Here is a 71,060-nt window from a genome sequence, read left to right as displayed (position 1 = left end):
ATCTATTCCATTGATCTTCGGCTCTGTTTTTATTCCAGTACCATGTTGATTTTATTACATTTGCTTTGTAGCATAACTTTAAGTCAGCGATTGTGATGCCTCCTGCCTTTCCTTTGCTGCTTAGAACTGTCTTTGCTATTCTAGGTCTCTTCTGGTTCCAGATAAATGTTAGGAGTGATTTCTCTTGATCTGTGAGGTATGTTGATGGTATTTTTATTGGGATTGCATTGAATCTGTATAGCAGTTTTGTGAGAATGGCCATTTTTACAATATTTATTCTTCCTACCCATGAGCAAGGGGTGTCTTTTTTCTGAGAGCCTCTTCAGTTTCTTTTTTCAGGGTATTATAATTTTCCCCATACAGATCTTTCACTTCCTACGTGAGAATAAGGCCTAAATATTTCTTTTTTTTTTTGGTTGCTGATGTGAAGGGTGTGGCTTCTCTTTATTTCTCTCTCTGTGATTTTCTTGTTAGTGTATAGGAATGTTGTTGATTTTTGAGTATTGATTTTGTATGCAGCTACATTGCTGAATTTACTTATTAAATCTTGGAGTGTTTCAATGGAGTTTTGGGGGCCTTCTATGTAGAGCATCATATCATCCGCAAATAATGACAATTTAACTTCTACTTTTCCTATCTTTACCCCTTCTATTTCTCTCTCTCTTGTTTAATTGCTCTGGCTAGTATTTCCAGTAACATATTAAATAGGAGCAGTGATAAGGGACATCCTTGTCTTGTGCCTGATATTAAGGTAAAGGCCTTCAAGTTTTGGCCATTTAATATGATACTGGCTGTTGGTTTGTCATAGATGGCCTTTATCATATTGAGGTAATGACCATCTATTCTAATTTTCTGTAAGATTCTTATCATGAATGAGTGTTGGACCTTATCAAAAGCTTTTTCTGCACCTATAGAAATGATCATGTGATTCTTACTTTTGGCTTTATTGATATGGTTGATTACATTTATTGATTTACATATGTTGAACCATCCCTGCATGCCTGGGATGAATCCCACTTGGTCGTGGTGTATAATCTTGTTGATGACTTGCTGCATCCTAATTGCCAACATTTTATTGAGGATTTTTGCATCTGTGTTCATTAGGGAGCTTGGCCTGTAGTTCTCTTCTTTAGTTGGGTCTTTCTCAGGTTTTGGTACTAGAGTAATATTTGCTTCTAGGAATGATTTAGGAAGGATTGCTTCCCTTTCAGTTTCATTAAAGATTTTGAGGAGTGTCGGCGTTAATTCTTCTTTGTATTTCTTGTAGAATCCGTCTGGGCCTGGGCACTTCTTTGTAGGTAGGGACTTAATTACATTTGCAATTTAATTAATAGAAATTGGGGAATTAAGCAGTTTTACATCTTCTTGAGCTAGCTTTGGTACTTCATAAGGTTTTAGGAATCTGTTCATTTCTTCTGTGCTGTCAAACCTATGAGAGTAGAGGTTTTCAAAATAGGTGTTGATGATCTTCTGTATCTCTAGAGAGTCTGTAGTGATTTTTTCCTTTTTCATTCCTTATTGCATGATTTTGAGCTGTTTCTTACCTTTTAAAAATAAGGTTGGCTAGGGGCTTATCAATTTGATTTATTCTTTCAAAGAACCAACTCCTTGATTCATTGATTCTTTGGATTGTTTTCTTAGTTTTTATAGCATTACTTTCTGCTCTGATTTGTATAATTTCCTCCCTTCTTCTGGCTTTGGGATTGACTTGCTCTTATTTTCTAGATGTTTGAGGTGCAGCATCAGGTTATTTATTTGTATTCGTTCTGTTTTCCTGATGTGGGAACTCAGTGCAATAAATTTTCCTCTTGAGGACAGCTTTCATTGCATCCCACAGATTCCAGTAAGTTGTATTTGAATTTTTGTTTGCTTGTAGGTATGTTTAATTTCTTCTTCAATTTCCCCTGTGATCCACTGATTACTCAAGAGTGTGTTATTCAGTTTACATGTGTTTGTGGGATTTTTGCAGTATTTTTTATCATTAATTTCTAGTTTCATGGCACTATGATCTGATAGCATGCATGGGATAATTTCAGCTCTTTTGCATTTATTTAAATATGCTCTGTGGGCTAGTATATGATCTATTTTAGAGAATGTCCCATGTACTGCTGAGAAGAATGTATATTCTGATGTTGTTGGATGGAATACTCTGTATATGTCTATGAAGTCCATCTGTTCACAGGTGTGATTCAGTTCTGTTATTTCTTTGATGATTTTCTGTGTGGTTGATCTCTCCCTTGGTGTCAATGGTGTGTTAAGGCCTCCTGTTATAATTCTGTTATTGCTAATTTGGTTTTTAATTTCTAGTAATATTTCCTTTATGTAACCGGATGTTCTGGAATTTGGTGCATATATATTTAAGATTGTTACCTCTTCCTCTTAAAAGTTTTCCCCTAGCCAGTATATAATGACCTTCTTTATCTCTTCTGATCATTCTTGGTTTGAAGTTCACATTGTCTGCAAACAGAATAGCTTACCCCCGCATTTGGGTGGGGGGTGGTTCCTGTTGCATGAAGTATTGTTTTCCATCCTTTGACTTTCGTTCTGTGAGCATCCTTTTGGGTTAGTTGGGTTTCTTGTAGACAGCATATGGTTGGATGCTGTTTCTTGATCCATTCTGCCAGTCTGTTTTTTTTTCCATTGGTGCATTGAGACGATTTACATTGATCGTTATAAATGTTATATATTGGTTTATCGTTGACATGTTATCTTTCTGGTGTTGCATCTTTATTTTTCTGTTCTGTTTAATTGTCTGCTTTGCTTAGTGTTTTTTTCCTATGTGTATCTAAACTGTCTTTCACTACTCTTTACAGGGTTGGCTTGGTGATCACGAAGTTCTTCAGCTGTTCTTTGTCATGGAAGTATCTTATTTCTCCATCCATTTTGAAGGACAATTTTGCAGGCTACATGCGTCTAGGTTTGAAATCATTTTCCTTTAGAATCTGAAATACCTCACTCCGTGCTCTTCTTGACTTCATTGTTTGTGTTGAGAAGTCCGCTGTGATTCTGATAGGGTTTCCTTTATAGGTGATCTGTCTTTTCTCCCTGACAGCTTTTAATATCCTATTCTTACATTGAATTTCTAGGATAGTGATTATTATATGTCTGGGTGTAGTTTTATTTTGGTTATGGCTATTTGGAGTTCTATATGCCTCACTCATCCTGACGTCAGTTTCCATTCTCATATTTGGGAAATTTTCAGCTCTTACTTCTATGAATAGCCTCTTTATATCATTTGTGCTGTTCCCTTCTTTTTCATTTATCCCTATCAATCTTCCATTGTTTTTCTTTGCATCATCTTGCAGCTGTTAAATTGTTATATCCTGATTCCTTGTTATTTTTAAAAGATCTTTCCTTTCCTGTTCACTTGCAAAAATCTTATCTTTGAGGTCTGAAATTCTGTCTTCACTTTTGTTGAGTCAGTTTTGACATCTTTGAATGGAATTTTCGATTTCCTGTATATTCCTTTGAATCTGCTTCATGTATTGTGTTTGTTTTTAAGGTGTTCATCCAGGGATTCTATCTTTTTATTTTGTTCCTCTAATTTTTAACTGTGGCTTCTTTAGATGTGTTCAGCATCTCTTTCATTAGTTTTATCATTTCTTCTTTTACCTGGGAGAATTTTTCTTGTCTGAATTCCTTTAAAGCTTCCTAGAGTTGTTTCTTTATTTCAGATGTTATTATTAAGGTATGTCATGGGTATGGCATATATTTTCTTCTATGTACGTGGCTCCTAAGAGTTCTTGGGATGGGCTGGAGGTTTCAGATTGCATTTTGCTCTTTCGTTCTGTCATTTTCCTGTATTTCTGTGTTTCAAATGTTGTTCCAAGACTTCCCCTGGATGTGTTGGAAATCATCTCCTATGCCCTAGGCTCCTGGGACTGAACAGAGGTTGCTGAGCTTGGTCCAGTCAGGCCCTCAGGCCTTCCTGTGCCACCTTCAGTGTTCCTGGTAGCTGGGCAGGTACCTAACCACTGTGGATGATGGGCTAATGCTCTTCCCAGGCAAAGACCAATGCCCTTGAACTCACTTCACCTCCTCTCCACTCCCGTAATTGAAGAAGGTCGCTGGGCATAATACAGTGGCTCCACAAAACCTCCCAAAGCTAGTCTAGTGTGGCTGGGAGTTGGGCAGATCCTTGAGCACTGGAAGCCATGATCTTAAAGTCTCCCAGGGCTCAGGATGGCATGCAGACTCATCCCAGCAACCAGCTGAGTTTCCAGGTTTGGGAGAAGTCACTGGGCCTGTCCTGGGCAGACCTGCAAACTGCCAAGCGCAGCCTAGTGTGGCTGGGCTCCGGGCGGGTCCTTGAGCTTTGGAAGCCATGATCTTAATGTCTGCCGGGGCTCACGATGGGGCGCGGATTCACGCCAGCCACCAGCTGAGTTTCCCAGTCTGGCGGTTTTTGACTTCTTTATGTGTTTGTGATAGTAATTCTTTGTCTGAGGAATAGCTGACAAGCATTTTCCCCATGTTATACATTGTCTCTTCCCTCTGTTGATGGTCTCTCTTGCTGTGCAAAAGCTTTTTAATCAGATGAGATCCCAGCCCTTGATTCTTTGTGATACTTCCTGTGCAGTTGGAGTTTTATTCATAAATTATTTACATGTACCAGTGTCTTCAAAGGTTTTACCGTTTCTACCGTCCAGCAGATTTAATTTTTCTGTTTTAACATTTATATTTTTGATGCATTTCAAATTTAGCTTAGTGCATGGTGAAAGATATGGGTCCACGTTTCATCTTTGGCATGTGCAGTGCCAGATTTTGCAGCACTATGTATTACAGAAGCTATTTCTTTTCAGTGTTTGTGTTTGGAGTGTTTATCAAAGACAAAGTGGCTAAGTATGTGTGAATTCTTTCTGCATCTTCTAATCCGTTCAGGTGATGTTTGGGACTTTCGTTTTTTGTGCCATTACCATGCTGTTTTTATCACAGTAGCTTTATAGTGTTATTTCAAGTCAGGCATTGGGATGTCTCCTGCCTTGCCTTTGTTGCCCAGAAATGCTTCCGGTATTCTAGGTCTCTTCCAGTTCCAATGAATCTGAGAATTGTTTTTCCTAATTCTGTGAGATGATTGCTTGGAGTTTTGATGGGAATTGCATTAAACCTGTTTAACACTTTTGGCAACATGGCCATTTTTCCTCCCTTGGTTCTTGAGACCCAAGAGAAAGGGATATTTTTCCATTTTCTGATATTCTCTTCAGTCTCCTTTTTCAGAGCACTGCAGTTTTCACAGTAGAGGTCTTTTACATCCTTGATTAGCATTGGTTCTTAGGTATTTCATGTTTTGGGATGCTATTGTGATGGTATAGTTTCCCTCTTTATTTTCCTCTCAGTGAGCTTGTTTTTTGTAAACAGCAAGGCTATTGATTTTTGAGTGTTGACTTTGTATGCAGCTAATTACTGAATTTGCTCATTAAGTCTAGAAGTCTTTTGGTGGAGTGTTGGGGGTCTTCCATGTAGAGTATCATGTCATCTGCAAATAATGATCCTTTCACTTATTCCTTTCCTGTCTTCATTCTTTTGTTTCTTTCTCATGTCTGATAGCAGTCTCCGGCTAAAATGTCCAGGACTGTACTGAACCACAGGGTAGACAGTGGATATTCTTGTCTTGTTCCTGATTTCAGGGTGAAAACTCTCGATTTCTGTGCATTTAGTATGATGCTGGCTGTTGATTTGTCATAGCTGGCTTTTCTCAGATTGAGATAAAGGCCATCTATTCCAGTTTTCTCTAGGGTTTTGAGCATGAGTGGGTGATGTGTTTATGAAGTTCTTGTGGTTTCTTTTGCCATTGGTTTCCAGTTTCATGGCAATATGATCTGACAGTGGCATAGGATAATTTTAGTTCCTTTGCATTTACTTAAGCATGTTCTGTGAGCCAGAATATGGTCTAATTTGGAGAACATCCCATGTGCATCTGAGAAGCATGTGCAGTCTGGTGTTGTGGGGTGGAACAATCTGTAGACATCTTCTAAGTCCATTTGTTCAAAAATTTGGTTCAGTTCTAATATTTCATTGTTGGCTTTTGTCCACTTGGTCTGCCTTTTTGTGTCACTGGAGGACTGAGGTCTCCCAGTACAGCTATATTAGGGTTTATTTGATTTTCTGTGTCCGTTAACATTTGTTTTATATAGTTGGGTGCACTGGCGTTTGTTGCATATATGTTTATGATTGTTATCTCTCCCTCTTGGACTGTTCCTTTCCAAGGGTTTAGTGACCTTTTTGTCTCAATGAATCAGTGTTGGCTTGACATTTATTTTGTCTGCAAATACGATAGCTACACCTGCTTTTTTCTGAGTTCCTGCCCCATGGACTATTGTATTCCAACCTTTGACTTTCAGTCTCTGGCTTTCTTTTTGAATTAAATGTGTTTCTTGTATGGAGCATATTGTTGGATCTTGCTTCTTGATCCGTTCTGCCGGTCTGTGTCATTTGATTGGTGTTGAGAATTGACACCAATTGGTCTGCTTGTAATACCAGCTGAACTGAAGCAGCATGGTGCTGACCCTGGCAGGGCCACCTGAGGATTGTTGCTAAGATAAAAATAAGGCCTGGAGAGAAAGAGGTAGCGTTGTCGGTTCTCCTGTTGCCTTCAGCTCTCCTGCAGGAGCTTATCAAACTTCTTTCCTGATATGAACTTGACTGTTCTCATCGTCAGAAGAGCTTGGGGAGTTGTTATCACTGAGGATGGCAGTGGTTCACTTTGGGGGAGCTCTGGTCTTTATTTAACCTCTTCCCGGCTCCAGAGGGGAAGACAGTATGCTGTTTAATCTCCTGGAGGAGCTCGTGGTGCTGGCTTCCTGATATGAACTCGGCTGGTCTCATCACTGGAGGACTCCAGGACCTCGTCGTCACTGAGTGTGGCTGAGGATGCCTGTGGTACTTTTCAGGGGCACTCTGGTCCTTGCGTGGAGTGTCGAGTTCTGGCTCCGGTGCAGATCACTTAACCTACTGGCACAGGTCCTTCATCCTGCTGGCACAGACTTTCTGGCTTCCACTGCTGACCTTTGGGCCTTCCCAGCACAGATCTTTGAAACACACTTGCATGAGACACTGTCATGGACTCTAGGTCTTCAGCTGGGCTCATGCAGGACGTTGCTGTGGGATCTGGGCTGTCCCCTGGATCTTTTGGGTTCCTTAGTGTGTGGCAAACTTTCGTGCACTTTTCATCTATGACTCTTTGCATAACTATTATAAAATAATTCCATAAATTATGTGCCCTGTATTAAATTGCTTTCACTGCCAACCTTGTCCACAGCAGTTGGTGAACTGAGACCATTAACGTTGAAGGCTACAACTGACATGTATTGGCTTATTCTTGTCATGTTATTTTCCTGTTGTTGTCTCCCCCTCTTTTTTTCTCTCCCTTGTTTGCCTTGCCTGGTAGGGTCCTTCTCTTGGGATTCATGGAGCTGTAGTCCTTTTTGTCTCTTGCTAGAAGATCCTTCAAAACATTTTGGAGTGCTCAGACTTTTTTTCATGGAAGCATCTTCTTTGTCCATCAGTTTTCAAAGATTGTTTTGTGGGGTCCATCAATTTGTGTCGAAGTTGTTTTCCTTTAGAGCTTGAAATATTTCACTCCAAGCTGTCCTGGACTTGAGGGTTTGTGCTGAGAATTCAGCTGTGATTTTGATGGATTTCACTTAGTAGGTAACTTTTTTTCTCTTTCTCTGGCAGCTTTCGTTTATTTTATTTTATTTTATTTTATTTTATTATTTCATTTTATTTTATTTTATTTTGCTTGTGGCTTTTTGGAGTCCCATATGGCTCATGTATCTGCATATCAAATAATTTTTCTCTACCAGGGATGTATTCTGCTATAACGAGTGCCATAACAGATTTTAATATCATTTGTACTATCAGCTGCTTGGTCACTGACTCCAGTCAACCTTAAGTTATTCTTCTTTGCCTCATCTAGCTGCTCCTGGATTGATTTCTCATGGACCCTTGCTATTTTTAAGAAATCTTTCTTTTCATGATCAGCATTCACAAACCTGTCCACTGTATCGGAGATCCCGCCCTCACTTTGGCTTAATCTGCTGTGGATACTTTCAATGGAACTTGTATTCTCCTGGCTATCTACTTGAATCTGCCACAGGAACTCCATCTGTAGGGAATCTATGTCTGACAGTACGGAGTCTTCCTCTGTGTGTGCATGACTTCTCTCCCCATTTATTCAGGACTCCTTTTATATCATCCAGGAACGCAATTGCACAGTTCCTGTCCCCCCCAACCTCCCCCCACTGCACCCCTGACGCAATACATGTGCAGCACAACAGTTGTGATTGGCAACACTATCTAGTCTCTGTACCTTGCTTTGAATGCCCGTGTGTGCTTGTGGACAAAGACATGCACGTGAACCAAGAAGTTTATCATCTGCAAGACGAAGCATGTAACGGCCCTGATATGCTGAGGGATATGGTTTCATGGCTACTTTTAGATGACGTAACACATGTACAGCACAACAGGACCTGGCCCCCTTGATACTACTGCTTGTGATTTTTACTGGCTGTTAGGTTCAATGTTGAATGCTGTGCACGTCATAGCTGCTTTAATTCTCAGTGTGTCAGATAACATTTTCGGGGACAGTATATTCATACTTGTGATTAGGGATTTGCCAGCGGATTTTGTTTGGGATATGTGACTGGAAGGGGAAGAAAAACTAGACTACGCCAGGATGATTTTGTTCTGAGCCACTGCCGTTGATTGCTGTGGGGAAGAGATGGGTGTGTGCCTAGGTGAGAATAAGCTGTTTTGGACTGCAAATTTTGCTCTTTACACAATTGCAAACTGTAAGTTGGTCCGTTGGATATGGCTGTGGAGTTGGTATTGCAGAGAGGAGAAATAGCTTTGAGGCTCAGCGATGTACATACCAAATTCACGCATGTGAGATTGCAGGAGGGTAGCAAGGAAGCCAATGAGGTAGAGAAGATGACAAGAGACTGACTGAGCTTAGGGTGCTCCCGCAGTGAGGACTCTGGGCAGAAGTGAAAGACCCAGCAAGAGACTTGCGGAGGCAAGAAAGGCCAGCGAGCAGGAGCAAGCCAAAGGAGGATGGGGTCCTGGAGGCAGCAGGAAGACAGTGTTGACATGGTTTCCAGCGCTGCTCTTAGGTCAGATCACAGGCAGGCTGGAAAACGTCCTCCTGCCATGGACGTAGCTATATTGTAGTGATGAGTGCTGTTGGTGTTTTCCCCTCCTGGTTTGACTTTTAGCAGGATGCGTTTCATTATTTTCCACATTTAATGTATCTTGGAAGTCCATGAAAAGATATCCTTATGTTGAACCCTTCTGCCTTTTACCAGGGGGACGGAATTCCTTGGTTCACAAGGTAGCAATCTTTAAGGTAGCCCAGTGAATACAGTTTGCTAATAGTGTGTTTTATGCTTTGGCATATACTCAAATTGTAGTGCTCCTTTCATGTGTCTTGTCTGGTTTAAATTTCTCAGCTAACTCCCTTTTTCTGTTTTTTCCTTTGCCTTGCAGTAGTGGCAGTTGTAGCCAGGGCCTTCCCAAGGAGCTAAATGCTCATGCTTTCTTATTTTTATAGTTTTGCTTCTCATTTTGGGACAGGGTTTAGCTTAGTTGCTAAGTTAGCCAGGTGGGCACAACCTGGTGACCCACTTGCCCCACCCAGCCGCCCTCCTTGCTGAGATTAGAGGTGTGTGCCACTAGCCGTTGGCTCTGTTTTCCTGTAATGCTTGACTGGCCTCATGGAACTCACTGGGAGTTGAACATCTCACATCTCTACTCCTCCAAGAGTCTTCCCTTAGGGCCTCCTTCGCTGATGAGTGGATTTCTTTCTAGTATACCATTTCGTTCTTTTTCGATTCTCTTTTCTAAAAAATGGTTAAGCTTTTTCCAGTTGTAGGACACCCTGGGGATTCCCACTCACATTCTAATCTCGTAAAGCCCGTGCCTGAATTAATACCAACATATTTCCATAGTAGAGTGCCAAACATTAGCTACCTTACACCTCCATCTACGCGTATGTTGGTCCAGGCACAAATTGGGTCTTTCTGCATGTCTGCCCCCATATTCATGCCCTTGTGTTTGCACACATGTGGGATATATAGTCTGCCAAAAAATGTATACATTGGGAAAAGAAAACTCACATAAATTCTTCAATATTAAATTTATTGAGACAACATCATGAGGGGCTCCTTGTCCCTGAGCCGGCCTCTCTCCACCATCACGGGCAGGGGTCGCTCCAGTCTGGGTCTCTGGTGGCACAGCCCCTTAGCGTGTCCCCTGGGAGGCACTATCACTGGGCCACCAAGCACAAAGCACCTGGACAACTACCTGGTACCTTGCATTGAGCAGTGCCGTGGGAGGGGGGACAGGACCAAGTCCTCACCTCAGCACCGCAGTACCCCAACCTTCCTGCCTGTGGGCTGTGAAAGCTCCTGTCCTCCGTGTCACTGATACCCACCCACCTGTCATCGACTTTACTCACTCCCCTTGATCTCCATGTAGAAATAGGTGTTCCCTGTGGGAAGGTTCCCTTGTCCCCAGAGGACTAAAGCTACAAAGCAAGGAGTTCCATAGCTGAAAGAAACTCAAGCACGGAGTCATAGGTCAGCTTTACTTTGTGCAGCAAGAAACATTTGAGTACAATTCTCGGCCAGCGACAAGGAAACAAACAAGCGGCCTCTGAGCACCTTAACTCCTGAAGGGTGAAACAACGAGGGCACAGAAGGCCCAAGGAAGTGTGTGCGCTGTGGCGTGGCACTCCTGGGCTTCAGCCTCCCTCTCCTGCTAGGATGAACAGGGATCGGCAGCATGCATGCACTCCATGTTCTGCAAGACTCTGGAAAGCTGGCTCAGGAAGGGGGCGAACACTGCCTGGAGGCCGCCTGCGTCCAGGGCGACCCATCTCCTGGGAGAGAGAGGGGAAACTGCTCCAGGTCAGGACTCTCAGGCCTGTCAGGGTCCCCGCCCTGTGCATCAACCTCTCCCACTACACTCAGCGCCCCTCACGTGCAGGGCCCCCCAAGCGCAGTGCCCCCTGCACTCAGCTCCACCCACAATCAGTGCCTGCCATGTTCAGCGGCCACCATGAGCAGTGCCCCCTGCATTCAGCGCCCTAAACACCCAGTGCTCCACGTGCTGGCCGCCCTCTGCGCCCTGCGGCCTCACACAGGCAGGAAGCCGCGGTCCACCATCATCCGGCTATGGTGCTCCTCAGAGGGTGTCAGGAACCTTCGCGTGATCTCCGCTAATGTGGGGGAACAGAAAGGCACCCTGAGGGTGCCGAGGAGCCAGGTTAAGGCGTGATGCCCTATCTACCGACTGGGCCCTGCCCACCATGCCCTCGGTCATGACCTGTCCCGTGAGGTCCAGTCCAGTCCCGGGCAGCTCTCGGGCTGTCCCCACCCTACCCGGATCCCCTCCCTTGTCCCTTTTGCCCAGGACCCTAGCCCTGCTCCTGTCCCCCGCAGCCACCATGGGCCCTGTGCGGCTACAGCCCTGGCCCCAACCTCCCCTCTGCTGCCCTATGACCCTGTTCCCTCCGACGTTCCAGGCCATAGTGACCGCTTCCCAAAGGATACAGCACATACACATGCAACCCCAGCCTTCAGACCACAAGGCCAGAATGCCCGCAGGTCCACGGCCCGGGAGGCATCTGTACAACACACCTGACTACACGAGCACAGGCGCCTCCTTCTCCAGCCCCAGTGACTACACCTGCGCCACTCGGGTGTCCAGCGCCATCCTGGTCACCTCCGTGGCCCTCCGCACCACCAGCACAACCGTCAGGGGCCTGCATGGCTGTCGGGCCTCTTCTCTCGGTGCCCCCCTGGATCCAGAACTCCTGGCACAGGCTCCTGCTGAGGAAGGAGGAGTCTGCAAAGCTCCGCCCCTTCCCCCCACCCCCAAAACACACCGGGAGAAATCTGTGGCGCCTTTGCAAACATGCCCACACCTAGGAGATGCCTGCCAAGCCAGATGGTATGGTGGCCTGCAAGCCTCTTGTGTTGCCAGGCACCCTGCTGGGCCTTGCCTTGTACCAGTGGATCCCTAACCATCAGGTCTCCTTCAGGGTCACCCAGCCCTAAGTCCCAACGACTCCTTTCTGCTACAGGGGCACTGAATGTGTCCAGAGGCAGGACTCTGTACCAGGGAAGTCTGGGGACCCAACAGAGCCCTGGGGCGGGACTGGGGATATTCCTTGCCTGAGACCTGGACACCTCGGTAAGCTGCTGGACCCTCGACTCCCACTGGGGAAGCCCGGCTGTGGGCGCTGTGCTGGCCGAATCCCTGACGCTCCCGTAGCTCCTGAAACCCCACCCCCACCCGCACCGAATTCTGGAGGAGGAGTTGGCTCTGGGCAAGCCCAGGCTGATCCAGCTGAGTCCCCAGCCCAGTCCCAGGAGCTCCTGGGCCAGGAACCATGCGCTGTCTGGGGTGCTGCTCCCTAGCGGGGCTCACACTGGGGGTGTGCCCAGGACGCCCAGAGAGAAAGCCCTCCAGAGGCCAGCAGCTCTCCATGACCTCCAAGGGATCAGCAGGCCCACACATCTCAAACCCTTTGGTGTAAAGCTGGGCCCTTCAAAAGTCCGCATCAGGGGGACCCGTGCCAGCCTCGTCCCCTTCTTCTAAGGGAGAACACTATTCGGGCCACATCTCTGGGAAAGGGGTCCAGTAAACTCTGCAGAACTCGGAACACACCATCATCCACACCCAGGTAAGAGATGAAGCTAAGCTGGCCTCAGGTCGCCTAGAAGGTGGCTAGGACAATTTGAAGGGAATCAGCTGGAGGGCAATGAGAGACTGGCAGGCTGTGGAGAGAAGAGAGGAGAAGGGAGAACGCGGGCAGTGAGGGAACAGTGAGGCTGGTCAGGGCAAGCTCGGTCTGACGCTGCAGGACTGTGCTGCAAATGCAACCAACCTCGCACGGGAAGCACTAGAAGAAAACCGCGTCTCTACTAAACATGTACGGGGTACACGATAGAAGGACAAAATGCCATAGCGCTTATACTGCATTAAAATTATAAGTAATCTAGAGATTCCTAAAACTATTTGCAGAGGGGGCATGCCAATGCTACATTTGATGCAAGGGCTCTGAGTTCATGGCGGTTCAGGTTCAGGGACCTGATCCCAAGCCTGGAGTAGCTCCCCGTGGATGCTGAGTCATGACTGTATTGGTTTGAAGCCCAGAAATTCAAGAACATCCTGAGTATCTGGCAAAGAGTTCCTTATTTAACTATCACTCTCAAATTTGTTCGCCTGGGCCCCATCGTTTCATAGTCAAAATTGTTAAACATTGTGACCGACGTGACAGAAACATATCTTTGTCACGTGCCAAACAAGTCTTTTCTGACTGAGACACATGAAGGCTGTGACTGGCAGTGCTTAGGCCAGGACTGGCAGTGTGGAGGGCACTATTTAACCGGCACCTCCCATGGGTGGGGCTTTTGTGCTCATATGTGAGTAGTCGGAAGGAACAGAAGAAAAACATCTAATGTAACCCAATGAATCACTGAAGCGAGCTACCAGCTGCCCTCTGGAGAGACAGCTTTCAAGGAAGGTCCAGCACTGTTGCAGAATTTGGAAAAGACCGCTTTGCAGAAGCAGCTCAAAGCCACAGACACAAAGGGAGCTGTGTGGCGTCAGCCCCCTGGTGTCTAGCCTTGGCCCTGAGACTCGGTGACTTCAGGGAGTGCCCAGGACAACAGTGATCACCGCATCAAGCAGAGGTGCCAATTAGAAGAACTTTCCAGGGAATAATTCAGCCTCTAGTGAATAGTACCGAATAACTACAACTTCTGCAAAGTAGTTCACTTGGGAACTAATTAGAAGTTTTTCTCCACAAGTAATGAATCACTTTCTTAACTGTTCTGTTGACAAATGTAATACATGCTAACTGTAATCACACACACACACACACACACACACACACACACACACACACACACGAGTTTGGAAAGGAAAAGCCAGATGATTTCACACACATCTGTCATCACACGACTCAGAGGGTGGAGGCAGGAGGATCCCAGTGAGTTCAAGGCCAACCTGGGCTACAAAGTGACTTCAAGGCCAGCCAAAAGTGCATAGTGGAGGAACAAAGAAAGAAAGTAAAACTCAACTGCTATTTCATCATTAAAAGTAACCACACTGAAAGTGTGGCATATTTGTGGATAAATAAGCCAATTCCTGCTTACTACTTTAAACGACGATTGGAACGTGATACCCAAGGCATGTTTTTGGTTATCATCATTCTATTGTTAGTGGTTTAGGAAAGACTTCAGCTATCCAGATGGCCAAATAAGTTCCCGGAAATTTTCTTTCAGTATGTTTGGTTTGATCCTACATATTTCGTGAACACGTTGTAAACCATTCATATACAAAGAACCCTTCCTGTGTATAGTAGTCCTTTAGACACTTCTTTCATGCTTCTACTGAGATACACAACAAGAGCTGAACAAGTCCGTGTTGATCGCCCATCCTGTTTCGATTCACTCAACAGTGATTATTCGCATCTCAAACTTACCCAAGAGCGGCTGTTCCGGGCACACCCCTGGGTGGGCACCACCAGGAAGCTGCACTCCTGACTGCACGCCCGGGCCTGGAGAGTATGGGGCTGGGCTTGGCCACAGCCACTTCCTCCCCAAGAACCCGGTTGGGGGGCATTGGTTGGAGGCAGGGACCATGGGCCAGCACAGCGCCCAAGGCCTGGCTCCCCCTGTGGGCGTTACAGGTCCAGCAGCTCCAAGAGGCGTCCAGATCCCAGACAGGGCCTCTTCCCCACCACGCCCAGCCCCGTCCCGTCCTGCACAGTCCAGCACCAGGCATTCACACAAGAAACGGCTTTGATGCTCCTAACCTGCCAGGCCTTGTCCTGTGCCATCCCACCCAGCGGCTCCGGAGGGCCCCATAGATTTTGCCACTACAGAGCATGACCTCTGGAACTCCTCAGTGCCCGGTAACCCAAGGGCATCTCTGGACCCAAGGGCTGAGCCAGCTTGGAGGGGACCCCACGCCTGAAGGTCCATTGCGCATGGGCACTGGGCGTGGGGGGGGGCGTTCTGGACGGGGCTCTGTGAGGAAAGCCCCGTTGCCTGGCAACCAAAGAGCAGTTTAGGCCTGAAGGCCAGTTTGGCGGGAAATCCGCTCGCGCGCGCATGAGCGCACACACAGGTACGCACGCACACACGCACACATACACGAGAGCCACCTTGCGCAGGCGCTATAGGCATCACCAGGTGCATTGTGGGCGGTGAAAGGGGCGGAGCTTCACAGAGGCCTACTTAGTCCGTCCTAATCCAGGCAGCGTCTGAGGGGAAGAGGTCCGGCAGCCATGCAGTCCTCTGGCAGTGCTGAGGGCGGAGCGGACGGCCACAGGAGTGACCAGGCTGGCGCAGGTGTCTCCGGGGACGAGGGAGCCTACGCTGCAACCATTTTGCGGATCGTCCAGATACCCCATGGCCCGTGGCCCTTTGGGGACATTGTGCTCTTGGTCAGCAGGACAGGGACCGGTCTACATGAATTGTATCCTTCAGGACGGGGCCTTGGTTGGGGGACGGGGAGGCGTGGGGAGCGGAGCCAGAGACGCGCAAGACCCACGGTGGACGCGGGGACAGGAGAGGGGATGGGGTCCCGGGCGGAGGGGCCGCGTGGACAGGCACAGCCCGGGCGAAGGGGGCGAGGGAGGGGAGCCACGTGGGTGAGCACAGCCTGAGAGCTCCCGGGCCTGGACTGGACCGGACAGATCGGAACTGGACAGGAGGGGACAGAGGACCTGGCGGGCCGGGAGTGGACAGTAGCGCATCAGGCCTTAACCTCTCACCACAGCAAGGTCAGGGTGCCTTTCTGGTCCTCCCTGGAGGCTGAGGTCAGCCTAAGGTACCTGGCTGATTTCGGGGAGAGCCCTGACCTTCACCGGGTGCTCACCAGGGACCGCAGCGTCCTGACTGTGTGAGGCCGCGGGGCACGGTGGGCGCAGATGGCGGTGGGGGGGGGGATGAGTTTGCGGTCTCTCTGAGTGCAGGAGGTGCTGAGTGTGGGCAGTGCAGAATGTCGGGGTCCCTGAGTATGGAGGAAGCTGAATTTGGGGGTGCTGACCAGGCTCCGAGTCCTGACCCGGAGCGATTGTCCCTTGTCTCGCAGGAGATGGGTCGCCCAGGACCGTGGCCACCTCCAGATAGTGTTCACCCAGTTCCTGGAGGAACTTGCCCTGCTCTTGCGGATCCTGCAGCGCTTGAAGCCCTTGTTTCCGGCCTCTTCTCTTCTGGCAAAAGGGGGCTGAAGCCCATACCACATTGAGCGTGTGGCACTGAAAAAAATAAAGCTGAGCAACCTTTCTGCTCCTGAGTTTGTTTCAGCTAACGCCTCTCCTTGGTTTCTGGCTTTTGTCCTCTGAGGTCTTGGGCGGCTTCCCCTGGGGGACACACACTTAGGGATGGAGGTAGAGGAGGAGCTAGTAAAGGTAACAGCTGGTGGCCATAAGTAGCACACGGGACTGGAGCATTCTCAGCCCATGGACCTGAGGTCAGAGGGGCGAGCATGCCATGCTGCTGGGAGGGGAGCTGGCTTCCATGCCCACTCTTCCTGCCGGCCTCAAAGCAAGGCAGGAGCTACACGCTCCAGGAGCATTGTGAGCATCCTGGCCAGTGCCAATGGCCAGTGCTCTCCTCAAAGACACCCTGCACTGGGGCCATGCACTCCAGGGGGCTGACGACATTGTGGCATGGTCCCTGACCCCAGGGATGTTGCCCAAAGCTTCCTGCCCCATTCAGGAAGATGCCCTTGGTGGGAGGGCAGCTTAGGAAGCGGAAGCCCCCTCCTCACTATTTGTACCTCCCTTGGCTGAGGCTGGATGGGAGGCTCATGATAAGAGGTGTCTCTCTCCAGGGTACTGGGGAGTTGAGCTTAGAGGAGGGTCCAGGTCATCCTCTGTAGAACACAGTCACCTGTTACCTAGGAGGTCCTTTTCCCCGAGAACTGCTGCTCACTGCTCTTGGTTCCTATGCCTCACCTCTGGAGAATTTTACAAATGATTTTAGCAATCAGAACAACAGATTCTTAAAGGTATCATGGTGTTTATTTGGGGGAGAGCATGACCTTGGAATGGGAGCATGCTTACAGTAATGAACTCTGAGCAAGCTGAGGAGGCTGAATCCAGCAGAATGTTTCACGGTAAAATGGGGAGGACTAGGTTATAGAGACAGCTGCTGGATGAATGTCCTTGAAGAAATGTTGCTCCCTTCTGTCAGGTTGTGGTAGCCTTTGTGTCAGGTTGTGTTTCTTCAAAGTGTTTATGATGCTTACTGTCAGGCAGATGCATGAGACAACCCTTCTTCATGCAGTACCAGCCAAATGTGATTGTAAATGTAATTTGCTTTTTACATTTGTTAGAGTGATTCTGGTGATCTTACGTTTTAAGTGCATTTAATACATTTCTTCATTATGGAATTTATGGGCTATGGAGAACACTACCCAGTATAAAATCGTTAAAAATATTACTGACAGCGTATGATAATACTGTAAAATTTTCTTCTAATGTAAATTTACTTTCGTGTGACAAATGCTGTGAGTCACTCTCTCAAAGATTCCTGGAGCCTCAATATCATTTATGACATAACTCATATTTTCCTGTTAAGAATGTCAGGCCAGGCATGGGGTGCATTCCTGTCATCCCAGCACTCAGGAGGCTAATACAGGAGGATCACCATGAGTTCAAAGCAAGCTTGGACGACAAGGTGAGTTCCAGGATACCTTGAACTGCAAACCAAAACTCTGTCTCAAGAACCAAAAGGAACAAAGAAAAAAAAGTCACATTTAGTGAGATTCTGCCTCAAATTAAAATATGTGACAGGAGTAGGCGTTTAGCTCAAGGGAAAGCCATGGGTTCAGTCTCCAATACTGGGCAAAGCTGTGTTTAGGGAAGTCGAAGCTGTCATCTTGGTGACGCTGGCACACTGTCCTTCCAGGGAAGTTAGGCCCAGGGACCTGCTTGCCCTCCCTGAGGAATTGAGCCGCATGCAGCACAGTCAGGAAAGTTGTGGACCCTGGGGGAGAGGACAGGGGAGGAAACCCCACAAGCAGAGGAGAGTGATTTGGTGTCAGTGGATGACAGGGGACAGATCTGTCATGTGTCATGTGCAGTCTCATGTCAGACAGGAGAAGGGGGAGGCAAACTCCTTTCCCTATCACAGGAAATTTGGTTCATTTGCCAGTGACAGCAGGATGCAATCATAAAGACAGTTGCTAGGGGAAGGATCCTCAGGGCTGGTGCTCAGCGCTTTGAGCTTAGGTTCTGCTGCCAGTCTCATCACATGCCCAAGAAAGGTCTCTTTCTGCCACCCAGTGAAGCCAGGCGCTTGCGAGACACAGTCACAGGCTAAGAAAGACCTTCCTTGCAGCAGCTGGCAGGTGGAAGGTGGAACTTCACTCCTAAAAGCAAACAGAGAAAGACACAGAAATGCCACCTTGCTTGGGATTTTCAGGAACCAGGCTTGCAGAGGGATGCTGGGCAGGGATAGCAGACAGCCGGGCCCCAAGATAGTTACCAATTTGTTGGGGGCCGCTTGGCTGATGTGCGCGAGGTGCTGTTCTCTAGGTCACCAGATGTCCCAGTTTCTGTAAATCTGGAAAAATTTGTTACTAAATAGCAAGCTTTGTGGGTCTTGTTTTTGTTTCTTTCTCCGGGAATACTCAACCTTGCAGCTATGCACTGAGCTACAAAGGCTTGTTTTCCCAGAAAACAGAGGAAGATGGTGGAAGACACCTTTTACCCTAGGGGAGTTTGTAACACACTGGGCAGTTTCCATCAGAGGTGTCATCCACAGTGAAGATGGGGTGGGGGGACATGGCACGTTGCACAGGCATGGGTCCTCCAGATTTAGTGGGTTGCCAAGTCCACTCAAAGCACTTGAAGCTGGAGGGCTGTTTAGGGTTTGCCTCCATCACAAATAAGGGTCTTAAACACACATGAATATCTGATTTCATAGGGCCTCATTGTATCTGTTGGGTGGCTGCTACATCCTTGGCTATCATGGATTGTGATGAATTTCATCAAGAGATTTCACAAGATCGATCATTGCTGTATTCCTGTGCTACTCTCCTGGAGCCAAGTCTGGGCTTGGCGATAGCAGCTTCTGCTTCTGAGCAAGGCTGCCACGTCTTTTCTGTCCCTTCGTGTCGGAAGGGACTGTCCAGCACATCCGCCTGGCTAATTTCCAGTTCATGCTGTATGTCCTCCACCTCTACTCTCTTGGGGACATTTTGGGTGGCACTAGGGATCCCACCCAGCGCCTTGGTGCCGAACTCTACCTCCAGCCCTATTTTTAAGTATATAGTTCACAACCTGGTCTTGCCTAGTCAGGCATTATCCAGGCTGTGCTCAAATTCCCAATTCTGCTACCTCAGTCTCCCAGATGCTGCTGGCATTACAGCTGTGTGCCACCATGACTGAACAAAGGCACGTGTCTTATGTCGATTGACTCCTACTGTGGTTAACGTTGACATCCGTGGGGCTGCTGGGGGCCGGCCTACTAGTGTGACTGGGAGAGGACAAAAGGGAAGGTAGTGCTCTGGGTGCAGGTGGAGGCGGGCACTGCCTGGGAGCCTCTTCAGGGCACACCAAGGCGAAGGGAGGTGAAGGGACGCGGGCCGGGCCCGGTGAGTGGCGAGGCCCTCCCAACGACGAGATCGTTATTCAGAGCCCACACGGAACAGGGCGCTGAGCACAGCAAAGAGCAAACAGAAGAAGCACAGCCTGTGGTGTCTGGGAATCCCTATTTTGCTCTAAAAGTTACGAGATTGGAAGCGGGTGGAGGAGAGGCAGCGTCAGAAGACTCCGCTCTCAGGAAGGACGCCTTCAGCCCCGGCACCTCCTCGTCTTCTTGCCCATGGAGGCGTCTTCATGTTCTCGCCGTCTTTGTCCTGTCTGCCTTTTCTCGCCTTTGCAGCCAGGAGCGCTGCGCTGTACATATTTACACCACGTTTCTGCTGACTGCTGTGGGTCACGGCTCTCTCTGGATCTCTCCTCTCTTCTCCCTTCCCTTCCCCTGCAGTGCGTTTCCGCCCCTCGCCCTCTTCCTCACTCCCATCTCTGCTGTCTCCCGGTTTCTTCGTGCCACCTTGGCGAGGAGGTGCTCAGCGCTAAGGGAAGAGGTGGCTGGAGGGACTTCTCAGGGTTGGGTCCTCTGGGTACCTAACTGGATGTCCATTTGTGGCGCGGTGCGCTGTGTCTGCCTCTGTCGAGCCTCGCTCTCTGCAGGGCGTGTGGACACACAGGGTCATCCCCCAGGTGAAGATGGCAGGCACCTCCGGTCCAACTAAGAGTCACCGCTTTGTTACCAGAGGCGGGAAGGAGGCCAGGAGGCAAACACCCGGGGGCTGGGGCAGTAGAGGGCCCGGCTGCTGGGATGGACCCCAACAGTGGAAGGCTCCTCTCTGCTTGTTGCAGATGCTCATCAGAAGGGGGCAGGGCAGACAGTGGGCCTGGGCCACCATTCTGCTTCTCCCCTTCAATGCCACACTGAGTCCCTGCTTCCCTCTCCAGGACGGCTCAACGCATGACAGAGTCACATGTTGCGGAAGGAGCCGGCGTCCCGGGCACATCCCCAGGGTGGGCACCGCCAGGTAGCCGCAACCCCCTCAGGAGCTGGGGGAGGGTGGTCTGGGCTGGGGCTGGACTTGGCAGGAGCCATCTCTTCCTCCAGATCTCAGTGGGAGGGGAAGTGCGTGGTTAGGGGCAGGGGTGGTGGTCGAGGGGTGGGAGAGTGGTTGGGGACTGGGGTGATGGGCCAGCATGGCGCCAAAGGCCCGGCTGCCTCTGTGGGCATCGCGGGTCCCGTGGCTGCCCAAGGTGTCCTGGTCCCAGGCAGGACTTGTCCCCCTGACACGCCTCACTTGGCCCCAGGGCTCTGCAGGGCCCCACAGACTTCCTTGGCATAGGGCCGGGTACCTGGACCCCGTTAGTGTCCCTGAGAAGTAAGGGGGTCTCTGGGACTCGGGGCTGGGCCAGCTTGTAAGGGACCAGACTGGGGGTTCATTGATGCAAGCAAGGGCAGCATGTTGCCTGGCAACACAAGAGGCGTGCAGGCGGCCAGACCAGCTGGCTTGGCGGGAAACACCAAGGTGTGAGCGTGCTTGCGCAGGCGCCACAGCTTTCTCGCGGTGCATTGTGGGTGGGAAGGGGCGGAGCTGCGCGGACTCCTTCAGCAGGAGCTTGAGGCAAGAGGTTGAGGTTGAGGTGGGCACTGAGGAGAAGAGGCCAGACAGCCATGCAGGCCCCTGGAGGTGGTGTGGGTGGTGCTGAGGGCCTCGGAAGTGACCATGGTGGCCCCAGAATCCATGACGACCAGGGTGGTGCTGGACACCAGGGTGGCTTGGGCCCAGAAGGTACCAGTGGCCCCGCAAGTGCCAGTGCCGGAGTCACTGTTCCTGTGGTACAAATACCGTATGCCACACAGCCCGGTGGGCAGACTGTGGTCGTGGTCAGTTGGCCAGGAATGCAGCTGCACGAACTGTATCCTTCAGGACGTGGCGCAGTGGCCGGGCCTGGGGGCGCAGGCAGGCATCGGGAGCCATGTCGGGAGCGGGGCTGGGACTCGGTGAGGGCAGGAGGCAGGGAGGAAGGCAGGAGAGGCGAGGCAGGGCCCAGGGCCCAGGCCGGAACAGCGTGGGGCCCAGGTGGCCTACGGGGGGCAGGAGCGAGCTTGGGGTGCTGGGCGAAGAGGGGCAGGGATGGGAGCCGGCTGGGGAGGGGACAGCATGGGACAGGACTGGACGGGACTGGACGGAACGCGACAGTGTCTGGCGGCCCTGGCCCTGTTGGTACAGCATCACGTCTTAACTTAGTTCCATTGGGAACTTCAAGGTGGTTTTCCCATCTTCTGTGGAGGCTGAAGTGGCGCGAAGATCCCTGGCTGCTTTTCAGGAATTCCCGGATGTTCACAGGGAGCTCACCATGAATGGCAATTTCTTGAATGTGTCAGTGCTAAAGGCCTGGGGTTCTGGGGGTGTGGCCACGACCGCAGGGAGGAGATTTTAATGGACTCCAGGAGGTGCCTAAGTGTTAGGGCCACACTGGGTGTGGCGACGCTTGCCAGATCACAGTTCTGACTGTTGACTGGAGTTTCCTTTTCTCTCACTTTCAGGAGATGGATTGCCCAAGACCCTGGCCGCCTCCAGACAGTGTTAACCTCCTTCCTTGAGGACCTTTCCCTCATCTTCCAGGTCATGCAAGACCTGGGACCCCCAGGACCTCGGACGTCTGAGTAGGAAAAAAGGTCTAAAACCCATGTGCTACATGCCACATGCCAGAGCGTGCATCCTTCCCTAGGCCCTAAGTTCTTGGATTGCCATGTTCTCCTTAGATCCTAACTTTTTCTGCCTTCACTGCTTACTCATTGGGTGCTCGGGGCCCACTTGTGTTTCATGGTTGGTGGGAGACATAATTAAATGTTTGCATAAAATAAATCAAATGTAACTGAGCCACGATTCCATGCCTGAGTCTTTCAGCTACATACAGCATGTCCCTATTTTCACTGTTTGTCCTCTGAGGACAGATGTCAGCTTCCCATGAGGGACATCTGTTTACAGATACAGATGGAGGTGAAGTTAGGGAATGCAACAACAGGTGAATATTCATAATGCAGGGGACTGAACATACCCACCCATGGGCACAAGGTCAGAGTGCAAAGCTGTTGAACTTCTGGAGTGGGGAACTAGGTCATGTCACCTTCTCCCCCTGCACACCCTAAAGCAAAGCTCTGGAAGGCAGCCTACACCTACTGTCTCTCCCTGTGACACCCTATAGGGGGCTCAGTCACCAGGGACCCAGGCTGGTGTGTCCCCTTCCCATGACCCTGTCGAGAGGCCGCCTCAGGGACCAGGAGTCCCCTCCTGGGTCCAGGATGGTGAGGAGATGGGGAGAAGAAGCTCCTGTTGGATCCCTCCTTCTCTGCAGAGCACCAGGTCCCCAGCCCAGAAGGACTCTTCCCTCCCAGCTCTTCCCCAATCTGCTCTCGATCATCCACGACACAGCCCCTGCCTGTGCTCCTGGCTGTAGTCTCTGCCCTCTGAACAAGGAGTTAAAAGCCTGGTGAAAACAGCAGTCAGAGGGAGAGCTTCCTTACCTTCCTGTCCTGGAGTTTGTTAGGCCAAAGACTAGCCTTGCTGTAAGAATTTGCCTGCCACAGTGAACTAGAAGTACAGCCAAAGTGGTTGGGGCAAAGGAGGTTTCAAAGGTAGAAAGCAGAAGGACTGCAGTCTCCATCTTGAGACCCCCTCAAGGGTTAAGGGGACAGACAGCTGGGGAGAGGGGTTGGGGAGGGAACCTCACAAGCAGAGGCCGGAGGTTTCTTGGGGAGGGCTGGGAGGGAGGCTCAGGGAGTGCTGAGCCAGGGTGACCTTCCGGAGGGCCGGCGGGGGCTGCAGGTGTACAAAACTGTGGGACGTGTGCATCCCCCCTGTAAGGCAATCGATCTTAACCAATCCATGCTCAGAATCTTGGAGCAGAGGCTTGGTGGGGTGAGGAGCAGAGGCAGAGTGGCAGTGTGGTGGCTCCCAGGATTGCTTTCTGAGGTGGGTTTCCCTGGACTCACAGTCAGGTTTTTTGTTGTTTTGTTCCTTTGTGGGGTTTTTGTTTTTTTGGTACGTGGACTGGAACTCAAGGCCTTGTTCCTGCCAGGCAGGCCTTGTGCCACTGTGCTACTGTGTTCCAGGGTCCAAGAGTCCTCTTTCCCTGGGACCTGTGGACTTTGGCTGCGTGTGCAGAGAGAGTCCAGGGTCCTGATCATGGAAAGGCTCAAGGTTCCCTGGGCCTTTGGGTGGTGTCCGCAGGATCGGAGAGAGCGCCTCTGCTCTCAGGAGACCTGACCCTGGCCATCAGCATGTCTAGGTACCAGGCGACATCCTTGGAACCTTTTTCCTGCTCGCCTCTCCATACTTGTGTGTGGCTTCAGAGCACAACTGGCCCCAGTGGCCCACAGGCCATGGCATTGGGCTCTGCCAGGCTCTCCTATCCTGCGGTGTGAAGGAAGTCTCTAGGCCTTCCCCATCTCCAGCCAACAAGTAACGGCAAATTGCCCAGCACACCCCAGTTGCTGAGCCTGTGTGCCAACCCATGTGACACTGCCATTTCCGATGGTGTTGATGTCTTTGGTCATGAATCCCAAAGCACAGCTTCCACTGAGTGAGGCTAGGCCCCACGGGAAGGGCTGGGTGACATTAACCTGGGAAAGGGCCCAGTCGTGAGAACATGGTGACATAAAACATACCACAGATGGTAAGAATAATTATTAGAGCCAAAACACATTGTTATTATCCACTGCACCCACCCTACCCCCCCATACAAACTGTTTATCTTTCTTGATCCTCTTGACTTTGGGGAAGGGCCTGAAGGCTCAAGGAGTCACATTCAGAGAGTAAGGTGGGGGAGGACACGCTGTGGTGTTTTGAGGAGTCTGCCTTTGCCTTGGATGGTGCTTGGCAACAGCATTCACTTCAGTTGGGTCATACCCATTAAATCCCTCACCAAGCAGACCTTCCAGAAGGGCTCCAGATATTGGCAAGGACAATGGGATGACCGTGTTTGAAGACAGGGGCCAGATTTTGAGAGGGATCCATGGCAAGGTGTCTTTTACTCTAGCACATTTATTGAAACACTCCCCATGTATTGCGGTCACCCTTTGTCCAGGTACATACACAGGAAGAATAACAGCAGAGACACCAATCACTTTTTACAGCAGTATCTGATCATGGCTCGTGACCTACCTTGTCTGTTTGGTTTCTGTTTTATGCCTTGTTTATGTGTGCTTACTGGTCATAGACATTAGTGTGTTTGCTCTGGCAGACTGGTGTGTGCACACAGCATACATACCTTGGTCATTGTCACCTTCTCCTCCCCTTTTTTCCCAGCCTGCCCCTAGTCACACAGGGTTTGGCTTTAAGTGCAGCTACGGTGGTGCCTTAGTTCAGAACTCTGTTCTCTCCGTGAGTCTCCTCTCAAACTGAATTGGACAAGAACCAAATCCGATTTCCCCTAAGGTCAACATTGAACCTAACCCCTGAATTTTAGTTTGTGCTCCTACTATATTTCGGTCCTACCCGTCTCCCCGATTACCGGCCCTTTTACTCTCCTCTTCGTGTGTAACGGTCTGCTGTATTACTGACTTTTTTAGATACTGCCTGTGACAGCTGTGAGTTTGGGTTCTTTCACTCCACATGATAAGCTCCAGATTCACCCTCGTTCCTGCATATGACCAAATTTCCTTCTGCTTACGGCCAAATAACGCGCCACTGTGGCTGTATACCACGATGCCACGTTTTCTGTATCCTTTCAGCTGCTGGTGGGCATCTAGTCTGGGTCCATGTCTTGGCTATCATGACTTGTGCCACCATACATAGGGCTATGCAAGTACCCTTCAGTGTCTCGGCTTTAGTTGCATCGGGCATGCCAGGGAGTGGTCGCTTGGTGGCAGCAGCTCTGTGCGTGGTGCTTACATAATGCTATCTGAGCTTCTTTATCTCTGTGTTAAGGAGAGAGATCTACTTGTTCATTTCAAAGTCATCATGAGTTTGAAGTTCCAGAGAACAGAAGAAATATTTCAAGATAGACCAAAACACCATGGGGGATAGGAAATTGCCATTTCCATTAAGGACAAGTCACAAGCATTGCTACCCCTGTGATGATCTGGAGTAATCATAGGTCAGGAAAATGCTACACTTCAGTTAGGGAAAATGAAGTTTTGTATTGGGGATTTCATGAGCCTGAACAGTTGCTAAATCTGTACTGCATGGAACAGCAGTGACAATAGGGCACATCCTTGTCTTGTTCCTGATGTCAAAGGGAAAGTTTCAGTGTTCAGCTTCTCTCCACAGATGGTTGTTCTTAGTTTGCCGCGGATGGCCTTTCTCAGACTGACATAGTCTTTCTCTACTCTCTTCAGGTTCCATTTTGCATCATGAATGGCTGCTGACTTTTGTCACATCCTTTTTCTGTGTCTATTGAGACAGCCATGTGATTTCTGTCCTTCCTTCTATTTATGAGGTGTGTTGCATGGAATGATTTCTGTATGTTGAACTATAAAATAATTAAGAACAGAAAAATGATAGTGATTGTTTAGGTAGCCTGCAAAAAATGATCCTGGCTTCCTCCCATGCCTGTATTTCTCTTTGCAGAGGAGTTTTGTGGCCTGTTTCTCTGGGAGAATGGTCAAGCCTGGTGCCTGATCTGGAATTCAACCCTTTGGCAACATTTACTGGCCGGGTGACGTTAGCAAACTTGAACCCAAGCAGAGGAATGAGGAGCACTCAAAAATCAGACTTTGCTCTTCGTTGCCACAGGGAAAGCTTCTGTCACCGGATGACCCATCAGAGGACCAGCCTTTTAGAGGAAGAGGGGTTCGAGGAGAGAAGTGGCAGTACTCCCAGGCCATCTAGACAGGGCCTAAGGATGTTCTGGATCATCTGGCCCCAGGTAGGTACCCTGCACCAGAAAACAGCCTGGCTAACGCCCACACCCACACCCGAGACCAAAATTAAATGTTGCTCCAAAGCCATGAAGAGTCAGGACAGCTTGCTTTCCAGCAAAAGATGGAGTCAGTCTTTGTGTGTGTAGAGCTCATGCAAGTAAAGTTTCTTTCACAACCGCTGTGAAAACCAAGTCTGCACAACCCGGCTTGATAAAGAAAAATTAAGTTTCCTGCAGAACCATTATATGATGGTATGCAAATTTTAATGGATCCCCCTTAGCACTGCTTTCTATGCACTCCCACCGATAATGTGCTGCTGTCCATTGTTCTCAGGAATTCTGAGATGAGATCATCTACAGGATTCAATATTTGATGCGTTACACACGCAATTAGACATCACTCCCAAGACAACGTGAGGCACTGGAAAACATCAACACTGATCTCACTGACAGAGCCTTTTACCAAATTGAACTCTCAACATCCGCTTTGATGAAAACTGCTTATCAGGCCTGGTCGGGACAATTGCAAGTCCACCTTCTCAGTCTGGCTTCGAATAATGGAAAGAGAGAACCAGAGGCAAAGGTGTGGCAAGGTCACAGGAGTGGTACCTGAGATGTTGCTGGCAGTTCGGGGATGCCCGAGAGGGCAGCAGTGACAGGAGGGTACCTGGATGCTGAAGAAATAACGACACCTATGGGCAGCAAGTGACACAGGAAATGGGTAAGTTAGCTCCATAACTTACATTGAAACCCGTTCTTCCTACTTCAGGACCAAAGGGAAAAAGGGTGAAGCGCATTCTCAGGTCCCAGTGAAACTTAGGCAAAGAGTGGAGCAGAAAGAAAGGAAAGCAAGGGTTCGGTGAGAGCAGGAGCTTGGGGAGGGGGACCTCTGGGAGTTAGGGTCCCACAGGACGTGGGGCGTCAGGGATATTGTCACCACGCGCTCCCTTGCGAGGGTGTGGGCTCTGCTCGCATCTGCGTCCAGGTCTACAGGAGGCATCGGGCGATGAACCCTAGGCCGAGTGTGGTGTGAAGGCATCTGGGAAAGCGGAAGGAGTCCTGGGGAAGATGGCCATGGCTCCAGGCCCTTCCCTGGCTCAGGTGTACCCCAGCCCTGTGGTAGTGGCTGTGTTGGAATGGCAGGATGGGCTGGGTACCTGGCATCCCTACAGTGCCACTGTGTGCAGCTACATTGAGCAGCAGTTTGTCCAGCAGAAGGGTCAGCGCTTTGGGGTGGGCAGCCTGGCACACAGCATCCCCTTAGGCCAGGCTGACCCCTCACTGGCCCCGTACATCATCGACCTCCCCAGCTGGACCCAGTTCCGCCAGGATACCGGCACCATGCGGGCTGTGCGTAAACACCTGTTCTCCCAGCATTCGGCCCCAGGCCAGGGTATCATCTGGGAGTGGCTGGGCGATGATGGCTCCTGGACGGCCTACGAAGCCAATGTCTGTGATTATCTGGAGCAGCACATGGCCAGGGGCATCCAGCTTGTGGACTTGGCTCCCCTGGGGTACAACTACACCGTCAACATGCCACCCACACGCAAACCAACAAAACTTCCAGTTTCTGCCGGAGTGTGCGGCGCCAAGTAGGCCCAAATTATCCAGTGACCACCGTCATTGCTCCACCAGGCCACACAGGAGTCGCCTGCTCTTGCCAACAGTGCCTGCATGGCAGTGGAACTGGCCCTGTGTCAGGCCGCTACCGCCATTCCATGACCAACCTCCCTGCATAGCCCACACCCCAGGCCTCCCACAGGACCACCGTTGTCTTTGGGGCCCACCAGGGCTTCGCCCCATACAACAAACCTTCACTCTCTGGGGCCAGATCTGCACCGAGGCTCAACACCACCAACCCCTGGGCTGGGGCCCCTCCGGCCCTGGGGAACCAGCCCCTCTTCCACTCCAGCCTGTCCCATGTGGGACCACAACTCCTGCCCCCTGGACCGTCCACTTCCAGCGGAGCCAGTGCCTCCCTCCACAGCGGTCCCTCCAGCAGCCTTGGAAGTGTCCCCACCACTGTGCCCGTGCAGATGCCAAAGTCTAGCAGGGTCCAGCAAGCACTTGCAGGGGGCCCTCCAAAACCAGAGCCAGAACAGGTGATCAGAAACTACACCGAGGAGCTGAAGACCCCTCTGGATGAGGACTGCATGATCTGTATGAAGAAGCTGTCTGTGGTTTCCGGGTACAGTGACGTGACTGACAGCAAGACCCTTGGGCCTATGGCCGTGGGCCGCCTCACCAAGTGCAGCCATGCCTTTCACCTGCTGTGCCTGCTGGCCATGTACTGCAACGGGAACAAGGATGGCAGTCTGCAGTGTCCCTCCTGCAAAACCATCTACGGGGAGAAGACTGGCAGCCAGCCCCAGGGGAAGATGGAGGTGTTCAGGTTCCAGGTGTCACTCTCCGGCCACAAGGACTGCGGGACAATACTCATAGTTTACAGCATTGCCCACGGCATCCAGGGCCCTGAACACCCCAACCCTGGGAAGCCATTTACCGCCAGAGGGTTCCCCCGCCAGTGCTACCTCCCAGACAATGCCCAGGGCCGAAAGGTCCTGGAGCTCCTGAAGGTGGCCTGGAAGAGGCGACTCATCTTCACAATCGGGACGTCCAACACCACAGGCGAGACAGACACCGTAGTGTGGAACGAGATCCACCACAAAACGGAGATGGACCGCAACGTGACTGGCCACGGCTAACCTGACCCCAACTACCTGCAGAATGTGCTGGCTGAGCTGGCCACACAGAGAGTGACCGAGGACTGCCTGGAGCAGCAGTGACCCACAGTGCCACTCGGTGTGCCTTTGCTGGCCACCCTGGCCCCTAGGCTGCCCTGAGAGGCTGGAACACAAGTCGAGGGCAGCTCTCAAAGCCAGCTGTGCCCACCTCTCCTGCTCCCCTCAGGCAGGGATCTGCATGGGAGCTGGGCAGCCCTGGGAGGAGGACTTGGGGGGCTTACGATGCAGCTACCTCATCAGGGATGGCCGTGTCCTCGAGGCTGCTCTGGGCCCCACCACCAGGCCTGGCAGGAGAGGAGCTGGTCCTCCTCAGCCAGGCAGGCACAGGTCCTGGGTCCGCTTCTTATACCTCACATTTTATTTGCAATAAAGGCGCGATAGCCAAAAAAAAAAAAAAAAAAAGGAAAGCAAGAATCAAATGTGTAAGCAAATGACCCTGTGTCCTGCACAGCTCTAGAGGCTATAAGGAAGCGACCCTAGTGCTTCCCAACAGCTCGTTTCATTCAATAGTTCGCCTCCCCAGTGCTTCCTGGAAAGAAACGAAATGGTACAATATCATTCCTGATTACCCCTGACATGCACTGATGGGGAATATTTGCACTTTCATTTCAGAAGCTAAGAACACCGGAAAAGAGAGGGGAGCAGTTTAACTTAAACTTCACGAGAAAGCAGCAAGCTCTGCGAGATCAGCTTCAGTTTACTCAGTGGTAGCTACAACAGCTGCAGCATTGGAGCAGAGCTTCTAGGGCAAGATCCCCCTGGCAGGGCTGAGTTACCTGCTCCTCTCACAGCGCCCCTCCCGGTTTCCCAGGCAAATGCATTTCACATTACTCTGGGAGCCTGCCTAAAGACTAGGACTGCACAATTCTGGCTCAGTGAGGTGTGCAGAGCAAAGAAACAGTTCGGTGGCCGGCGAGAAGCACACTCCAACACTACAGGCTCCTTATTTGCACATCTTAAGATGTCTCAGGAAGAATCGGGATGAGAAATGCCTCTTCTGCCCCCACCCACCATCACGGCATCTGCGAACACTGCCGGGGCTTCCCCCACTTTCCTCTTGCTCTCCCATCTAGAACTGTAAAGGTTGGCGACTCAAGGTTCCTTCACCTTGTGCAAGATTCTTCCCTCCTTGTGGGGAAAGCAAATGTATGAAAAGTGAAACCGCATTCTATCCCAGGCCTAATCTCCTTAGACTGGGTAAATTCCGTTGACATCATGGCGGATGGTGGACAGTCTTTCTTGCTTCACTTCTGTCTTTCTCTGTTTCTTGTCTTATTTTTTTCTGTCCCCACAGACATACACATACACAAGGTTGCTCTGCCACATTCCAGTCTGCCTTGATGTGCTGCCTTGCGCTAGGCCCTAAAGCAATGGGACCCACTGACAATGGACCGAAATCTCTGAAACCCTGAGCTTAAATAAGTTTTCTTCTTCTCAAGTTTATTATCTCGGACATTTTGTGGCAGTAATGAAAATCTGCCTGAAAAAGTAAGCATCTCTCCAAGCAACACACATTGCCTATTAACTGCCTGTTTACATCATGTTTGGATATAGCCTGTTGACCGAAACAAGGCACGGTCTCCAGTCCCACAGAGTTTACACAGTCTTCCCTGTAGTGCAGTGCTTTAGTAACAGAACACCTGAAAATCACCTTCAAAACCCATCACAGGTGTTGTGAGGATGATGAAAACATACACAAACATAAAATAAGCTACTTGGGTAGAATAAGCAGCTTATTCTGAGAATGTTCTGCAAGACAAGGAAGCACGTTTAATAGGTTTTAATTTGATACATGACCGATGTCTACCAATACAAGTAGTATGTGACGTCTAACATCACATGATCAAAACTGAGCCACTGGCTCCTGCCTTTGTCCTTCTCCTTCTCCCTCTGTCTGTCTTGCACCCTGGGACTGTACATAACCATCTCCCAACAGCAAGAGGTTATTCAGGAGATCTATTCTGCAGAGGAGGAGGAGAAGGCCAGTTGGGGTGAAACCTGCACCCAGCCCCTAGATGCTACCAGGATGCTTAGGCTAGTCTCTCAAGAGGCTGACCCCTGAGGGTTCCCCCAGCCTCACACAGAAACCTGGAGATCCAGTGTCTTCTGAAGTGCTGGAGGAGGAGCTGCAGAGGCCTTTTCTGGCCCTGCCTGGGCTTCTGCTACTATTTGGCCTTCTTCTTTTAAGTGAAAAAAGATAGAGAAACATCAAAAGGAAACAAGCCAAACAACAACATCAAAAGCAAAACAACACCAGCAACAACAAAAAACAACGGTGACACCCGTGTTTCCAAAGAAGGTGACAGATGTTTAACAGTGGTTGCTATATTGCATATGTCTCTATGAAATACTTGCTCAGGATAGCGGATACAGGAATATAACCAAACAACACGATGGGACAAAACACTGGGTGTCACAAACAAGGCAGAAGGAAATCCCCACAGTTGCTACAATGCATGTTGTGATCCTCCAAATAGATGCATATACTGCCAGCTTTCTGTCTGCAAAGTCAACCAAACAATACAAGCATTAAGTCATTTTCTTTAGTTGAGCTGCTATCATCTCAGCTGAGCTGCTGGGAATCAGCCAGTTGCTTAAAGCAGATACGTGTATGTGTATGTGGGGTATCTTCACTCCTTGTCCAAGTGATGGCTGACACTTCCTGATTCTCTCCTGACTGCCTGACTGCAGCTGGCACATGAGAGGGTGCCGCTGCTTCCTGATTCTCTCCTCTTGATTTTACTTTAAGGGATCTTGAAGCACATGGATCTAGATTCATTATACGTGAGGATTACCAGTTTTCCCAGCACCACTTGCTGAAGTAGCTGTGTTCCCTTCACTGTATGCTCTTGGCCCATTCCCAAAGATCAGATGGCTGACAGTGCCCGAGGTTCTGTTCCACTGATCCCCGTGTCTGTTTTTGTGCCAGTACCATGGTGTCTCATCACCACAGCTTTATTATATTGCTTGTATTCTGGGATTGTAGTGCCATCCACTGTGTTGTTGCTACACAGGATTACTTTTGGTGGTCTGGCTCTCTTCTTTTTCCATGATGCGCTTTGTCTAGTTCTGTGAGGAAATCTATTAGTGTTTTCACTGAAATTGTGTTCAATTTGTTTATCAGTTTGGGGAAGTTTGGCTTTTTTTTTTGTCAGGATTCAAACTCAGGATCCTGCACTGGCCAGGCAGGTGCTTATTCTGCTCAGCTAAATCCCCTGCCCAAGTTTGGCCCTTTTGACTGTATTAAATTTGCCTATTCACGATCAAGGCGCATCCCTTTCCTGGTATCTTATTTGCTCTCGTTTTTCAGAGTACCATGATTCTCACTGTAGAGGCCTGTGAGTTCCTTGGTTAGCTTAATTCCTAAGGATTTAATCCATCTTGGTGCTATTATGAATGTTTTTTTTACTATTCTTTCCCAGTGACTTTATTATTGCTTTTCAGGAATGCTACTAATATTTTGTGCCGATTTTATACCCTATGTTGTTTAATTTGTTTATTTCTTCTAGTAGTCTTTTGGTGGGATATTGCTGCCTTTTATATCATCTCATGCCATCTGGACATGATAATAATTTCACTGTTTCCTTTCCTACTCATAACTTTTCTTTTCTTCTGTGTGTTTTCATATTGAACAGGAATGGTGGTAATGGGCATCTTCCTGGTGTTCTAGATTTTAGAAAGAAGACATTTGGTTTTTCTCCGTTTAGTATGATGTTGGCTGTACATTTGTCATAAAACACTTTTATCAGGTTGATATCAGATCCTCCTATACCTATTTTCTTAAGGATTTGTATCACGAATGATGCTGGGTATTATCAAAAGCTTTTTCTGAATCTATTTAGATGATCATGAGAGTTTTGTCCTTGCATCTCTTTACGTGATATATTATGTTTATTGATTTGTACAGCTTGTACCATCCTTACATCCCTGGGATGAAGCACACTGTGTCATTATGTGTGATCTTTTTGATGACTTGTTGCCTTGTGTTTGCCAGTATCTGTTGAGCAATTTTGTGTTTGTGTCCAAACAGTGATTGAGCAGTCGTTCACTTTTTGGATCTTTACCTGATGCCTCCTTCCTGAAATGAATTTGGGGGGACTCCTTCCCATTCAATTTCATTAATATTTGAGGAGTGTTGACATTAGACTTTCTCTCAAGTTCTTGTAGAATTAAGCAATCAATTCACTAGGACCTGGAGTTTTCATAGGTGTTAGGTTTTTCATTACTGCGTCAATGTCACTGCCTGATTTGAGGTTATTTAAGGTTTTTGTATCTCCTTGTTTGGATAGTGCATATATATATATATATATATATATATATTTCTTTTGAAATCTCCAATTTATTGGAACACATTTTTGAATATTTGCTAATATTGGTTCGCATTTGGAGGTGTCCATTCTAACTGTAACTTCTCAATTTTTAGTTACAGTGATTTTTATCTTTTCTCTGCATTTTCTAGTACAACTGACTGATGGTTTGTACACTTTGTTTCTTTGTTATAGAATTGGGGCTATTACTGATTTTTGGTCTTGTTTTCATTCATTTCTGCTATGACTTTTACAATTTCCATCATTGTACTAGGTTTAAACTTGGATTGCTCCTAGCTTTCTAGAATCTGGAGGTGTATCATCTGGTCATTTACGTGGGCTCACTCTGTTTTCCTGATGTGGACATTCACAGCTCACAGCTGTAAACGTCCCCTGAGGAAGCTTTCACTGGGTCCCAGCAGCTCTAGCAAGTTGTACCGGCATTACCACTTGATTGCAGGAACTGTCTTGTTTCTTCACGACTCATTGATTATTCGACTGTCTTGTGTAATTTCCACGCATTTTCCTATTTTCTGTAGTGTCACTTTCCATTGATTTGTAGTTTCACTGCACTGTGACCTGAAAACGTGCATGGGATAATCTCAGTCGTTCTGCACTTACTTGCCCATGCTTTATTGTCTGTAAGGTCTAATTTGGAGAAAGTTCCATGCACTGTTGAGAAGAACGTGGATTCTGTCGCTGTAGATACCTGTTAAGTCCATTTGTCGGAAGGTTTGTTTCAACTGACACTCTTTATTGCCTTTTTGATCTAGTTGATCTGTGACAGTGAGGCACTGAGGTTCCCCACTATGACTGTGCTGCTGCTGCTGCTGCTGCTGTGATCCTCTGTGTCCAGCACTTGGTATGTATGAAGTTTGTTTGCTGTGTTGGGTGCTTAGACATTTGAAGTGTTATGTTTTCCTGTTGAATTGTTCCCTTAGTCAGCACATTTTTTATTTTAATGGGAAAAAACAAAATACAGAAAAATCAAGATGCAAGCAAACCTAAAGAACAACAACAAAAACAAATGACAACCATAACATTTAGCTATATAGGTTTCCAAAACAAGATGATAGGACTTTAACCATGGTTGCTTTTCTGCGTATTGTTATCTTTGAAATAGTTGATCAGGTTCCCCGGTACAGGAATACAGCAAAAGAATAAAATGGAGCAGAACATTCAATTTCAAAAACAAGACAGAAGGAAATCCCCCACAGTTGCCTCAGTGTTCACTATGTTCCTCCAAATAGACCACCAGACTACCAGACCCAGGCCTGCAGTGTCAATCAAACAACACAAGCATCTTTCACCTCAGTTGCTGTGTTCTCACCGTGAGTCCCCTGAATCAGCCAGTTGCTTACTGGGGTGGGGGCACGATGCTGTGCATGGTTAGTTCATGGGAAGGCGTGTTTTGTGTTCTTGCTGAGTTGCCTCCGATCCCCATGGCAGAGCCTGGCTCACGAGAAGCAGAGTTCAGTTCTTTGCAAGTAAATTTATATCATTTTGGTGAGAAAGCAATAAAATGTAAAGCTTGTGTGACACATTGAAGAAAATCTTAAAAATCGAAGTGATTACGGCTTACAGCTGGGTAGAAATCTGTTGCTAAATGTACACGTTCAGGTATACACTTTCATTTAATATACAAGTATCTATGTCCGATTCAGATTCTGTCTTCTGGCTTCCCAGAGGTTTCTGATGTTGCTGATGGACACACCTGGAGACACATCTTTATGCATCAGTTTTATAAGTAGTATTATAAAAGCGTATACAAGAAATATTCGTGGCATAAGTGTGAAATACTTATCTTTGGACCGTGTGATAAAAAACAATGATCATGTCTTTTAAAGCTTAGAGGAACAGAGATATTAAATAAAACTTTCATACAGAGTTGTTGAGATGGTTCTAGTGAGCATACTTGAGACAATAAGCAAAGAGTGTGCACGCTTGTGGGACAAAAGTGTGTACAACAGTACAGCAATAAGAAAAGCAGTATGCGACATTTAAGAAAAGATAAAAAAGAATGAAGTTCTGGAGGCTCTTACTGCAGGAGCCGATTTGCTGGGCAAATGAGATTCTTACTATGATAATGAAGAGCTAATAAGGGATAATTGCCAGTCATATTACCTAGAGAATCTTGAAGTTCTTATATTTCCAGATGTTCGACCCATTTTTATGTTCATTTTTCTCTATGATGAGAAGAAAGGACCTAATTTAATTCTTCCCAAATGAATGCAATTTTTCCAGCACCATTTGTTGAAGAGATTATTCTTTCTCCATTGCATCATTTTGGTATGTGTGTAAACAGTCACTTGACTCTTTTCTTCACGGAATAATATCTGGCTTCTCATTTCTGTTCCCTGGATCTTTGTGTAGCGTTTTAGTTCACAAGAATGCTGTTTGGATTACTATAGCTTTGGAGTATGTTTTGAAGTAGTATATTACGATGCTTTGTATTTTAGTTATCGGATATCTTGCGTGCAAACTTGAAATTTCACTGGAAACCAAATAACAAATGCTCCTCCTTGTTTTATTTCAAGTTATCTGGAAAACTACTTTTCAATGAGTGATCTGAAATTGACAAAGAACAACTTTTAACCCTTTTGGCTAGTGTGAAGGGAGTTAATAACATCAGAATTGGCATCTGTAGAATGTTAAGTTTTCTTTTTTCCTTTATATTTTTGGATGTTAAGTTTTCTAAACAATTACCTCACAATGATACGATCACCTTAGCTAAAATGGGCCATTAATTTTGTTTCTGATGCAGAAACAACCGAATTAACTGTATTCAATTCTAATTGCAAATTTCAGCTATACAACTAAACATTGCCACGTTTCTTTTTTTTCTTTCTTTCTGTTTTTTTTTTTTTTTTTGTCTTTTTCATTTTTATCGGTACCAGGGATTGAATTCATGACTGCCTGCTTGCAAGGCAGGCGCTTATGCCGCTGAGAGCTAAAACCCCAGCCCTCATTGCCATGTTTCTTTATGGGAGTTATAAGTAAAAACATATTCATTACAAACAAATCTACAGTTACTAGATGTAAAAAGTATTCTCTTTGCCGTACAAGGCACAATTTTGCCTAGTGTCAGAGTGAGCAGAAGGAAAGCTGCAGCAGTAAATCCACTATTGTTTTCTTTTCCCATTATTTCCTTAAAAGCTTATCAGAAACACTGAAGTTATGAAGAAATGTGTCAGTTTACAGGGAACAAAGACAGATGAAGAAACCAGCAGCCAGGACCATACAACTTCCAGCGAACCACTTCTGAGAAAGAAAGAAAGAAAGAAAGAAAGAAAGAAAGAAAGAAAGAAAGAGAGAGAGAGAGGGAGGGAGGGAGAGAGAGAGAGAGAGAGAGAGAGAGAGAGAGAGAGAAAGAAAGAAAGAAAGAAAAAAAAAGAAAGAGAAAGAGAGAGAAAGGAAGGAAGGAAAGGAAGGAAGAAGAAAAAAGGAAGGAAGGAAGGAAGGAAGGAAGAAAAAGGACGGAAGAAGAAAAAGAAAGAAAGAGAGAGGAAGTAAGGAAGAAAGAAAGAAAGGAAGGAAGGAAGAAAGAGAGAAAGGAAGGAAGGAAAGGAAGGAAGGAAGCAAGGCAGGAAGAAAAAAAGAAAGAAAGAAAGAAAGAAAGAAAGAAAGAAAGAAAGAAAGAAAGAAAGAAGCAATCCTAACTTGGGGGTCCAGAGGATGGGGAGAGGGCTAGACACAAAAATGGCCAGGGGAAGAGGAGAGGGGAGGGATGAGAAGGAGGAAGGGCAAGAGAGAAAGAAAGAAAGAGAATGGGGGAGGAGAGACAAGGAGAAAGGAGAGACGGAAATGGAACAGAGATGAGAGGGAGTAGCAGAGAGAAGCAGGAGGCTGGGAGGGAGAACGAGAAAGAACAAGAGGGAGGCATAAAGAGAGGGCTTGAGAAACTGAGCTGCACAAAGAGGTAACCAGTAAAACTGAAGAAACAAAGTCGGGGAACTTCCTAAAATTAAGGTAAGGGAAGGCGCTGAGGTACACATTGACTAGAATATCAATGAATTAAAAACACTGTTCTGTAACATGAGCAATCAGACTGGCACCAGTGCTGTCACGAAGAAAAATGTAAACACAATACCCAAACCCAAACCAGAAGGCAGTTTTGGCCCAGCAGAGCACCGGGGCTCCCAGTGCTATAGCTTACATGTACAATCTTTACATAGGTGGGCTGAGGATATGGCGCACCTCCACAGCTTCGTAATCTTAGGAGTACCGTGCGTAGCACTATGTGAATGAGTACTATGATGCACACCTCGAGGCCAGCACCTTGTCTGCAGAGTAGGCTGCCAAGGTCATGAGGAGGCTGCATCTGCTGTCTTCTGGGCCCCACCCTTTCTCCTAATGCAGCCTCCTTGGTGTGTCCAGTACCCCTCTCCTGGGCCTCTCTGCCTTTTCCCTGCTGTATAGGTTAGTCCGGTGCTCTTTCCTTCAACCAAAATCTCCAGGTATGCGGCACCCTTCCAGCCACGGAAGTAGGAGACAAGGTGGGAGAGGAAGGTGACAATAAAACAGGCAGGAAAAACTGAACCGGCAGACTCTCATCTTCTCTGCCCCAGGCCTGCCTGCTCACACCTCACTAAGGAGGCACCCAGGGCTCGTTCTCCTCCCACAGCACACCTGCCCACACGCAGCGTGCAGAAAGGCACCGTGCACTTCTGAAAACCAGTTTTTTCTCAACATGGGAAATCTTTTCGGGCACAAAGATTAAACAAGCCCGTATTGCATGCCTGGATTGAACTGAATCATTGGGTCCACTGGCCTCCTTACTGAGCCCTTCACCCTAGATCTGCCTTTCTCCTATTCATGTTCCCTTCCAAAGCGGCAATAATATTTGCTAGTTCTGTACCGCTCTCCTGATGTGTGTGTGTGTGTGTGTGTGTGTATATATATATATACACGTGTCCATAAGATGTCCACTCTGTGTACACAGAGGAATGTTAATGCTTTGAATGAGTGGAGTGGAGCAGTAAATAGGAAGGAAGCACACGAGTGGGGGTACGTGTCACCAGAAGCATTAAGAGACATACTTGTCGCAGCTTGACTGGACCACAGGTAGAGGTAGCAGAGAGGCAGGCAGAGGAGCCAGATGGCAGCAAAGAGAGGATTAGACACCCCCAGGTCTTCTGGTAAGGGGCAAATTCCTTGCGCCTGATCTACCCACGCCCCGTGCTCCAGACAGCTTTCTACCCTACCTGCGATGGCCTAGAAGCCCTGGCAAGGTGAGAAATGTTTCGCCTTTGTGGGCAGGACAGTGAGGGAGATGCACATCAGGGTCCTCTGGGGTGCTCGGGGATCTCACAGGGAATGCAGTGAGTGCAGAAGTGCTGTGTCTCAGCACTGGGTGGAGCAGGCAGAGGCTGAGTTAGTGCCCTCTGACTGCAGCAGCACGTTACCAAATACCACACGATCTAACACAACAGCACGCTCAGAGCACACGCACATACACACGTGACCTAAGGGATAGTTTGGTGGTGGCAGGGATGGTGGTGACTGATTGTCTTTTTCTTTTTCTAGTCACATTACAGAAGGAAAGGTAAAGAGCCTGTAAAACTTGCAAAGGAACTAGCAAGTATTATAAAAACATTACTACGATTCAGAAAACTTAGCTCAACCCTGGCAGCTTTACACGTGGAGGGACCAGGTTGAGCGGGGACACTGGGAGAGCCAGGGGCCAGCGGGTTGCATGAAACAGTCCTGCTGTCAACAGTAGGGTTCTTTGGAGTTTCAGATCCCCTAAGGCTTGGTGAGTTCTCCTTCTTCCCAGACTGGCTGCCTGCAGAGTGCCACTTTTCATTCTATTTACACATCAGCTGCTCTCATCACATACTGCAAGCTGAACTTTTGCCTTTCCAAAGCAGTAAGCTATTATTATAGTTACAAAACAGCACCCTCCTGACTTTGCCATCCTTTGTCCATAGTCTAGTGGCACAGCACCCCTAAACAATGTCCCCCCATCACACACTTTTTAATTCCTTCGGATGCGGTAGATAAGATGGAAGATGGAGACAGAAGCACAGTCATAGCAGCACCCGTCCCTGCGACTTTGCAATATACACACGCACAGCTCTGCCCCCCACAGATACTTCCCTAAACCACTTGTTAGACTAAGATTGCAACACGGTCACAACTTTCTCAAAGAAAAAAAGGAGAGAAAAGAAAAAAGAAAAACAATAAAATAATAAACTAAACAACAAGAGCAACAACAAAAAACAGCATGAGATGAAACAGGGCCTATCCAGAGGCAAACACGAGTGTTGCAAAAATTGTCTCCAAAATTCAAGGAGGGTGGAAGATGGGGAAAGCAGAGAGCAGAGCGGCAGAAGAGAAGCCAAGAGAGGAGCAGAAGAATGAGTAGACAAGCATAAGATGTAGCGTTTAGAAAAACAACGCTCACAACAACGCAGCAGATCCAAGGCTGCGTCACTCTGTGACTGCTGTACACTAGCAAAAAAAAAAAAAAAAAAAAAAAGCTTCCTGATGTTTGTAATTAGGCCAAAGTACCTGTAACGCCCCCTACTGTTCTGTATGCCTTTTGTTTTCCCCTCTGGAGGACCTAATTGATATGTTAATCGTTGCTCCCCTCTGTAAACAATTCTAAATCCCTGGGAACCTAACCTAATTGATATGTTAACCACTGTTTCCCTCTACAAATAACAGATGTGTTGCTAAACTAAGCTGACAAAGGATTGTTAATTCCTGCTACACTACTCTGTTATGCTAAGGAAAACATTTCCTTAGCAGATTTCCTGATCCAAGCCCATAACCCCTTACTTTCTAAACTGTGATATCTACAAAGAGGGCTAAAAAGTTTCAAGGGGACACACAGGTTTTGCAAACTCAAACTGCACTGTGTCGCTGTGCCCAGGATAAAAGAAGTCAGTGCTGCTTTTTAAAAATATGTTTTTGCCCCATTTTTTGAACTCGAGTTTGGGGGCTCGTTTATGGATTACAAGATTTGGGGGCTCACTTGTGATTAATGTGGGACCCACACCCATATTATTTTTTTCACTGATTGATCATCTAAACATCTGAAGTATTTGGGTTTTTTTGCCTGCTTGTAATCTGAGTGCATACATTTGTAACTGCAGATAAAATGAGACAACTTCTGGGGGTCTTTTTGCCCCTTTTGCATTTTAGGGCTTTTGGGACCCATTTGTAACTTTGGGCTTCTGCCCGTGTCAGGGGTTTTGCCTGTTTGTAATTTGGATGCGCACAGTGACTGAAGACAAGCTAGTACTCCTTCTGCACTGGGCTCCGGGGGCTCTCACATGTTTGTAATGTGGGAGACCTAGGCCCGTGTGTAGGGCTTAGGGCCCTGTGTGTGGCCTAGGCCCACGTGGGGGACCTAGGCCCGTGTGTGTGGCCTAGTCTCGTGTGGGGGACCTAGGCCTGTGTGGGGCATTGGGGCCCATTTGTGTTCCTTTAGCTCGCCAAACTGAGGACAGAAAAACCGTCATTTGAGTCTTTAATGTTGGTCTTGTCTTTTGTGGCTCCTTGTTCAATATTTTAGTCCTCAAATGATTACTTGCAACCTCAGCAGGTCATTTAAAAAGTATTTTTCTTTCTGGTTAAAATGTGCATATATGTGCACATATATGTGTATATTTATGGGTTTTAAAAATCATATTAACTTTACCAAGTAAAACCAGATCGTATTGTAATTGAGCCAGTTAAGAAAGTTATAGTTTTTTAAAATGTAGCATTTTAATGTGGTGAAAAGACATAAAATGATTAAATATGTTTTAGACTAATAAAAAAGTCACTTCAAGGATTTTGTTACAAATTTTAATGTGATCTAAAAAGTAAGAAAAAAGGCAATTGACTGGGAATAAGCCAAAAAAGTGCTTTTGTCTTAAAGTACAAATGTAAAAGAGAAAATGCTTTCTGTGGCATGGCTATCAAGAGGAAAGAGCCCAACAGGATAATTTACAATACTGTGACTTTGGGGGAGGGAAATTTCAAGGAATGCTATGGATTGTAAAGACAGAGTTGAGATTTTGATTGCTAGGAAAAAAGCAGAGAGAAAAAAACAATTCGTCTTGTACTGGAAAAAGCCGATCTAAATTTAAAAGAAATAACTATTGTGCCTAATGTGATTGGTGATGATAGAGATAAAATACAAGTTCTTGCATGTGCTGTGGACATCTGGGAGATTATGTGGCAGAATTACTTTTGTTACCTGTGAAAAAGTCCTTTTTTGTTAAGTATAAAATTTCAGTAAAACAATGGCCTGCCACGTGACACTCAGGGACAAAAAAGAGGTGTGCCATCCAGATGAAGCCTGCCCTCTGATCCAGAATGCCAGAAACATGTTTTCCTTTTGTCACACCCCGATTGGACAACCAAAGGTAAGGAGGTTCCCGATCCGTGTCGCCAGTTGTTCTTGGTAGCCATTAGGGCACCCCAGAAAACCCACCAATATGCGCAAGATAGCAGACGTGAGGCAATTGGCTAATAATTCTCCTTCGGGGTTTTCTAAAAAGATTGCAAAAGGCCTATTACATCTGTCTTAGTCGCTTTTTACTCACTGCTGAGACAAAATATCTGAAGCCAAAAGTTGGGAAAGGAAAGCTTTATTTCTCACAGTTTTTGGAGGTTTCAGTCCACACTCAGTTGACTACAAGGCAGGCGGGCATGGCTGGGCCGCAGTTCATGGTGGCTGCAAACAGTAAAGAGGAACCAGCAAAAGAGCAAGACGCACCCTCGGGCCATTATATCACATCCTGGCTCCACCCCTACGTGGGTGGAGTACTGACACCATCAATCCAAGCACTAGACAATGAACAAATAACAAATGCACAATTCAAACTCATGAGGCCAGGGGGACACAGACACTAACCATGACAACATCTAAACACCGGCAGCACCTAAAAATGCAAGGGCCATTCATACTGCCTTTGTAACCCAGTCGGCCCCTGATATTAAGCAAAAATTGAAAAAGTTTGAGAGATTAAAAAAATACCCTTCAGTCAGTTATTAGAGGTTGCTCAAAAGATATTTGACAACCGAGAGGACACTAAAGACCAGGCATAAAGGGTTTCAGCTGGACAGAAAGACTACTTTGGTTGTTAGACTCTCCATAAAGAAAAATAAGACTCTTTCCTCCCATCGGATGCCAACCATCCAACAGATTCCAGTTGCTATGACTAAAAAAGCAAATGTGAATATTTCTAAGAGCCGTAGAATGGACCCAGAGTTTGGGACCCTAGCAGAGGCCTGTTGCCTATCTTTCCAAGAGACTTGATTATGTGGCAGCCAGATGGCCACCTTGTCTGCAGGTGATTTCCTAGGTGGCTCTCCCAATAAAGGAGGCTTAAAAATTGACTTTTGGGCAGAAACTCTTAACTGTCCCATCCTATTGCTGGAGACGCTCTTCAAGGCTCCACCAGACCTATGGCTGCCCAACTCCCGAGTCATGCATTATGAGACGTTACTTCTAGATCTGACTACCATCAATTTCAAGGGGACAGCGGTTTCAAACCCGGCTACTCTGTTGGCTGATGATGCCCCTCCTTGCCACTCCCACGACTGTATTGGGGACCCGACTTGACAGATGAGCCACTATTCAGAGTTCCTGTGCATTTCTCCGATGGAAGCAGTTTTATCTATCAAGGTGAGTGGGCCACAGGAGCTGCTGTTGCCACAGACTCTCAGATTCTATGGAAACCAACCCTAGAGCCGGAAACATTGGCCCAACGGGCTAAACTCATTGCCCTCACTGAGGTTCTCAAGTTGTCAAAGTACACATTTGTTACTGCCCATGTTCATGGGGCCATTTATCAAAAATGGTGCTTATTGTCTTCTGGGGCCAAAAGATGAAAAATGCTCCCCAAATTTTGGATTGTTGGCTGCCATCTGATGCCAAGGAGAGTGGTTATTATCCACAGTAGAGCCCATTGGGCAGGAGATGACCTTGTTATACAAAAAAATAATTTGACAGATGCCACTGCCAAAAAGGCAGCCACAAAATCAGTGGGGATTGAGATAGCCCTGACATTACTGCTGATCCCACCTACTCTGTCAGAACCTATTTGCACTTGAAAAGACTTGCATCTGGGGGCTAAGACCAAAGCTTGCCCAGTCTGTGAGCCTCAGATGCCCTCAGTGCCGATAGGTGAACCCAAATCAGCCACTCGCTATGTGGGACTATGCCTAGCAAACATTAAAAAAAAATAGACTTTACAAAAATGCAGAAGCCTAGACTTAAAAAAAATAAGTACTTATTAGTAATAATAGATATTTTTCACTAGATGAGTTAAAGACTTGCGTACTAAGTCTGAGTCAGCCCTGATAGCAGTTTCCCCAATTTGGCCTCACTTTATCCATGGGGTCTCACAACGGTCCGGCTTTTATAGCCCAAATAACTCAAAAGCTATTCCAAGGTTTGCAGATCAATTAGAAACTCCATTGTGCTTACCAGCCTCAAAGATCAGGACAAATAAAAAGGAGAAACCAGACTCTAAAGACAATAATTACTAATGGCCTTAAAAAGGTGAGAACTGGGTGAATTTCCTTCCATTTGCTCTTTGACGTACGCGATATACCCACTATGTTACAGGTATTTCCTCTTTTGAGGCTTTATATGGGAGACCTCCCCTTCTTATCCTTAAGATTTCTGAGTAAATATTATCTGATTTAGCTAATCAAGGTCTTATTAAGTGCCCCCAGACTTTTCAGCCAGTTCTGACTTCCATCCACAGGTTATTTTGACAACAACATCCTTCACCTGCTTCCCACTGGGGGATCAAATGCCCTGCTATGGAGCCTGGGACACCAGTCCTTATCAAGAGGTGTCACCATACATCTCTTGAACCAGAATAAAAAGGTTTCTACATTGTGGTCCTCAGCACTCCAACCGCTATCAAAGTAGCCAAAAAGCCTGCCTGGATTCATCATTCCCACTTCAAGCAGGTCCCGGCTTCCAAAGGCGATCAACCTACAGATGAGTAGACTGTCTTTCCCTCCAAAGACTTTTTAAAGCTTAAGATTGCCAAATGTAACTGATAATCTTGTGTTCTCCCTTATGGAGACCCCAAGGAGGCCTCTGTCTGGCTTTAGAAAAATAAAATTGTTATTTATATGACAGAAAAGGGTTAATTTTAATGTTGGTTTTCTTCCCCCTTTAGGTTAACAGCTTTAATAAGGGCAGCTGCAAGACCTTTGTAAATCCTCCTCTTGGGCCTTGTATTGTAGACAAGTTGGTGAACTATGTCAAACATACGGTTCAAACTATAAAGGTTATGATTTTAAAGACACAAGGTTATAAACAGATACCTGTGTCTGAAAACACCATGAGCCAATGATTTGGCCCACTGACTAAAATCAGTGGGGAATGCTGTACACTGCCAAAAGGAGTTTCGTTATCCGTGTATTATGCCAAAGTACCTGTAACGCCCCCTTCTCTTCTGTATGTGTTTTCCCCCTCTGGGTGACCTAATTGATATGTTAATCAGTGCTCCTCTCTGTAAAGAATTATAAATCCCTGGGAACCAACCTAATTGATGTTTAACCATTGGTTCCCTCTACATATAATAGAGGAGGTGCTAAAATAAGCTGACAAAGGATTGTTAATTCCTGATAGACTACTCTGTTCTCTGCTAAGGAAAACATTTCCTTGGCAGATTTCCTGATCCAAGCCCATAACCCCTTACTTTGTAATCTGTGATATCTACAAAAGGGGCTAACAAGTTTCAAGGGGGCACACAGCTTTTGAAAACTCCAACTGCACTGTGTCTCTGCACCCAGGATAAAATAAATCAGCACTGCATTTTAAAATATGTTTTGGCACCATTTTTTGAACTTGAGTTTGGGGGCTCGTTTGTGGATTACAAGAGCGACCAGCCATGAATTATACCTATTTTGGTGAAGATTATGCACACAGAGGTGACCCCACACAGTTTGCAAGACCTGAGTAACACAGGCCCTCCAAGCCTGAATGACCCAGCAAGTTCCAAGAATGATGTGTTTTCACTGCAGAGTGTTTCAAGCTGGGCACAGATGATTTGAGCCCTGGGCAGAGTGGACAGAGGACGCCTGAGTCTCCAGTGGGGACAGTGAGACCCCAACACACAATGCGCTCCCCCCACCCCTCAGCCCTCCTTGGCCCTCCTACACACATCCTGAGCATAACACTCCCCCTGTGGGGAGGCTGGTGAGCAGGAGGATGGGAGGGCCTTGGCCAGCTGAATCTAAGGCCAGCTCTTAACTTACAGAAGAAACACAAAAGAACACCCTCCCCCATTCCTTTGAACTCAACCAAAAAAGAGGTAAAGGGTTTAAAATGCTCAGGGGGTGTCTCTCTGACACACACTCACACACAGAGCAAACAAACAAAAGAAAACAAAGAAGAAAACCTGAGGTAATGCAGGTAAAATGTGCTAAGGGACCCAGATGAGGAAAAAAACATCTTCCAGGGAAAGTGCTCTCCTCCTCACTATGGACCTGGGTGCCTGGGAGTTCCCAGCTGCTGTCTGGTCTGGGCTCTCTGGCTCCATTCAGTGGGTGGGGTCTCCTGGGCCCAAGCTTATAGGCCCCCAGTGTGATAAGCACTTCCTCCCCTGGACAGCTCCCCCACCCTGGCTGGGGAGTCTATTCCCTCTTCTGGGTGTGGGGCACATCTGCAGAGGGACATCCACATCTTTCCCTTGGGCATGAGCCCTTGCATGTGTTTCCTCCCCTGGTGACTGAGGCAGGGTCGTAGGGATGAGCCCTTGTTATTTAGCTTTTATGTTTTCCATTTTGGAAACAAAAACAGTTCAGCAGGAATCTCTCTCTCTCTCTCTCTCTCTCTCTCTCTCTCTCTCTCTCTCTCTTTGGTGCTGGGGATGGAACTCACAACCTCGCACTTGCCAGGCAGGTGCTTACACCACTGATCTGAATCTCTGAATCCCCGGCCCTCAGTAGCAATCTTGCTCATGATGAGGCCTGACCCATGGGGATGCTCCAGGTATTTGGTTCTGTGTTCTCAGAAAGCTGAGTGGGGCAATGGGCTCTGGATGGGTTAAGCGTTCTTGTGAGAAACCAGAGGAAGACGGGGATATTGCCCAGACCCATAAGGGCTGGGAGCTCCTGGGACCTGAGGACAGTCGCCAAAGGGAAGATGGCAGCAAGGAGCTGCGGAAGAGCTAAGCGGCTCTGAGGGGCCTTGAGGGACATCTGGACAGGGCAGCACAGAGGAAAACGAACGATGAGCTGAGTGGTGAAAAGGGAGCCTTGCCCCTTCCCAAGCTGCTGCCAGAAAACTGGAGCAGCCATTGTGAGCATGGAGCAGGGACCCTGCCACCATCTGCAGCCCAGTGCACCTCCCTCCCTGGCCTTCTCAGGTGGCAGTGGGAGAAGGGCCACAGACAGTGTGGCACTCACCCCTTCCCTGCCTCCATTTCTGCTCACAGATGGAGGGTCTCGGTAGAGGAAGGAGGAGAACTATGGCCACCAGGGAAGTGAACAAAACTATTCCATTCTCCCATGAAATCAGGTAAATTCTCAGCATGCAAACAGGATGGGGCCCCTGGGGAAGGGACCATGGCCTGGAATCCAGGTCATCTGGAGCCTCAGAAAGACTCTAAGTAGCTATCAAGTTTCTTTATTTCTCTCTCTCTTTTCTTTTTCCTTTCTTCTTTGCACCTTCCTCCCTTGACTGCATCTCAGTCTAACTTATCTTTCCTGGCTCTGGCCTCTGCTCCACCCCGAAGGCCTCTGTTCACACACAGCACAGGTAAGAGGTGAGGCTTCAACCTCCATGTGGGCAGGATCACCTCAGCCTGGTGGCCTTTTTGTACCCCTGCAGTCCAGGCTGGAGCATTCCCCCATGCAGAGGGGCATTTGTGGCTCTTGGAGTGTGCTCTCATTCTGAAAGCAACTGACACAGAAGCCACACCACTATGGGTGTCACCTGTGTGTGAGCACAGGTGGAGTTTTCGGGCAGGTGGCTGGGGAAGGTGCCTTTGCACTGACTGCAAGAGGTAGCTGTGCTCACACATGTGCTGCTGGAGCACACTTTTCCTGCAAGCACTTAACGCACAGCAGACATCAGACAACCGTGTCCCTGCCAGGGTAGGTCTGTCTGTGTGTCCCCCAGAACTGCCTGTCGCACTCGTCACAGCGAAGGCTCTGTCACCTGCCGAATGAGCCAGTAGTGCATTCTAGGTCACAAAGTACCCAGGAGCCACTTTTCCCAGAGCTCACACCCATATGTCATCCCACTCTGCAGCTCCCTCTGCTGCTCCACCACCTCCTTGCAGGAAGCTCCACCCTGTACTGCTCACGGAGGAGCCAACGCTCCAACTTCATGTGCTTGGCTTGCTGAATAGCTCCCTCTGAGTGAAGCCCTGTGGCAACAGGCCCCGTAGATGCTGAAGTCCACGGAGACAGCCAGGGCAGGCAGCACATGCAGGCCACAGGCCGTCGGCAATGGCACTTCCAATATCGTGTCAGCCTTGCGGTTGGGCAACAACGCCCATAGAGAGATGCCCAGATGTTTTTCTGCTGGGGGTGCTTGGGGCTGCTGTGTGTAGGAGGGAGGGGTGGCCAGCCTCAGCTAGGGGTGGCAGCTGTTCAGCACTCTCCTCTTGCCCATACTGCAGCTCCTTAGCACTGGTGATGATGCTTCTTTGAGTAGGTATCCTGAGCCCCTTTCCTCCGCCTTGTCCCCCAGCCATCCTGAGATATTCGCCTCAGCTACTCCAAGGCTATGCTGGCCAGGTACCTCACCCACCTGCATCATCTCTATCTTTACTTCATCCAGGCTTCCAGCCATTGTCAGCTCCTCAGGTCCTACAGGTGGCTGAAGCATTCCCTTCAAGACAGAGTGTCCTATGGTCCTCAAACTGCACTGCAGCCTCTCTGGGACTCCCAGGTGAGAGACCAGATGGCATAGAGACTAAAGGGCTCTGGCCCACTTCCCGTGGGCCCAGGGAGGTCTGTCCAGCCACACTAGTATACTCACTCTCCCTGGAATGCTTTGAGAGGGAGGCATTCTTGAGGTACCGAGCTTTGGGGTTCTCTTCTTCCTTGGCTCCACCACTGGCCGTGGTGGCCTCTGCATCACTGTCTTCCATTGTGGCTTGTGTCTAGATGTTCCCCAAAATCTCACAGACTCATGGGTAGGGCTTCTCAGAGGTGGCTGGATGTAAGATGTGTGCATATGTACCAAGGGTGTGTGATAGCAAAATTAGCCCATTGTTTGGTTTAGCATAGTTCTGGATATGCATAACAGGAGGGCCCAGCCTAAGTGTGAATGACACCAGCCAATAGGCTTGTGCTCTGGTTGGGATAATAAGGACAGGAAGGCTGTCTGCTTCTCTGACTGCCTGCCCTGACATGGACTCTTGCCCCTCTGCCATGCTGATCTGTCTTGGGGCTAGGTGACTATAGACTGAAACCTCTACAAACTGTGAGATAAAATAAAGGCTTTCTCCTGTAACGTTGGACATGGATTATTTTTTCTCCGCAATAAAAAGCGAGTAAGACATCTGAGCCCTGAATGGATGGATGGTCTGTAGGATCTCCAGGCATTATTCATTCAGGTACTCGATCTCCAGGATCTGGATTGTGTTCAGCGGGTCATCCAGGTCCTCAGCCTTGACTTGCAGCATGGCCATGCATGCATATTCCAGGATCTGTTGGAAGGTCTTTGGTGAGAGGAAGTTCAGAGTACAGTACTGGCTGTTAAGGTGAGAGAGGACGTCCAAAATCTTGCTGCTACAGGCCAGCACTGTTTAGTGCATGAGACACTGCTGGCAGTCCGCTGTGATGACCATATCACATGAAGTGCCGGTCACACCCTGTTGGCCTTGCACAACAGCCTTTCTCATAACCATGGTGTTCTCCTCGGTGCAAGCATGGGGCTCTCTTTCCTTGTGTGCTCCACATGGGGTTCCGGGGTGGGCTTTCTAGCTCAATGCAGGGGTTGCGGGCAAGCCAGGCACGGCAGAATGGGTTGCCTCGGCCATTAATTTTGACATAAAATGTTCAGTGAGTCTCTCCGTCTTTTGTAGCTATTGTATAGTATCCTCCATCACATCTACTTTTTTGTTTTAAAAACAAACAAATAAAAGATAAAAATGAAGCAGAATTAAAAAGAAATAGGAAATCAACACGAGTTAATATATTGGATATTGCTATCCTGAAAGAAGTTGTCCAGATTACAAGATTTCGGCATGAGAAAATGATCAGTCAGACCTTAAACACACAAACTGTTCTTTTTGACATCACAGCTATTTCTTAAAGACTTGGTGAAACACGATTGAAATATTCTGTCCACTTCAAAAATTTCAGAAGGAAGATAGAAAATGAGAAAACCGGTGGACCTTTCCTTCATTCACACTCACACTAAAGTGTAAGTGTGTGTGTGCGTGAATTGAACCCAGGCCCTGACACTGAGCTAGGTCTCCAGCCCTTTTGAATTTTGTTTCAATTTTGAGACAGGCTCTGAATCCCTGATTGACCAGGTTGGGCTCAAAGTTCAGCCCTCTCCTGCCTCGGCCTCCCCGAGTGTTGAAACTACAGGACCGACTGTGTGACTAGTCTGGGATCTAAGAGAATGCTTATGATTATCGTTAAAATGAAATCTAAAGCGCTGTGAATGTAGTACCACCCTCTATGTTATTACGACATTCTTCACGTGCGCTTTGAAAACTACTCCACATTCAAAATCTACGTGTTGAAGCACATTACAGGACTAAGAACAAGCCTCAGGGGAAGGGTGCTGTTGGATGTGCGAAGGAGCCGAAGGGTGATTTGTGACAGTGCAGGTATGGGCTGTTCAATTTACATATCCCCTTAGAGGCAGACTAGCATCACTCTTACCGAGTAAACATTCATCACTGGACATCTATTCCGACCTGTCCTCTGCTTAGGGACACATACTAGGTTTGTGAAAAGCTCACAGCAAGCGAAGCCCTCTGAAAAGGATTGGTAAACAGCAGGAGCTTACACACTAGCTGGGAAGACGATAAGACACTCTTCATTTAACAAGCGAATTCTGTTCCTAGGTCGTTATTTGAACTGATTGCTAAATTAGGAGTTGTATGTAGGATGTACATTACAGTATTCAGAACAAAGAAATGCTCAAAGGAAACTCCAGCCTGGTGACTTTGCTTTTATCTGGATAGCTCTTAATGCAGCACTGCAATGTGTAACAGAACATAGCACTACAGTGCTGTACAGTATAATCAGCACAAATTACAGTGCTTTATAAACAGTTGCTGGACCAACAGAAGACATGGAGGCTCTACAATCAGGATGTACAGAACTGTACAAAAAGAGATGAGCCCTGAGTCCGAACAGTGTGTCCTAAGTCCAAACAGTGTATGTAGGTTGTAAGTCTGAAAGTTGCTAAACAGGTTGTGGAATGAGCAATGTCTGCATAGTATCTTCATGAGAAGAACAGAGAGCAACGGAGGACTGGCATGAGGGAATATAGTACAGATGATCCAACAGAAGCTCGGTATGAGGCAGTGTAATATAGATGATCTGTGGAAATGTATCTTCCAGTTCCATCCATTTTGCTGCAAATGAAAGGAATTAATTTGTATGGCTGAATAATACATGTACTGTACATACGTGTACAATGTGTTGTTTACCACTCTGCAATTGATGGACCTTGGCTTGTTTGTATTTCGTAGCTGTCCTAAAGAACTGCTGCAGACAACACGGACGTACAGAGTTCTCCGAAATACTGACTTCGACTCCTTTGGAGGTACACCCAGGAATGGACATCTGGGTCACTTGCTAGCTCTATGTTTGGTTTGTTATTGAGGATTCTCAATAATGAACTCCGTGGTGATTCTGCTCATTTCTATTCTTTCCATCTCTGTGTAATAGTTTCTTTTCCCAGATCCTCATCAACATTTATCATTATAATTATTTTATAATAGCCATTCAGAACGGAGAGGGTTATTTCTCATGTGAAGTTCAACTTGCAATTTCCTGCTGGCTAAAGATGAAAATTGTTTCCTAGGCTTATTTTCCTTCCTTCCTTCCTTCCTTCCTTCCTTCCTTCCTTCCTTCCTTCCTTCTTTCTTTTTCACATGTCTGGTCATATAACTTGCCTGTTGTAAGTGAAAAATGCATTTCATTAACTATTGGAGTGATTTATGAGTTCCGGATATGACGCACAGATAAATGGAGGGAAAGTATTCTGGCGATGTAAAGATCATCTCTGCACTTTTTTGATTGCTTTTGCTGTGTACAAACTTTTATTTTGATGTAAGTCCCTTGTTGATCTGTGATCTGTTTCATGTGCTTTAGTGTTCTTGCCCAGAACATTATGGACTGCATTAATGACTTAAATTGTTTCTCTTTTTTATTTTAAAGAGAGGAAAGTAAAAGTAACAATAAAACCATTTCAAACAGGTAAAAAGGACAGTAACAACAACGAGTACATTGTGTGTGATTGTCTATGTAGTTGTTATTCAGAGTATAAGATACAGACATGAATTATTGGCCAAACAATATTAGCACAGATATTTTTTTCAATGAACTAAGAGAAACTAGCTGTATTACTATCTTAATGACTGTATATATCTATATATATATATATATATATATATATATATATATATGAAAAACTTAAGAATGGAAAAAATATATATACATATATATATATATATATCTTTATATCTATCTATATCTATTGATCAATCAAACTATATCAATTCCCCTTAAGTTTTTTACTAGTTCTTTTGGAATTTCAGGTCTTACACTTAGCTCTGTGATCTCTCTTGATTTGAGTTTTGTACAAGGAGTCCAGTGTCAATGCTATGGACATGGGTGTTCGGTTTTCACAGGACAATTTGTAGACAAATGTGTCCTATCTCTGGTGCATTTTTTGAGAACTCTATTGAGAGTCAGATTCTTGAGGTACATTGGTTGATTTCCAGGATCCCTACTCTGATCCAGCGTACATGCATCTGTTCCAACGCAAATGCTGTCCTGCTGGGGTTGCGAGTAATCTGCCATATCCCATGAAATCAAGGCTGTCATGTCTATAGTTGTGCCTTTTAACACAAGATTGCTTTCGTTGTTTGGATTTTGCTGTGTTCATGTGAACATTAGGATTCTTTTTTCTAGTTCTGTGAACAACGTCATAGTTATTTTGAAGGGGACTGCATTGAATCTGAAGGTTGTTTTCAGGAGTATGGCCATTTTAACAAAATGAATTCTTCCCATCGTGATCATACCAGGCCCCTCCAAATTTTAATTTCCTCATCACTTTGTTTCAACAGTGTTCCTCAGTGTTCATCCAGGAGAATATTGATTTCCTTAGTTAAGTTTAATACGAGGGGCATTTACTTTCTGGTGGGCATTTCCCATGAAATTTCATTACTGCTTTCTCAGCAAATTCATCCCATTTTATGTGGATTTCGTAGCACTCCATTTTGCTGAATGAATTTATCGCTTCTGATAGTCACTTGGCAAAGTCTATGGGTTTTACTACCTATAGATCAAATAATCTGCAAAGAGGAAAATTGGACTTCTTCCTATTCCTATGCCTGTAGTTTCTCTTGGTAACTGCCCTGGATAAACTCAGTGGTCTCCAGAAGAACAGTGCTCCGACTGGACAGGGATATGGTCTAGACCAGATGTGCCTCAAGGGCCTTGAGCGCTCATCAGCCGGGCTTTTACAAGGTGACTGCACCGTGGGAGCAAGATAGTCCACTTGCCCTTAGGAGATGAGGTCTGTCTGGGAAAGGCAGCTCACTAGGGGCGTGGCCTGGAAGAGCACCTCCATTCATAAAGATTTCTATTTGTCAACACTTTGGTTCACAAACCAAAGTTTTTGGCAAAATGTTGCTTCCATACACAAACTCCACATCATGTGAGAAACACAACCATGGTTATCTTCCCCACACAAGCACAGACAAAAACCTGCTTCCCGCAAATAGTAAACAAATTAAGTTCATCAGGGGAAGCACCATTATATCATGTTCCCTGACTGCACCCTCTACTCTGCCTCCTGGACGCCAAGACTTGAGCAGCTTTCCTCTACCTTAGCTTTGTACACTGCCTTCCCGCCCCGGGGCTATGGATGAAAACCTTGACCAAGGTCAACTCGTCCTTTTCTTCCTGGGTGCCAACTATCCATCCTAAGAATGAGACAAAGGATAAAAGACAGAGTCTGGTACCAAGACTGCTGCTACTGGATCCTCTGGCTCTCTTAGCATGCACATGGTCATTGTAAATTCTTCCCTCTCGCTCCAGGAGACAGCCTTTGAGACTCTCCTGGTTCTGATCTTGCAAGCCGACCTCATAATTCCCTTGTAGCGCCATATACAATTGATACGAAATCTGTTCCTCTAAGCCTACCTCATCTGCCCTGTATAACCACACATATAGGTTATGTGAAATCTGATCTTCAACTCTAACTCATACGCACACGTTTGTCTCTTTCCTTCTTTTAAAGGAAATGCTTTAATTTTCCCCAATAAGTAGGATGTAAGCTGCGCGTTTGTCTTATACTGCCTTTATTATGTGTCTCTGCCCTTAACTGGTTCGTGGCTTTAATAGTGAAAGCTGTTAAATGTTATCATCAAGTCTCTCAAGTATATACAAATATTACCAGACTTGTATTACACTAATTTTCAGAGTCTGACAGTTTTCACGGTTGTAAGCATGCTCAACACTCAACAAGGAGTTGGCAAGATGTGAGCAAGGTATATGATTTTTTTAGTTGGTCTTGTTCCATTCAGGCTGCCATTCATCATATGTCTTGTCTTGTGACTTCATGCCTGTCTTCCCTTCTGAATGTAACCCTGCTCTTCTTTTTATTATTTTTATTTTTATGTTTTAGTACCAGGAGTCGAACTCAGCATCTCATGCTAGCCAGGCAGGTGCTGTGCCACTGAGCTGTATCCACAGCCCTTAATCTGGTTCTTTCCATCCACCATACACAACTTGTGTCAACCTCATGGTGTTTATCCCTTGGTACTTTTCTCCAAATGCTGACTGTAGTATAGACATCAATAGTCATTTATATTTATCTATACAGATAAACATGAAGGTACAAAGTCGGGAGAAAGTGTCCTTGTTGGGTTTACAACAAGGATGTTGAGGCGGAACGGGGATTAAATAAAGACATAGGGGAGACAAAGAAAGATGGAAGCAAGTCGAGAGAATCCGATCAAGCCCCATGTTTATTCCGGAAGTGATTACATCTTTTATAGGCCAAGGGCAGGAGGTGGGACAGGAAGAGGCTATGGGGATGAATACAACAGGATCACCGTCACATTCTGGTATGTGACACAAGCAGGAGAGGATTATGGTTAATGTAGGCAGACGCAGTGCCATAGGAGAGAGAGACAGGGAGGTAGCAATGGGGCTGTCTCTCGGCTCCCTACATCTCCTCCCTTTGTATATTATTTAATCAGGAGTATTGCAGGCCCTGCTGGACAGTGTCTGTCTTAGGTCAAGGACCTCATTGCATGAACCCAACCAGGCCTTACCCATCATGGGCTTACAGAACAGCAGTTGGTCCTGTGCCTGTCTTAGGTGGCCGTTGGAATTAACATGCATGTCCTAGTTGCCCGTCTCTGACTGCCTGTCCATTGCCCCAGGGCAGTTAGGCCACATCATCATATGGGCCACTCATGGGAATTCCTTCCCAGTAGGTTTGTTGATCTGCCATCTCCAGCTGATGATAGTGTACCTGAATGGGCTTTGCCATAAACGCGTCTATCCGGTTATTAATGAGTGTCATAATCCTCTGAAAAATACAAGGACTCACAGAAAGGAGAAGCAATAGGGCAGCTGGGGACCCAAAAGGGGCGCTAGATAAGGGAAAAGCTCCCCCACACACACATATCGAGGAGAAGGGGTTGGCAGCCATTTGTTGGTGTCTCTGTTGAAGTCGTTCTTCTATGTCTTGGAGCTTGTCTCGCATAACACTGGACACAGTCTATTTGGCTGGTTTATGTTCCTCCAGAACAAGAAGAGCATCTTCCGCAGTCACGGAGTTCTGTGTATGGCTGGCAGCAGTTGTAGTCTGTTTGGCAGGGTTCTAAATCCACCATGGGTGTGGTACAGCTCAAGGAAAAGGCTGAGTAGGCAGCATAAGGCTACGGGGTGGGGGGGAATGACACCTGTAAGAGAATACAGGGGATTGTGCCTCAGGAAATAACATTATTCCTGGGCGTTGCATGGAGTCTTTGAAGAGCTGTCTACTTGTTTTACGAGGCGCTGAGTAGCCATCTAGCTTCGCTATCTTGTTGAGGGTAAACACACACTGAACCTCGTCCCCAGATAAGGACTGGGTCAGGGCCATTGCACATATTCGTTAGCGGGTCTCTCCATAAAACAGACGCAAACCGTGTTTGAGTTTGAGTATACCAAAATCGAGATGCCATGGAGCAGCCTAAAGCATCCAGGGTCAGAAAATTTAAAATAAAAAGAGCATGTGAAAGGACATTTCTAGGGGACCCCTGGGTTGGGTACCATGTCTCCCTTTTCATTTTATCTATGGTGAATTTAAGGGAACGATGTGCACGTTCAACAATGCCATGTGCCTGAGGATTATAAGGTATACCTGTGGTGTGGAGGATATTAAGGCACTTGCAAAACTGAGTGAAGGAGGTACTGGTATAGCCAGGGCCATTATTGGTCTTGAGCTGTTGAGGACATCCCAGAACTGAGAAGGCTGACAGCAAATGGGCTATAATGTGTCTGGCGACTTCTCCTGTCTGGAGAGTGGCAAAAATGAAGCCACTGTGTGTGTCAATAATTACATGTATATATTTTAGGTTGCCGAATTCATTGAAATGAGTAATGTCCATTTGACACAAGGCATTAGGGATTAAACCTCTTGGGTTGACTCCTAGGTGTTGAACAGGTAAGTGGATAGCACAAGAGGGGCAATTTTTTACAATTTGTCTGGCTTGCTCACGGGTAGTTTTGTGGAGGAGGCAGAGAGTGTGAACATTGAGGTGGTGTAGCTGATGGGCCTGTTGGGCCTCAGACACCTTGGAGTCATCTGTAGGCTCAAAATGAGTCATAAAAACCTGTGCTCATACAGTAACATCAGCCAAATGATTTCCTCGGGCAAGGGACCCAGGGAGGTTGGAATGGGCCTTAGATGACCAATAAAGAACTTATGACGGCGAAGCCGTATGAAGCCTTGTAATCGTTTGAACAAATTTGCAGCCGGGGAAGCATGACACATGGTAGCAACAGTGTCCAATATTGGAACAGACTGAGCAAGGTAAGCACTGTCAGTATACAAATTAAAGGGTCGGTCGGAGTAAGTGGTAAAGGCTACAAGAATAGCCTGTAACTCTGCTAATTGGCAGAGAAGGTGTCTGTCTGGAGGGTAAACACATTGTCTTGGGATACATAAGCAGCCCTGCTGGAGGAGGAGCCATCAGTGAATAACACCAGGGCGCCTGGAAGAGGTTGTGGAGCTGTGATCTTAGGGAATATAAATGGATGACGGTTGGCAAAGTCAACCAGCTTATTTGGAGGGTAATGATTGTCGATAGTCCCTGAAAAGGAAGCTAAGGCAATAGGCCACACTTCCGTAGTCTGAAGTAGCCAATTTATTTGGTCCTTTTTAAAAGGTTGAATGATAATGTCTGGTTCTTTGCCAAAATAACATTTTCCTTGCTTTCTAACCTGAATTATTAGGTCTGAGACAGCCTGGAATAAGGCAGGAATGTTCTTTTTGGGGAGACCGATAAATGGACCCACATGAGGGGAGCTTGTTGCCAGAACACTGCTGTGGGACAAGGCTTTGTATTAAAAATGAGAAATTGCAAAGGCTCATTGTAGTCCATAAAGGAAACAGTTTGTTGAGCAATAGCCTCTTCTCTGTACTGAGCGCTCTCCTGGCATCAGGTGTAAGCTCACGGGGGGAGGTTGGATCTATGTCTCCCTGAAGCAGCTCATAAAGGGGCTGTAAATCATGTTTAGTTAGTTTTAAAACTGGTATAAGCCAATTAAGGTCTCCTTATAGTTTTTGGTAGTCATGAAGTGTTCTGAGGCCATCAAGCCTCAGTTGGGTCTTTGGAGAGAGTATTTGAGTGCCACGTAATTAAAAACCCAAGTATGTATATGGATCAGTAAGCTATACTTTATCAGGGGCTACTTGAAGTCCAGCCTCTTGTAAGGCAACCTATAAGTCCTGGTAGCACCTTAGGGTTTGATTTTGGTCATCTCCAGCCAAGAGGATATCATCCATATAATGGATAATGTAGATATGTGGCCAATAATCTCTGACTGGCTATATTGCAGTGGCTACAAAAGACTGACATAACATAGGGGAATTAGCCATCCCTTGTGGGAGGACTCGCCATTGAAATCTGTGCATAGGTGCTCTGAAATTAATCGATGGAAGGCTAACGGCAAAATGTCTTTGGTCATCTGGATGCAAGGGAATAGAAAAAAATGCAAACTTTAAGATCTATAACAATTTTCAAATAACCTAAAGGTATGGCACTAGGTGAAGGAAGGCCTGGCTGTAGTGGCCCCATTTATGAACATAGTCTTATTTATCACCCTGAGGTCTTGTGAGTAGCCTCATTTACCTGATATTTTTAATGACAAAAATGGGAGTATTCCACGGTGAATCACTAGGTATTATGTGGCCTGCATTTAACTGGTCCTTCACCAGATGTTGAGCAGCCATAAGTTTTTCAGAGGAAAGGGGCCACTGATCGACCCATTCTGGCTCTTCTGATAGCCACATAATTTGTTTAGCATGGATCACAGGAGTGTCAATGGCCCCTATGAAAAATGGCCTAACCAAGCTTTGGCATTGTTAGGGGTGGGAATGATGGGATCAGTAATGCCCATGTTATTTTTTCCTAAGCCCTGTTTTGGCAGGTAGCCCATATTAAGCATTTGCACTGTGACAACATTATTAGGGCTTCCCATAATTAGTCCCATTTGGGAGTGTAGGTCTCTTCACCATAAATTAAGAGGCAGACTCTCTATGACATAAGGTTGTAAGTGTCCCTGATTACCTTCTTAAACTCTCCATACCAGTTGTTTGGAACTGCCTTGTGGATTTTTTGAGTGTCCAATCCCTTGGAGGTGTGTTAAGGTTGTTTCTAAAGGCCAGGCAGTAGGCCACTCCTCCTTTTTGATAATGGTAACATCTGCACCCTTATCAAGGAGCCCTGAGGAACTTTTTCCATCTAAATATAGAGTCATGAGGGGCTTTTCTTTGGAGATATGTTGGGCCCAGTATACATCCGAAGCTCCAAGAAGGGAGTCCCCCCCATAGGGAGTTATGGATTTGTTAGATGTTTGAGCCAACAGCAATAGCAGCAATTCAGCAAGGCGTTGCCCTGTCCTAACTGGTATGATGCCAACAAGGGGAGAAACCATGACATTTATTTCCCCTGTGTAATCACTGTGTACTATCCCGGGCAGAACTTGTAATCCTTTAAGCGTAGTGCTACTACGTCCAATAATAAGACCAAAAGTCTTGGGGGAAGAGGGCCCATAGATTCCTGAGGGCATGACCTGGACACCCATGTCAGGGGTTAATACTGTGTTGGAGGTGGAACAGAGGTCCAACCCTGCACTCCCTGGTGTTGCTCTGAAGAGGTCTGAAATGGATTGTTTTGTGCTGGGACAAACCTTGGAGCCCCAGGTGTTTGTCCGAAATTGGGGGCCTGGGGCTGGCACCGTATCCCGTTTCCGTGCGGGTGAAGAGGGTTACCGTGAACATCCTTTTTGGATCTGCATTCATTAGCCCAGTGGTCTCCTCACTTGCATCTAGGACATAGCCCTGGTTTTTTTGTAGAGGACTGATTTTGCTTTTTACTTTTGCAATCACGAGCCATGTGGCCACTTTGGTCACATTTCAAACAAGCGGCATCTTTTTCAGAACGGGAGAGGGGTTGTTTAACTATGGAATCTTGTGTCGTAGCCATGGTTAGGCCTTGATAAGCGAGCCCAATATCTGTACATAAGCGGATATAACCCGATAGGTCCTATTTTTTTCCGATGTGGTTGAATTGCAGCCTGACAAGCTGAGGTTGCATTTTCATAAGCCAATTGTTTGACCAGGGTAGAATTTGTTTCTGTGGAGCCGAAAAGACGCTCTGCTGCCTGTAGGACGCGATTGACAAAGTCCGAAAAGGGTTCCTCAGGCTTTTGTTTTATTTGGGTGAGAGATAAGGTAGGCTCGCCTCCTGAGGGGAGCCGTTTCCATGCTCTAGTTGCTGCCATATTAATCTGGGCAAAGAGGCCCAAATCGAACCACATTTGGCTCCCTTTTGTGGCAAAATCTCCTGTTCCTGTAAGCATAGCGAGGGTCCAGGGGTTTAGCCATCCTGGAACCTATCGATCATGTCAACAGGAAGAAGTGGTGGCAGATCGCCATGTAGGAGGACATCTAGCATGCCATCATCCTCTGCATCTGAGAAATCAGAGGCTTCAGATTTTTCTGAGGATGGTTTTGAGTTACAATTAATGGAGTCACACAGGGCAGCCTCACCTTATGCGACCATCTCCTCAATCTGAGGATCTGTATGCCGCTGGGCAAGCAGCTCAGAGATTAATTTCCAGTATGTAAAGGTGTTCACCAGATCCTTTTCCAGACCGAAAACTCTATAATAATCTTTTAAAGCATCTCTTACGCTATTCCACCTCTTGGTATCCATAGAACCCTCTAGGGGGAACCAGGGGCAAACCTTATGAATAAATTGAAAATACTGCAATAATTCTTTTGTTCTAACCCTTACCCCTCTTGTCTTTAATGCCTTTATAAGGCCTCCCATGAACAATTCGTGTTTGCTCAAGGCTTGACCCATGTCTGGGAAAAGGAATGGGGTCACTGTTCACTCACCGTGACTCAGGCAGGACATCGGGTTGTCGTCCGTTCAGGCCTTGGTACTTGATTTAATGTCCTGTTGCTTTTAGCTTTAATCCTTGATTCAGTTTGCTCAGTTCTCATCTCAGTCTCTGGTTCAATTTGCTTTCACTTTCAGCTGGCTGTCTCAAACAGCTCCCTCGTTGACTCCTCCATGCCAGGAGCCCCATGTTGGGCGCCACTTGATCCGGCCTGCGGATCAATCTGTGGGGTGTACCTGGAGACGGAACGGGGATTAAATAAAGACATAGGGGAGACAAAGAGAGACAGAAGCAAGTCGAGAGAATCCAATCAAGCCCCCTGTTAATTCCAGAAGTGATTACATCTTTTATAGGTCAAGAGCAGGAGGTGGGACAGGGAGAGGCTATGGGGATGAATACAACAGGGTCACTGTCACGTCCAGGTATGTGAGGTAAGCAGGAGAGGATTATGGTTAATGTAGGCAGATGCAGTGCCCATAGGAGAGAGAGAGGCAGGGAGGCAGCAATGGGGCTGTCGCTCGGCTCCCTACACATCACCTCCTGCTTCCCTCTAAGACTTGTGTCCTCAGGTCTTACACTCAGCGCATTTGAAGTTAACCTTCACGTAGAGTGTAAGTGTCCAGCTTCGTTGCTTTTAACGTTAATGCCAGCAAGGTCCAGGCATCTGCCTGTTGAGGAGACCGCAATTTCCCCACTGAGGTGTTGCGTCCTTGTCACTGCACAGACCATCCTGGTGCTCACAGCGGTAATTTCCATGCATTCTGTTTGCCTCCATTTCTCTTATTGTGTCAGGAATACATTCACAAGTCTCTGTGGCTCAATGAGAAATTTAGAACCTGGGAAGTGTTGGTCTTTCTTCTTCTTTTTCCTCACGATGGATTCAGTGTTCCTTCAGTTTCACGAGAATTTTGGGATAGCTTGTCAATTTCCTCCAAGAAGTCAACAGGAATTTTGCTAGGGTTTGCTGCGAATCATTAAATAGGTGGGGAATAGTATCATCTTAGTACTACGTTCTCTCCCCATCTATGAACACAAGCTCTTTGTCCATTTCTTTAATCAATACTTTGAATAGTATTGTCAGGATCACAACACAGGTTTTCTGCGACTTCTGTCAAAGTTATTTCTGAGGATTTTGTTCTCTCTGTCTTATAATTGGAAGTCTTTTGTTTGACTGATTTAGGATGGCGATGTGTGGGGCTGCAGAGAAATAGTTTCAGTGCATAAATATGCAGAAATGTATGGGGAAATCTTGCTGAGCCTAATTTGTTTGAATTCTGACTTTTAGCTATGTGACTTCTCTGCTGTTTATGTTTTAAATAAATATAATTTTAATTTGGCAGAAATAATTTAATGTTATACAAATATAAATTTATATTTATTAGTAAATATGCATCCATGAAAACGATTTGCACTTCCTTCTCATCTACAAATCTGTGTGTGTGTGCGTGTCTATGTGTGTGTGTATGCATAGTTTGATTTTTTTAAAAAATGCTTTTGGCTTCAATTCTTTCCCTGTTTCTATTCCGTGAGTCAGTGCCTTCTGCTCCAATGTTATTACTGGCCTCCTTCCTTAGTTCCCCTTTGTGATTCTGCTGCCTCCTGCTGAAAGGTAAGATGTGCCTGTGAGATCTTTGTTGTGTTGGGATGGAGACCAGGATGAGCAGTTGGCGGTGGCTGGTTTGCTAACCTCCTGCCCCCAGTTCTGTGGCCAACACGGGCTCAGGTTTTGGAGGAATTTGGAGGTACAGTTAACTCTTATAATCAATTGGTAGAAGTCAATTAGGCAGAAGGTGGGCGTCATCCAATCAGTCCAAGGCTTTCAGAGGAAAAAGTAGTTTTCATGGAGAAGGAGGAAATCTGCCTCAAGACTGTCACAGGGACACCTAGCTTGACTTTCTGGTCTGCTGGCTTTCCCTGAAACTTTGCCACTTGCCATCCTTCCACCTTATCAGTCCTTGTCTGCAGTGCATAATTGTCACATTGTCTTGGGGAGTTGGTACATGTATACAACATTTCTGAATTCTCCTGCCATCTCCTTCTCCTTCTCTTCTCCCTCCCTCTCCATCCCCTGGTCCTCCTCCTGTTAGGCAGCCTGAACTTTAATTTGGAGTTAATTATTGAGACAGATTCGCCGGCTGGGCCATGGATGGTGTGGGGCCATAGGAGCTGGGTGTGGACTCCAAGGAGCCTGGCGTGCTGTGTACACATGCAGGTCATACCCGGATTATCTCTGTGGGCCAGGAGAATGTCCTAGATGGTGTGTGACAAGCTTGAGGCTTTCCATGGTGACCAGACATGTCCAGGCTCCGATACGAGTGACCGCAGTCCCAGACGACACTCACTTGTTAGCCTTTTCAGAGTCTGCCTTTGAGTGAGTGGGGAGGGAGCCTCTTCTGCCCCTGATCTCTTCCCCTGGTGTGTGCAGGCCAAAATGTTGCTCAGCTGCAGCTGTTTCTTTCTTTGAATGAGATTTCTTCTGGCTATTTCACCCAGGCTGGCCCGACACTCCTGGACTCAGGGGCTCCTCGTGCTGTGGACACCTGTCCTGGATTCTATTCTACCCACGGCCTCTTCCCACCTCAACGTGCCATGGACCTGTGCTTCACTGTGTAGACTCACCCCTCTGCCAACCTTAGACCCCTGGATCTGTTTCTCCAGAGACACACTGCAACATCCCACCGGTGACACAAGCTCTCCCACAGCCCTCTTTCCTGGACTGCCAGAGTAACCATGGTGGCCTTCGGTGGAGGGTTTCAGGCTCCACCCTGAACTCTAAGCCCACCGCACTCCTGCCAGGCCATGATTCTGTCCTGGGAATATGGAGGCTCTTGCATGCCAGCCTCCAGAGAACCCACCTGGCTTTAGAGCTGAGGACCAACCAATATCCACAGTAGGACTTTCTTCACGTTTTCCCAGATTCAACCCTTGGACTTGGTGCCTGGAGGCACCACCACAGGGAGGACACAGAATGGAGAAGCGTGCAGGGCTGAGCTTTCTCCTGCTCCCTGTCTCCTTCAAACCAGATGCACCCAGACGCTTGCATGGAAATGGTGGCCGCAATCACAAAGCACCAGGCAAGAAAGCAGTTCTCATGCAGCCCTGCACTGAGCTGATCCTGCACTATGATCAGAGTGTCCCTTTCCTTGAACCCTAGTGGTCTCTTATCGGCCAGTAGCCCAAGCCCCAACACCTTAGCCGAACCTGTGAAATGCGTCATCATCTGATCTGTATCTGTCCCTATACAACCCTCCCTCTATGAGATGCAGACTCCACCGACACATAGACTGCTAGCCCCTCATCCATGCCCAGCTACTTCAACATCTGCGTTGTCTTTCTCTTCTTCTCTATCACTGGTGCATCCCCAGAGACCACCTAAGAGTCTCCCATTTTCCAAGTACCAAAGCATTCCTTTTGCCCCTCACAACTCACAGGGTCCTTATACATATGTGCGTCACCTGCATTTAGCTCAGGCTGGCCTGGCACTCCTGGACTCAGGAAGTGCCCATCTGAATTAATGTGGTGCCAGCCGTGTTTCTGTTACTCAAGGAGTACTGTTTCAGATCAAATTCAACTTCAGTAAAGAGCTTACTAAGTGTCAGATATTACCTAATATCCATAGTGAGGCTTACTGTTGCTTGCACAGTGGTACAGGTCTGTAGTCTCAGCTCCTGGAGAGGCTGAGAGAGGACGACCACAAGGTCAAGAGCTGCGTGGGCAGCTTGGGCAGCATTCTCAACAAATAAATAACTAAATAAGGCTGGGGATGAAGCTCAGTGGTACAGCCCCCGCCCCTCAGTTCTGTCCCATGCTTGCCGTATAATGCCATAGAAACGGAGAGAAGAGTAGTGATGCGCAAAGCTGAGGAGAGCAGGAGAAAGTGGAACACCAGGTAGTAAAGCAGAGTCCCGAGCCGGAGTGACCTGCAGTGACTCTCCCCAGGGCAAGACGGCTGCACTTTGCAGCGATTTATCACACACCACAGGAAGCACCAGAAAAGAGGGCTTAGAAGGACCCCAAAACAACCAAACGATACAGAACGGAAACAAGAATGACCTCGATTTAGTCACTACCCATTGCATACATGTATTGAATTATCAAAGCAATTTTTATATATCTTAAAACAAAAGTACTTTAAAGTGGGAAGGCAGGAGCCAAGTCCTTGCAATATTCCTGGGATAATCCCACATCAGTGCATGGCAGACATGTTGGACCAACATGTAGATCAGCAGGGGCTGTCCAAAGATCTACCCACCTCCCCTGGTGCTGCCCTCTATACTTGATACAAAGAGGAGACACGGGGGCGAAGTTAGTCCCCAAGTTGAGTCCTAGATGGGCTGACACTTGGATAAGTATCTGCTCCCTCAGAAATGACTCGGGATCCCAAACCGGTTTTCTTTACCTTACCCAAAGTAAAGGGCGGTGTCTTAGTTACCTTTCTCTTTGCTGAGACAAAATACCCAACGCCTGAGGTCCAAGGAAAGAAAGTTTATGGGAGCGCACTTCATACAGGTTTCAGTGCACAGTCGGTGGGCTCCACGGCAGGCTATCACGACACAGGGGCATCTCAGAAGTGGAACAGTCTACAGTGTGGCAGAAGGCAGAAGGCAGGAAGGCAGCAACGTCACAGCAGTAGCAGCACACACTTAGCCCCAGCGTCACACACCTCGATCCGGCCACCAGTGCAAGGCCCCATTTATGACGGCATGCGGCTTAGGGGAGCTTATAGGCATTTCAGATTACATGTGGGCTTAATACTACACTACATTTTTGCCTTAGCTCTATAGATAACTGCCCCTCGCCGAATAAAAAATAACCAGTGAGGGCTAGAGAGTTAGCTCAGCGGCATAAGTGCCTGCCTGGCAAGCGCTAGGTCCTGAGTTCCATCCCCAGTACCAAAAAACCAAACAAACAAACCTCAAAAACCAGTGATGCCCTTATAAATCATAAAAATTTAGCAGGCATCCAAGGCATACAAAATGTGCTGCTAAACCAGATTAAGTGCTTCACTCCCTTGTCAAAATCAACTTAGGGAAAGAAAACTATCATAGAGAAAAGAAACCATGAGCTCCTGGTGGAAAAACTGCCTCCTGGTGGAAAAACTGGGAAACCTAGGACAACTAACAGACCTAACGTTACTCCTTCTAGTCGGGGCTTAGCTCAAAAAATCACAAATCATATGCCCAGAAAATACTTTGCAAGAGGAACTCGAAAAGGGAGGGGATGGAGCAGAAAATGCCCACCCCATCAGCCAGGTTGTTAGTTGCCCAGGTAATTGTTGTTCCTGTTGCAGGTCAGGGTTGAATAGGAAGTTGGGGTTTAGCATTTTATTCCTCATTTACTACAGAGACGACATTAAAAAGGAAAACTGCAAACTTTAAAAGTTATTGTGACATTGAGAAGTGTGCATACTGGGTGAAAGAAATTAAAACTCATTAGCATGTGGCTTTTATATTCCTATATGTTCATCCTGGTCACGATCATTCTAAACAAATTTAAGTATCGGGGATAAGGTGGGACAATCCTAGGTGCAAACAATTTTGAGGTGATATTAATGTGGCTTTCCTCCTAAAGTGTTTAGTTACGGACATTTAAAGGGCTTCTTCTCGGTTCTGCTACTTGACTTGGGAATCTGACTAGAGAGCAAAAAGAAGCCTGTTGGACCCATTCTTTGAAGCATATTTCCCTGCAGTCCTTTGTAAGGCTGACTGTAAAAGCAGTTCAAGGTCGCTGGGCTTGGTGGCGCACACTGTCATTCCAGCACTCTAGGGGCCTAGCGTAAGGATGACATCAGGTTCACGCCAGCCTTGGCTACCTGGTGACTTCAGGGACAGCCTGAACTACGTGGGCAGACCTTGTCTCAAAAACCTAAACAAGGCAATTAGTTTCAGGCAATCCGACTTCCCATGCCAGGAAGTTTAGGGACAAAGAGCCGGTTTATTGGCCAGCATCTGCACAGGGGCTCATATCCTCAAAGCAGGGTTTGCTTTGACTTTCATACTGTGTCTACGGGAAAATCTACCATTGCTGTGCGAGTCCCCAGGTGCAATGGGAGCAGGAGAAGACGACCAGCAGAGCTTAGGGGCAGTGGGAGACTCAGGCAGGACCTTCCAGAGCCTGCACACCCTTTCTCCCAGAAAGTCGCACAAGGGGCCCAATCTGCAAGTCCTCAGGGAGTCGCCTGTTGCTTTCTTCTGCACGAGTATGCGTGACTCCGGTTTTGCAGGCACCAGAGCCAGGCAGCGTGTAAAGGTCAGCTGGTACTGCAGTCTTCGCAGGCATTTTAGGAGAAGTGCATTCATGGTTTCCCGCAGGGCTGGCACAGTGTTCCTAAGAGGTCATTCCACACTCACAAGAGGCACTGCTATCCTTCGCAGCCAGCTGGACCAAGGGGCAGTGCAGGCTCTGACTGCCTCCTCCTGGGTGCAGAGGTCCCTCAGTGACTCCTGCCTCTCTGGCCTCCTCCTCCCCTGATGCCTCCCCAAGCTCAACTGCAGCTCTGGGAGTTCCCAATGCCCAAAGGAGGCCACAGAGGAGCCTGTTGATGACTCTGCAGAGCGAAGGACCTGCGACCTAGGCTGGAGCAAGGCAAAGAGAGAGAGCGCTCACATGGAGAAGTGGGGCGCCTGCCAGTGGAAAGTGCCCAGGACCTGGCGTTCTGTGCCCAGTAGGCACCAAGCCAGCAGTCTAGTCGCCGGTGCAGTTCTGCTGTGGATCAACAGGAGGCACCTGGCCCAGGTGCCTTCTGTGGTGGACCAACAGGAGGTGCCGTGCTGCTGGCAAACCCGGTGTCCTAAGAGGCTGGGGGGAAGCTGGGAAGGAAGGGGGAGCCAGAAACCATGCGAGGGAGGGGGGGTAGCTGGGACAATAGCAGGGTATTTCAGGGGATGGCGGGGGACTGTGAGGGGCAGCGGGAGGGGGACTTCAGGGGATGAGCTGGCCCAGCAGCAAACCACACTTCTCATGCCTAGGGCTCCTCCTCCTCTCCACCCACAGGCCTCCTCCAGAGCTTCCGCCTCTGCCAGCCAGGCCACCCCAACCTGTGCAGCCTCCCATGAAGCTCAGGCCTGCTCTCTTCCCCCTGCAGCCTCTGTGGGACTGGATTCCCTCCATCAGGGACTCAGTGCCATGCCTCAGTCCCAGGCACCACAGGGTGGCATCGCCCACATTTGGTGGGGTGCCAGTGAGGAATCAAGACAAAGGGTGGGCTAGTTGGGACCGAAGCGACAGGCCCTCCATTGTTGGGAGCCGCGGCCGACACCGGTCGCTTTACTTGGCGGACGTGAGGCCTGTAGAAAGGAGCAAAGCCTGAGCTAAATTACCCCTCCTATTGAGTGAGCCAAGTTGGCGCCTGCTTCCTGCCCCCTGATTGCCCTGGCAGCGGCCGAGCCCGGTCTCCTTACTTGGCGGACGTGAGGCCTGTAAGAAAGAGCAAAGCCTGAGCTAGATTACCCCTCCCATCGAGTGAGCCAAGTTGGCGCCTGCTTCCTGCCCCCTGATTGCCCTGGCGACTTAAATAACCCGCTCTGTAAGATAGTCTGCCTAGCAACAACTGATGTTAGCCAGTCAGCCCGCATCGCGCGCTTTGAACTGATTGGCCACTGTTACCCTATAAAAGTGAGTGCCTCTCCCGCTACGAGAGAGAAGCACAGAGAGAGATAGAGAAAGTCCACCGGCGAGAAAGGGCTGGTGGCAGAGCGGAGGCCTCGCGGGGCCCACGCGGAGACAAATAAAGGCAAGATTGCACACCGTCAGAATCTGTCGCGTGTTCTTCCTGCAGGCCGGGAGTGACACCGACATTTGGTGGCCCGTTCGGGGACTGATCAACCCCGAGACGCGGCGGTGGTGTGCAACGCTCCAGCGTGGTGCTGCCGGACTGGTGAGTGGGGGATAAGCCTGGGCTCTGGGTGGCGCGCACCTACAGGGCTTTTAGACTCCCCTCAGGCTCACGCATAGGTGACGGGTTCTTTAAGTCACACGCGGTGAGTTACAGCCCTTAGAGGTTAGAGATGGGTAATTTACCGAGCGCGGAGGCACGGCCCTTGGTAAAGGCCCTTAGAAAGCTTTTAAAAGCTAGAGACCTCAGGGTAGGTCAAAAAACACTGGAACTATTCATAGCAGAGCTAGATAGGGTGGCTCCCTGGTTTTTACCCACGGGGCATTTAAACCTGCCGTCATGGGAGAAGTTAGGCGGGGACCTCGCCTCGGCGGAATTGGAAGGCGATATTTCGCCGGCTATTCGCCCCCTGTGGGAAATGATACATGCATGCCTTGAAGGGGAGGGGAAGGGGTTCCCGTCGGCAGTTAGAGACGCGGAAATCATAGACGCACACAAGGCTTTTGAGCAGGCAAAGTCGGAATGCTCTCGGGAGGGATCTGTCCAGGGGGAAAAAATCCAGGGAAGGATAGAGGACACCCAAGCTCTGGAGTCCTCCGACTTAGATAGCGAGGAGGAACCAGAAGGTGGGGCAGGAAGCCGAGAGGCCAAATACCCCTATGCCGAGTTGCGCCGCGAATTGTGTGCGTGCGCCGCCCGAGAAAAGTAGAGAGAGGAGAAAGGACCCCCGAGTGCTCTCTGGCGGGGAGGAGATAGAGAGCCATCCGCTCCGCCCTGGAGCTCTTTTCCAGAAGCGGCTCCCCGCCGGCTCTCCCTTCTCTCAGCCGGCACAGGAAGTGACGCCCCGTTCCACTCTGTCGTGAACGCCGTCCTATGACGTCGCGCCGCGGGGCAGACGGTATTTTCATGGGCGGTTATGGAAGGGTGAACGATGGTTCGGAGGGGATCCACCGATGCAAGGACTAGATTACGGTCCTTATGGAGTATACCCTGTGCAAATGGCCCCAGGCAAAGGGCGCAATGTTTGGGAACCGTTTGAAATAAAACAGATCAGAGAATTAAAAAGCGCTGTCACGACCTTCGGGCCCACAGCTCCTTATACCATAGCTATGCTAGAGAATCTTGCCTCTCAGCCTCTTACACCGGGTGACTGGATGCAGCTGGCCAAGGCGTGCCTTCCTTCGGGTAGTTATCTTGATTGGCGAGCCTGGTATGCTGAGTTTGCCATCGAGCAAGCAGAAAAGAATGTTAACAGGGGGCATGCAAGGTGGAACGAAGATATGCTCCAGGGCTCAGGTCAATATAGGGATCACCAAACTCAGTTCCCCAATGAGGTGTATGACCAAATCTCTAATATTGGGCTCCGCGCATGGAAACAGGTGAACGGTGCGGGGGCGGCCTCATTATGCCTTTCAAAGATTGTACAGGGTGCCACAGAGCCATTTGTTGATTTCGTGGCTAGGATGCAGGACGCGGCTGATAAAGTTTTTTCAGACCAAGAAGTGGCAAAGCCCCTGATCAAACAACTCATTTTTGAACAATGCACAACGGAGTGCAAAGCGGCTCTTGCCCCACATAAAAACAAGGATCTCAATGCTTGGATTAGGATTTGTAGGGAGATTGGAGGGCAGATGACTGCAGCAAAGCTTGCGGCGGCCTTTGTAGCCACGACAGCACAAGCTAAGGGTGCTTCCGGACCTAAGCGAGATCGTAAGCCCAAAGGATGTTTTGGCTGCGGGGAACCAGGGCATATTAGGAGAGACTGTCTGCACAGTGTTAATACACGGGAAGGGCCAATAGGCGTGTGCGAACGATGCAGGAAGGGAACACACAAAGCGAAAGATTGCAGATCAGTTTTTGATGCCCAGGGAAACCGCATTAGTGGCAGGGGTATTCAGGAGCCAAAAAACGGCCAGAGGGGGCCCTCCTTACGGACGGGCCCCCGCCCCCTAGACAGGACAACACAAAGTGGCAGCCCTCCACAAGGGCTACCCCTGGGTCAGCAGGTGTGGACCTCTGTGTCGCCTCCAGACTCCTATTAACGCCCGATATGGGCGTTCAGGTGGTCGGGACCACCTTCAAGGGACCGCTACCTGAAAAGTCAGTTGGTTTAGTGATTGGACGGTCCTCCACAGCCCTCCGGGGCCTTACCGTGCTCCCTGGGGTTATAGACTCAGACTACACAGGAAACATTAAGATTATGGTCCAATCTCATGTAGGGACCATGGTGATTAATGAGGGGGATAAGATAGCACAACTTTTATTGCTCCCCAGTCTCCATGAGAGATTCCAGTCTAGACAACGGGTTAGAGGGGATCAGGGTTTTGGCTCCTCTGGAGAAATTTTTGAAGGACTTCATATGACTCTTGATAAAAGACCCATGCTCTCACTCAGGGTTAATGGTACAAATATAACAGGACTCCTGGATACAGGGGCAGACCGCTCCATTGTCTCCAAGAGGGACTGGCCTTCTAGCTGGCCCACCAATACAGCTGACAACACACTCCAAGGGTTGGGGATGGTGGCTGCCCCCCAGGTTAGTGCCGTGACCCTGCCTTGGTGTGATGAGGAGGGTCACCAAGGACATTTTCAACCTTTTGTTCTACAGCTGCCGGTATCTTTGTGGGGAAGAGACATCCTCACTCAGATGGATGTCACTCTTACATCCACCTGCTCTCCTCAAGCCAAGGGTATACTTAAAAATCAGGGATATGTTCCCGGCAAGGGCCTGGGCTCTGCCCTGCAGGGCCGGACATCTCCCGTACCTGTAGAGAAAAGGGAAGGTAGACACGGGCTGGGTTTTTCCTAGGGGCCGCTGAGGAAGTTCTCCTGCCTACTCCAATTAAGATCACTTGGAAGTCCCTGAGTCCAGTTTGGGTACCTCAGTGGCCCCTACCCAAGGAGAAGCTTTTAGCATTAACCGAGATAGTCAAAACCCAGCT

General features: G+C 47.7%; 2 protein-coding genes, 1 long non-coding RNA gene and 1 pseudogene across 3 annotated transcripts; 3 read left to right on the top strand and 1 right to left on the bottom strand.

Annotated features, from left to right (window-relative positions):
- The first annotated feature begins 13,064 nt into the window (after positions 1 to 13,064).
- On the top strand, positions 13,065 to 16,307 carry LOC134475398 (EKC/KEOPS complex subunit LAGE3-like). Its single transcript, XM_063245672.1, has 3 exons — positions 13,065 to 15,492; positions 15,796 to 15,918; positions 16,111 to 16,307. The coding sequence occupies exons 1-3, from the start codon at positions 15,302 to 15,304 to the stop codon at positions 16,247 to 16,249; spliced, it is 453 nt and encodes a 150-aa protein (XP_063101742.1). The 5' UTR covers positions 13,065 to 15,301; the 3' UTR covers positions 16,250 to 16,307.
- A 4,194-nt stretch (positions 16,308 to 20,501) lies between these two features.
- Positions 20,502 to 22,445, top strand: LOC134475513 (uncharacterized). The gene is made up of 2 exons (XR_010046695.1): positions 20,502 to 20,589; positions 22,110 to 22,445. It is a non-coding gene; the product is annotated as an uncharacterized LOC134475513 (long non-coding RNA).
- Positions 22,446 to 27,433: 4,988 nt separating this feature from the next.
- LOC100716504 (probable E3 ubiquitin-protein ligase DTX2) lies at positions 27,434 to 29,562 on the top strand. The gene is given in 2 exon segments (XM_063246547.1): positions 27,434 to 27,959; positions 27,962 to 29,562. Coding segments are annotated over 2 exon segments (1,716 nt in total). The 5' UTR covers positions 27,434 to 27,496; the 3' UTR covers positions 29,215 to 29,562.
- A 16,452-nt stretch (positions 29,563 to 46,014) lies between these two features.
- On the bottom strand, positions 46,015 to 49,309 carry LOC100716218 (zinc finger and BTB domain-containing protein 16-like; annotated as a pseudogene).
- Positions 49,310 to 71,060: the final 21,751 nt, after the last annotated feature.

The sequence above is a fragment of the Cavia porcellus genome, unplaced genomic scaffold (genome assembly GCF_034190915.1).
Source record: "Cavia porcellus strain 051 isolate PalLab524CR breed Dunkin Hartley unplaced genomic scaffold, mCavPor4.1 scaffold_3, whole genome shotgun sequence".
Lineage (NCBI taxonomy): Eukaryota > Metazoa > Chordata > Mammalia > Rodentia > Caviidae > Cavia > Cavia porcellus.
This window is presented reverse-complemented; position numbering and strand designations above follow the sequence as displayed.

Coding starts and splice junctions, on each gene's coding strand:
- LOC134475398 (XM_063245672.1), top strand. CDS start 15,302: ATGCAGTCCTCTGGCAGTGCTGAGGGCGGAGCGGACGGCCACAGGAGT. Junction 15,493..15,795: donor GGGACCGGTCTACATGAATT/GTATCCTTCAGG, acceptor CTCTCACCACAG/CAAGGTCAGGGTGCCTTTCT. Junction 15,919..16,110: donor GACCGCAGCGTCCTGACTGT/GTGAGGCCGCGG, acceptor CTTGTCTCGCAG/GAGATGGGTCGCCCAGGACC.